This window comes from Balaenoptera borealis (genome assembly GCF_965194805.1).
Source record: "Balaenoptera borealis genome assembly, chromosome: 14".
Taxonomy (NCBI): Eukaryota; Metazoa; Chordata; class Mammalia; order Artiodactyla; family Balaenopteridae; genus Balaenoptera; species Balaenoptera borealis.
The window spans coordinates 10,916,930-10,989,018 of NC_138875.1; the positions used below are offsets into that span (position 1 = coordinate 10,916,930).

General features: G+C 34.7%; 1 long non-coding RNA gene across 1 annotated transcript; it reads left to right on the forward strand.

Annotated features, from left to right (window-relative positions):
* Nucleotides 1–15,221: 15,221 nt before the first annotated feature.
* LOC309610654 lies at nt 15,222–32,206 on the forward strand. The gene is made up of 2 exons (XR_014234117.1): nt 15,222–18,966; nt 22,460–32,206. It is a non-coding gene; the product is annotated as an uncharacterized lncRNA (long non-coding RNA).
* Nucleotides 32,207–72,089: the final 39,883 nt, after the last annotated feature.

Consider the following 72,089-nt stretch of genomic DNA (forward strand, 5'->3'; position numbering starts at 1 on the left):
CCAGGGCTGAGATGAGAGAAATGTGATAAAATGGAGCTTGAAACCTTCAATAATTAAGTCAATTGTAAACATGACTCTCCCTCTAGACTTTCACTTATAAGAATCAATATTACACTTCCTTCTGTTTTAAAAGCAATTTGAGTTGGATTTTTCATTTTACTACAGCCAAAAGCAACCTAATGTCTCCATGGTGTGAGGGAACTGTTAGAGTATGCTGACATGCAGACTGACCTATGTAGCTGACCTTAAATATCAAGTAATTTCTTTTATTGCCAGAAGCTACATAGGTAGCCATATTGCCTGGTCAAGCACAAATACCATATAAGGAGTTCAGGGTCACTATCACTCATCCCAACAAGTAGAAAGACAATGAGAATAAGACATGATACTGTGTTTGCATTGATCATGGTCTTTTTATTGCTGTAGATAGAGTCATGCTACCAGAGTCTCCTTTTATTGAGAGAAGAAAGGTAATGTTGTTTTAGTAAATGAGACACAGCTATGCTTGAGTCCATTATTCTGTCCCCTGGGGCCCAAGAAGCTACTCAAGCTCTACATTTTTGGTCTATCCCACCATTTGCTATTCAAATGTTTCCTATAAACTGTGACCACCAGTAGTTTAACCTTTCGGTATCTTTCAAATGTTTCTTTGACAGTAAAAAAACAACAAAAACAAAAACAAAAAACCTGTAACTAGGATGGATGCACAATATCCATTTTGAGGCTTGTATTGTGCAGCTAATAGATCTGTCATCAATTAAATGAGGGTATATGTTAGGTGAGTTGCATGTCCAGATATATTTCTCTGTTCTGAATCCATCTATTTACATTGCTGAATGGCCATGAAATAGCTTCCTTGATATTTTATTACCATTGAGCTGTAAAATTTAACAGCAAAGCCAACATTGTCTGAAATCTACCTCTTAGGGAAGAAAGGGACCATGTGGAAGATTTAAAGCTTAACCAACAAGATACCCAGAAGTAGAAAATGAACGCTTGGAGTGAGCTTTTGTTAGTTAGAACTAATATCACAGCTGAACGGAATGACTTTCCTTTCACAACAATAGTGTTCAACATATTTCAAATCCAAATGCTTATTTCTTCCTTCATAAGAGCACACATTTAATGTAAATGTGTTCCATGCTCTCTACTTCAGCTGAGGAAAAGCAGCTATTGTGTTACAAATCAAATCCCTTCACACAATATCTTCCTTTCATGCACTTGTAGAAAATGCAAAGGATATCAGGGCTGTCAGAATAAAAGATTCTTTTCCTTTGACAACAGTACTCAAGAGCAGGCTTTAGGGCTATACAAGGAACTTCAGAGACTGAGAGAGGAAGCCCTAAATTGTTTATCATTACTATGTTGGAAAGATAAGGCAAGTCAAGTCTGAACCAGGATTACATTATTTATGTAGTACATTATACTTGTAAAGCAATGGTAACAATTACATATATTTAAAACTCAATGCAATTCTCTGGTCCTGTTTGACATTCATTCTGCAGAAAATAGCATATTTTAAAGAATAATCTACTAGAGAGCATGACTTTTGATTCCCCACCAATAGTTTTATCCAGGCTTAATTCTATCGAAGTTGGGCATTTAGGGAGAAGCACAGATAACCAACACTTTGTATGCTGTGTTACTGTGGTTACCAAGTCCTCTGAGATAAAAGCTTAATTGAACAAATTTGGACCCAATGGCTAAGGATTTGGGGGAATAAGTATGACTCTCTGAGGGACAGGCTACAAGGATGGACATGTCTGGTTTCAACTGAGGGAAGAAACACGTAACTGAAATTGTGAGAATTAACTTGCTCATCTCCTGCTTTACTTGGGATCCTTCTCTTGTCCATTCTCCATTCAGAAGCCAGAATGTTTCTGTATAAATGGAGGTCACAACATATCATTTCCCCAACTTAAAATCATTCAAAAATTTATCACTATATTTAACAATCTAAATTCCTTATGTTTGCGTACAAGTACTGTTATGATATGACTCTTACTCACCCTCAGAATCAGCTCCAGCAATTCATTCTTACTTCCCTCCCTCTTTTCTTCCCTCCCGCCCTGGAATCCCGAACTTTTAAAAACTTCTTTATAAAATGCTGAGCCACACATGGTTTTCAAAGCTTTGGTTCCCATTAACCCTCTCTCCAGTACTCATTCATTGATCCTTCTCTGCATGGTTGAATTTTTATTACAAATTACCCCTTGTTGAAGTGACAGCTCTGTAGGCCTTCTCTGCCTCTTCTGCATAAAATACCCCATCTTGTGTTGTTCTGCCTCCTTGTGCCTTTTGTAGCAGTTATTAAAATTTGTAATTGTTTCATTTTTGTGTTTATGATCAGTTTTTATCATCATATCTGACAACTGCAAGCAAATATTTTTGAAAGCATAAGAACTTACATAATGATCGGTTTTCCAACTTAGAATGCAAGGGTTATTACTTTTGATTTGCTTTCATCAACTACAAAGTCATTGTTTTGTAAATTTAATTATCATTTGTTGAACATTAAAGGGTGTAAGCTATTGAGTTGGCATTTCATAGCTTACATGCTTTGTAACTATTCTTAAATTTAAAAAACCTAAAAAATCTGATGAAAATGAATTATTGTGTTAGATATGTTGATGGAATTTTTAAACCAGAGATTAGGGTCATTGGATATAAAAGAGTTTTCCGGGCTGGAAGATCAACATAGATACTTGGCTACACTGGATTTTTAATTAGTTTTGAAAATTTAGAAGAATATTAAATAAAAGTTTCACCAAAACTCTTTTCTGGAATAAAATATGTGCATGGGGGTGGGTGGAAAATTGAGAAGGTACTGGATAAAGTTAGTTAGTTAATTAAATTATAAATGGAGAGGATATTTTGATCTTATAAATAACTAGAACAATGATAGACCAAAGGCCATGTAATTGCAAGGAAAGCTGTTGGAAAGGAGATTTATTACTGATATAACTCCTTATAAGAGTTATTAGAGACAGAAAAAATATGTAATTTTAAGCCCGTGGTGATGGAGGACTTCTGGAAAGAGCTAAATCACCTGAATGAGTAAACATGCAACTGATGAGGAACATAAACAGTAAGTTATTAGGAGTTAAATTAATTGGATAGAAGGAAAGCAGGGAATGGCTAAAACTTATTAGAAAGTTTTAAAAACATCTGCCCTGTGGAGTTAACAAAGCTTTAGTAGTATCAAATCCAAGTCAGCTAGTAGAAAAAGATTTCATTATGGGCTAAAAATACCAAAACAGAATTGGTATTCAACTTCCAGTAAAAGAGGGATAGTTCTTACCAACCCAATCCTCCCAAAGATTACAATTGTAACTCTGGAAAAATGTTTAAAAATCAACTACATAAAGTCATAAGACAGTGAGAAAAAAAACAAGTAGAAATGAGTAGAGTTGATACAAAAATGAACAAGGAAGGAGGTCATTTTCCAATTTTTATGGCTTCCTGTCTGCGGGAAGACCCAAATCTTAATATTTCGGTCTTAACAAATCAGAATGAAGATTTTAGGGTGAATTCAGTAGCTGGTATGTGACACTAAAAATCGGGCAAAGGAGAAAGATAGAGAGAGATGTCCTCAAATTCTGAAAATAAACTATCCAAATCTTGGAATGACTCCAAAATGTTTCATGCATGGAGCAGAGTCCAAAACAAAACAAAGCAAAACAAAAAAACAAAACAAAAACCCAACTAAGGCTAAAAGAAGAGAACAGCAATTTTAGCTGCTTCACCACAGAAGAGAAAGAGCTTGAAGTTTTTCAGCCAGGGTAATAGCCTTCTGGACTTTTTTTTTTTTTCCCCTAGAGGTGATTGGAAAACATACCCTGAAGTATGTTCCTCTTTGTGTGTATCTTAAAGGGAGAGGTTGGGTTTATCAAAGATAGATTTGGAATGTTAGAAAGACTGTCATTCAAGACACTGAAAAATAACAGGAAGAAGAAAACAGCTAAAAGCAAAGTCTATGAAGACTTTGATAAATAGCTCCCTGCTGTCACGTGCTTTAGATTTGCTTTACAGCAATGTGTACTTGATTCTTTCATTTGAATCGATCTATGTTTTCGATTATGGATAGCATTATGCACCCAACAGTAAAGGAAATTAAGATAAGTGATTATTCTTTTGGAAACTGACAGTATTTGTATATTTTGTATTTATTTGTCCTTCTATAAAAATAGGATATCTACATTTAAAATAGATTTAAGAGAATGGACGAAACTCTTCTGAAAAAGAAAAATGTAGATTCTTGTTCCATCACTAATTAGTATTTGCCTTTGAGTACCCTGTAAATTTCAATTTTCCGGTTTTTAGTTTCTTCACATAAAAAATAAATTGTATTTAATAATTGCTGATGTGTTTCCAGCTATAGAGTCCTCTGGCATTTCTATAAAACTGCGACAAAGGAACATCCCTAGATTCCACTTAAAGTAATATTTGCATAAGGTAATGCATATATATATATAAATGAGATTTTATATGCACTGGGAAACCAAATATTTGTGTGACTCTATTGTGATATTCATTTTATTGTGGTTGTCTGGAATTAAACCCACAATATCTCTGAGGTATACCTATACTTTAAAAATAATATATATCATGTCAAATACCATAGAAAAAGATTTCAGTAACCTCACAAAATAAGAAGTGTATCATATGCCATTTTTTCTAGGAACACTGATACTCTACTTAGAGGCATAAATGGTTTCATAATTGTAATTTTATATTTAGTCAGTTGTAAAAAGAGTTTAAAATTTTCTCATGTTTTAGATTCCTTTCCCAATTAAATGTTTTAAGTACAAAAATTCATCCCTCTAAAACAAAGCTAATCTGGAGGAATTTGAAGACTAACAGAAGTGGTGAATTGAAATGGCATATGTTATAATATGTTTTCTTTGAGGATAATTATAGGACATATGGAGAAAGATACTCCTTTATTTAAAGTTAAATTTTTAACAAATGGACATTGTCAAATGTATTCCTTTCTCAGATGAGTATCCATTATGTAATAAGTCACAGGAGGTCTGCTCTGAAATACCTTACTAGGAAGCTTTCACTGAAAAAAGTAGAACATTATGCCCCTATGCAGATACAGTAAATCAAAATCAGGTTGAGCCTTTTTAATATTATGAAATGACTATCGTGAGAATGGCAATACATTTCACAGACTAAAAGAGACAGAAGCAACCTTAGAGACCATTTAATCCAGTTATTTTCACCAGCTTGTACCTTTTTAAATCTCAGAAACCTTTGGGCAAACTCCAATATAAAAATCAGATCAAAACACAGTCTGTCCTCCCCACGTGGGGGTCCTCAGATTGCTACTCTGAATCCATTAAAACTCTGCAGAGCGCAGATTGAAAACCACTGATCTGATTTTGCTATCATTTTCCAGATGGCAAAAGCGAGTATCATGAGGATTAACGTGTGTGCCAAAGCTGGTGGCTTGATGTATTGGGAAGCCTGGCCTAGAAGCTGGGTCTGGTGCAGCCAGCTCTTGCCTGCACTGAACAACTCTTGCCTCCTTCCAGAAGTGGGCCTCTTTGCTGCAGGCTGTGGGTAAATACAATCCATGTCAAGTAGATGTGAAAGTACTATGCAAACAAATTCAAGCTGTCCTTTAATCTACTTTCCTTTATTAAAATGGGGTCCTCTTGCAGAATGCTGTCTGCATGGTACCGGACGTCTCAGAGTGATAGGCCATGCATATGCCATAGAAATCAAAGAGATCCACGCTATTTTAACAAGGCAAATAGGCTTCCCAAGTGCTTTCAAATGATATTCACATTGTGTAAAATTTTTCTAGAAAGTTCTAGAAATGCTTTCCACAAAACCTAATCTTTTTTTTTTTTTTTTTTTGCTTTTTTCCTCAAACCTTACAAACCCAGAGTGAAATGACTGGCCTATAATAGCATAACCATCATTTAGAAGATTATTCTTAAATGTTACAATTATTAGATGACAAAATAAAAGTCACATTAAAAGCAAAAGATTTCAACACTTTTAAAATCCTGTGGCATCCTTTAAGAGAGAAGGCACATATTAGTGCTTTCATCACTATTATTTTGTTAGTAATATTTTAAGTGTTATAAAACATGAAAGGCCGTATGGACTTTCCTCTTGGAAAACAGTCTCAAATGTGTACAAAATGATTATAAGATGTTCATGTCAAAGAACTGACTAAATCCAACAGACTGAATACTCAGTGTTATACAATGTATTTACTTAAATGTTAGTCATGCAATTTTGCTCTTAATTCTTAAAAAAAAATTGTAGGACAGCTTTATTAAAAAGAACTTAGTTCAGAATTTAGCTTCTAAAACCAAAAAGTTCTATTTTTTCAAAACAGCTGTAATTTGACTAGAAATCTTATTCTCTCTGCACCATCATTAACATCACCAGTGAAAATCTGTTTATTAGATATCATCATCAATGTTGTAAGGTTATTTCATCCCATGTCAAAACAGTTTATATGATACAATCTTTCATAAGGTAAAATAAAAACTAAAACAAAAGCAAAAGACATGAAATACTGGCTGTTTGGGAATTCCCTTTTGGTCCAGTGGTTAGGATTCTGCCCTTTCACTGCCAGGGCCCTGGGTTCGATCCCTGGTTGGGGAACTAAGATCCCGCAAGCCACACAGCATGGCCCAAAACACTGGCTCTTCATATACTGATATTATAAACATGTTCCTAGGGTTGCTAAGTTATAGTAAAATTATACATTATTAAGCAGATTGTTTAATCCAAGGCACTTTTTGTGCAATTAATTCATGTTACAGAACTGTTAAACAGTATTCCTCTAAAAATTTAAATACAAGTAACAAGTAATAAAACAAAAAGAGAAAAAAATTATAGTTAACATTTAAATCTCCCGGATGTGTAAATATTGGTTAAATTGTAATCAATTTTTCTTAATTTTAATTTAAATAATTTAATTAATTGTTAAACCTTTAACTTTACTAAAATTATAAATTTACCATATTTAGATGCACTTAAAAGTAGTCTAGCTTTGCGAAATTTTTAAATGATTACAAGGCAAAGACGAACTGGTTACAAAAGTATTAATATCACAAGTTTAATATTTACTTTTCTATACCCGCATTTTTCCAAATCACTACTATAATTATCAATATGTAATCCATTTATTATTATTACTGTTATTATTTTATAGCTTCCTAGATTTAACTTTCCATTTATTTTTGATACTTTCCTATGGCTAGGGACATATTTATTCAGGAATCTTTATGAGTTACAATCTTATTGCAGAATCAAAAAGAAAAACAGGAATACAGTCTCATTCCCAGTTGGCCAACATAACCTGTACTATCTCTCATCTGTGTGTTTTGCTCTCATCTGTGTTTATCTCCTGACAGATGAGGAGTAAGATCTATGTAGTTTTATTTGTGAATTCCCACATGAGCTAATCAATTATTGGAAAACTTTCTACGTGGTTATTGTTTGGGGCTCCTGGTACAGGTCTGTCCTCTTTTCTATCTTCTATTTTAGGACAATTTGATTTAATCAGAGTTTTTGCTCTCCTCTCTTTTCCATTTTCTAAGACAGAGAATAAACAATAGTAAAAACAATCACATCTGCTTACAGGTAACCTTTTTCATTTTGTTATGAAATTATGGTTTCAAAAATCAGCTTATTTCTCTTTACCGCAATTATTTTTATGATTCTGATTTCTTTTTAATTTGGCCAGTGGAAATCCTGGCTCCTTCATTTTTTTAGGGTCGTTCCTGAAACTGCTAAAAGTATTCACTTTATCAAAATTTTCCAAACCAATGATGATTTTATTTTTTGTTCTAAGACATGAAACAGGCTGCTACATAAATATCCCTTTCTTCTTGTCATATCAGGGAACCATACCTGCATACTAAAGATTCAGGGTGGAAAATGTGTAACAAATGTTACTTTGCCACATTTACTGAAGGAGTGGTAAAAATGTTAATTTTAAAGTCAAATATTATTTTAATAATTGATTCTTAATTTAATCATACAATGCCCAAATATTATTAACATAGAAATATTTCTAGCTTATTTTCTTTATGACTTACATAGGTATAATTTTGCACTCACCTAAATTTTAAGTGTACTACTTTTTCTTATAATCTTTATATGCCTCATAATCCACAGATATATAGTCAATTTATTGACGGACATCTATTTCATCTTTGTCCTAATGCTACAATAGACAATAAAATCAGAGACTTATATAGTGTAAATATATAGGAGTCACTGTTCTAAACACTTTCTTACCTTTATTAACTGACCTAACAAATGTATGTCCACAGTTTGCGTTTTGGGAAACTAAGACACCAAGAGATTTATTAATACATTACCGAAAATCACACATATTAGGAATACTGGTTAGAACCAGAATTTGGATTCAGGGACCATGCCCTTAACTACTATCCTCCAGTAATTTCAGCTACTGAACTTAAAGCTTAATTAAACATCTGCTAAAAGTCTTATAATGTTTAAGCCTCTGTCAATTTATTTGGTTACATAATATCAAATTGATGGGCAAAAAACCTAAGATAAAATCATTAATCGTAGTTTTGTTATTTTTTTGTCCTTTAATGATTTTTACATTTTGTTTGCATCTCAGATTGATCAAGTTTTCTAACATATACAAATATAACATGAGGTAGACAAAACACCTCAAACATATGACAATCCTCATGAATTTATATATTTTGTAATTTAAAAAGTTTTCCCATATTTTTTCTCATATTTGATATTCTTCTTAACCATATTTTAAAATGATGATGAGTGTAACTCTGAACTCTTTTTATATTTATATATTGAATTTCTTTTGCACACATATTTCTGTTTAATTTCTGCTTCAAAAATATAGCCTATTTTTAACTGTTGTTGTCGATATTCAATATATTATAAAATAAATCAAGGGCAAAGTGTAAATCTGATGCGAACTTGGGTCGAGAAAGGCCTTATCTTTTCTAAATATTAGTAGATAATTTGGCTATTAGTAAAACTGTCACCTCTGCTTCTAGAGCATTATATTTTTTTCTATTGATTTTTAATAAACTGCACATCTCTTTGAGGGGTTTACATTTTTCAGCAATTCTTCTTATGGTAATAGTTACATTGTATTATAAAATATTATTTTACTCATTTCAAAATATCCAAAGTAAATATACCCACAGAAGCATAACATGCCATGATGAGGTATATTGAAACTATTATACATTTTCAGTTTTGACTTTGGAATATGCTCTTGCATTCTAGATCTGCATTGAAAATACAGGTAGCATCTCAAGAATTGGGTATTTCAAATTAGACTGCAGGGCATGTGTCTGAATGTAATGTCCAAAACTTCACCTGCTGTCACTTCAGTAATTATATGTATTCATATTTCACTGGCCATGTTATGTTTATTTCTGTGAACTCCTCAACATTTATTTAAATCTTCAGAAAAGAAATCTATAAACTTCCAAGCGTCTTGACTTCTTTCAAGTTGCTTCGGTTTTTATCGTAGAAAACGCAAATTTAATTTAAGCCAAAGATGAAAAATCTCGTGTTAAATTTAAAAATTCTCTAAAGAATTTCCATTTTTTCTTATATCAATAGTGTTGTTGGAAAAAAACTGAAATGTCCAACCTAGTGCTTTCAGCTCAAAATTCTGTTATTCTATAAATGCAAAGGATCTTCCTTTGTAATATCAAATCACTTTTGTGAAATCTAGTAAGGTGGAATTTAATCACAATAAATAGGTTAGGTTTAAAAAGGATCCTTTTGATAACAAAAGTTGTTTAATTTTTATAAACCAGGCATTAATCAGATATATCTTCTTTGCCCTCTAAAATATTTTGGACTCATTCAAGACATAGTGACTCAAAGTCATTTACCTAAATTAATGACCCAAAACATAACTGATTAAAGGAGTCAAGAAGTCCCTTTATATGAATGATGTGGTTTTGCTAGAGGAAGAGTTTTCATGGAAGTCTGGACCCTGTACATTTAATGACCTTGGGCTCATCATTTCCCCGCTGTAGCTATTGCTTCACCACCGATAGCTGATGGAGAACACTGCAGGGTTAACCGTGCCTGCAAATGTTTGTTTATAAATGCTCTGCACACCATGCTGCCTTGAATAGGTGCCTCCAGAACTCTCCTCACCTACTACTGTATTTTCAAATTACAGGTCACAACCTTCTAGTGACTTGTGAAATCAATTTACAAGATGGACATAGGATAGAAAATAAAGGTGAAATCTTAGAATTCATCACATAAAGTAAGAATAGGTATCCTTTATGTATGTTTTTTCCATTTTGTGTATATGTGTGTGTCTCTGTGTATATCTGAATACTGAGTTTTCACACATAATATATTTCTTAATATAAGTTCTGGAAACGTGCTTGAAATACACCACTCTGAATGAAAATATATCTGATGAACTTATTTTCTTAAGTGTTTTACTAAGGTAAAAAAATAATAAATGGAAGTTAGCGGAACAATTAATGTGACTTTTTAAACTCTGCATTATTCTCCCTATTGCTTTTCTCTTTTGGTAGTATTCTGTATTACTTCCTATGTCCTTCCTTCAGAGTAGCATTCTATTTTCACTTCCTAAGTTTTATCAGGACACCACATTCCCTTTTTATTGGTTAGGGAGGCAAATGTCAGTTCTCTACAGTGTGTCAGGGACCGTGTTAAGCACTGGAGATACAAGAATATGTATAAAACAATATTCAAGCTTAAGAACCTGACAAATTTGTTGAAGAAAACAGAAAAGTGAATAGAAAATTATTTCTCAACTAGACATATTATTAGAACTCATGGAAGCTGAGGACAGGTGAAAAAGTATTGTCCAAAGCCCACTTTTTAAAGGAATTTAGGAGTAAAGAAATTTTATAAAGCAATGAGAAAAATGATTCCCTGACAGAAAGAGATAAAAACATTACGAGGTTACTTTAAATTGGATAAATAGGAAAAGGTGAAATAACAGCACTGGCCCATCAGTGTTTAAAGTTTAAATGGCATCTGAATGGCCTGTCTCCTTCTGTGTTACCTGTCTCAGAGGAACTTCTTTCAGCTATATTGATGATACAGAAAACAGAAAATCTTATTCATTCTTGCTACATGATTTACACTGTGTAAGAAACAGTCTTTTGTGCTATTTTGCTATGTCTCTCTGTTGGTGACTAAACTATAAAGTCTCCTGACTACTTCTGTGCTGTGAATTCAGAGAAGTGCTAAATGCAGTGCTTCCTCTGGGAAAAAGCCTGTACACTTCCTCAAGACTCTTAAAGTGAGCCCCCAAATCTACAAGATGTATTTCTTTGTACAAATATATACTTTTTGCTTTTAACAATCCCTACCGCACTGATTCATCTCTATAAATGTTCAAACTTAAGAAAATATATTCTTACATGTTGCTTGCCATATGCACTTCAGAATTCCATTTGGTTTTATAAATTTGTCAAAAATGTTTCCAAAATAAAGCCAAAATCAGGGGCAATTTTTTCATTCAGCAAAACATATGCCAGGCACAGGGGATGCAACAAAAAAATGGCATAATCAGGGTTTACATTGGAGGAGACAAATAAATATAGTATGGAGATTGAGGGAGACAGGATTGTCAGAGTCCTAATTTTGGCTTGTGCAATTCCATGGGAACTACAATAAAGAGCGTTGGAGAGAGAACAGGTTTGGGGGCAAGCAACATGAATTTGGAAATATTGAACTTGAGGTGTTTTTAATGCAATTGGCTATATTGTCTGCAGCTAAGATGGGGTGTCGGAGCTGGGGATACAATTTGTCATTTTTTTTTTTTACCTTTTTAAAAATAATTAATTATTTATTTTTGGCTGTGTTGGGTCTTCGTTGCTGAGCGCAGGCTTTCTCTAGTTGCAGCGAGCAGGGGCAACTCTTCCTTGCGCTGCGCAGGCTTCTCATTGCGTTGGCTTCTCTTGTTGTGGAGCACAGGCTCTAGGCACGTGGGCTTCAGTAGTTGTGGCTCGCAGGCTCTAGAGTACAGGCTCAGTAGTTGTGGCGCACGGGCTTAGTTGCTCCACAGCATGTGGGATCTTCCGGGACCAGGGCTCGAACCTGTGTCTCCTGCATTGGCAGGCGGATTCTTAACCACTGTGCCACCAGAGAAGCCCTGTCATTGGTTTCTGAAGTGGCATCATGAATGAGATTTTCAAATTTAAAAAAAAAAGTGAGAAGAGAAAAGGTCTTCAATGTGTGTTCTGAGGAGCTCCAACGTGCCAACAAAAACTATAAAAATATTTATAGCATATGTTCCATTTGAAAATACAAATATATAACACCCCTGAGCACGTAACGCAACTGAATTTAGTGCTTTTTCCCCCTAGGCTTGTATTATGGCTATTTTCATGTGTCATTCCCTGTATTGTCAGCTCCTTGAGGTCAGCTGTCTTTTTGACTATGTGTCTCATAAAACCTATGGCAGGGTTTCAATGTATATTTTAAACTGAATTGAGCAAATGTATTTTTAATTTATTTCTGAAATATTCTAGAACACAATTTAATATGTTAATTGTTTTTGAACCATGGATTCATTGGGAGAACTAGGTAAAGGAAATTAATCATTTATGGTCCAGTTTCTACCATTTATAAAGAAAATGTAAACAAAACACTAAATTTATTATTGATCAATTTATATCACAAGAATACCATAATTAATAATGGATAATATTGTCAGGTAGCTGATAAAGAATACTTCTTTTATCCCCTGAGTTGAGAACTGTGGTATATTAAAGAGGGCGGCAAATGTTGTGCCTTCTTATAGAGAGTGGTGGGGTCTGTGTCCCCTCTCGGGGTTATCTGGATGGCTTCTGGAACTACTTGACCAACAGAATGTGGTGGAAGTTATACTTTGCCATTTTCTGGGTCCAGGCCTTAAGAAACAGGTAGCTTCCTGTGATGGTTAATTTCATGTGTCAACTTGACTGGATCACAGGATGCCCAGATACTTGGTTAAACATTATTTCTACTTTTTAATGATTTTGTTTAATCAAAAATCACAAACATGTTAAGCCAATGGAGGTTGGGAATAAAGAATCAGTGTAGAAGAAAAAAATATGTGTGTGTGTTTCATATATATGTGGTAAAATATTTGAAGATGAATTCTTTAAGAAGAGCATACATTTGAAATTAAACTTTTTTAGTTAATGGTTTGTGTTGAGGTTTCTTCACTGGGTGTTTTTCATACTTCTTTAAGGACCTAAACTAAAATTTATCTCTACATAATGCTTCTGCAGTTAGGTATATCTTCTAACATGTATAAATAAGTATGCATATATATTTTTTCACTTGTCTTCTATTTCCAGTGAGACTAATCTGTAGCCATGCCTAATCCCTTTGCTTGCATATAAGGCAAGGTAGAAAATTATTTTGCATATTTTATTATTTGCATATTATTATGTAACAATAAGCACTTCAGATATGTTTTACCTCCAAAAAGAGATTTATAAAAAATATGGTTTCTTTCACCACAATTACAGTAAGAAATATTTTTCGAGGCACATTAAAGTAGTAATATTTTAACTGAGGCTGACACATCCTTCATAATTACCTTTGTTCTATTACAGCACCTTACAAATTGAATTAATTCACACTATTATAAAACCAAAATATAGGATATAAAATCACTGAGCACCAAAGAATTTAAGCTGATGTCAGTTCTGTTACCCAAATAAATCACACTTTTCTTTTTTTTTAATTGAAGTACACTCCTTTTTTCAAACACATAAACATTATCACCTGTATAAAACATAAATTAAAATAGAATAAGAGAAGACATTAGCTCACCCCAATGGCCTCTCTTGAGCCATTCACCTCTTTGAAACATAAATATGACTTAGTAAATCATACCTGTCAAGAGAAACAATTCATCCTTCATTAGAATTTGAATGATTTAAAATGAAAGAAGTGAATTAAGGCCAGTGATCGGCAGTACTACATTTTTAGTGAAAGGCTACCACTTTTTCTTTCATCACAGAATTTGAGAGGCGAATGCATTGAATGTATTCTTTCTGGTATCTTTCATAGAAATAATCTATGTCCAACTATTTAAACCTTGTATACCATCCCAGCTATGAAAAAAATGTAAATACTGGACTATTTTGTTTAATTTCTTTTCTAACTTAAAATTAACATTTCATTAGCATATAAGCTAATATCAGAATATATCTGCATCACAAATTTAACAGGCCCCAAACAAATCATTGATTTCCCTCCCCGTATCCACTCAGTTGTTTAGCCTGGAAACATGAGTCATCCTAACTTCTTTTTCTCAGAAACATCTCAAACTAATACATTAAGTCAATTTTTACCAGCCATACCTTCTAAATATATATGTGGAATGCAACCACTTCTTACTACCACAAACCACAATTATGTTCACACCACCATGCTTTCTTTCACAGAAGTCAGCATGACACACGTAAAAGGGAAATCATGTGTGGCCACTTTCCTCTTTAAAAGATGCAATTCAGGGCTTCCCTGGTGGCGCAGTGGTTGAGAGTCTGCCTGCCGATGCAGGGGACACGGGTTCGAGCCCTGGTCTGGGAAGATCCCACGTGCCGCGGAGCAACTAAGCCCGTGAGCCACAGTTACTGAGCCTGCGCGTCTGGAGCCTGTGCTCCACAGCAGGAGAGGCCGCGATAGTGAGAGGCCCGCGCACCGCGATGAAGAGTGGCCCCCGCTCGCCGCGATTAGAGAAAGCTCTTGCACAGAGATGAGGACCCAACACAGCCATAAATAGATAAATAAATAAATAAAATAAACCCAAAGTTTAAAAAAAAAAAAAGATGCAATTCACATTCATAAAATCCAAAATCTTCTAATGGACAACAAGAACGTACACAATCAGGTCCATTCCTATTTCAGACCTTGTATCGTGTCATTCTCCATTCACTTGTTTCTCCTCTGGGCTACTGGCTGTTATCCATGACAAGCATCCTCTTATCTCAAGGCATGTAGAGTTACTGTTCCCTCAGCCTTAAATATTCTTCTCACCTCTCTTTGTGGATTTCTCCAACACTGCATTCAAGTATTGCCTTTTTAGATAGCACTTCCCTGACAATCCTGGTTAAAATGGTATCTCTCAGCCTGAAATATATGTATTTTTACTGTAACCCCAACCAAAAAATAAGCTCTAAGAGAACAGGACCTTTGTTTTATTAACTGCTAAATTATCATTGTTGGAACACAGTCGGTGCTTAAAAATATTAACTAAATAGATCTAATGCCAATTTGGCAGGATTCTATTACCTTTGCTCGACCTAACCACCATATTCCTTTTTCCTGCCATGAAAATACATTTTGATACATTAGTTACTTCTCTTATTTGCCCTAAAGAGGTGATCTATACAACTGACAGAGAGGTAACTGGAATGGAGACTCAACCAACTTTAGCAAGGTAAGGATTGTGCAAGAGATCCCTCTATAACCTCTGTCAAATGCATAGTTCTGGACACAAAGTAGACAGTAAGTGAACATGTGTTAAATGATTGATAATCATATTCCATTTATATCATTTTACTTTATTTTGCCACTAATACCACTACTAACAATAATTATTATTGACATTTCCTGACAATCTACTATGACAGAATTCACTAAATTTCCCTCAATATTCATTTTATTCTTTATTTTAGTTATAAAACCCCCAAGTTTTAGCTGTACATATGACCACTCAGCTTGAATTTATATTTCTTAGTCTTTCTTGTTGATATTGTGGACATGTGCCTGAATTTTGACCAAAGAGATGCAAGAGGAATCTAAGTGCTCACATTCTGGGCCATTTTTTAAAAGCCATTGCTTCTCTTCTGGTACTCCTTCTCCTCTTCTCATGGACTGGATCCTGGAATTAATTGTAGGGCTGGATATTTTCTGTTTGCCCCTCTAAAGCCACCACTCATTTTTTCTGTGCCCTGGGAAATTGGTTCTTATGGATTCCCAGGTGCTCTGATTCCCAATTGGGTTTGGTCAACGGAAGACTGGTTGGTGGAAGGAGAAATTTATTCTTTCATCTCTCTCTGTCCAGATGTTGTGTTCTTTTCCTCAAGACCACCTTCACCTGTGGTTATCCTTTCTGCGTTTTAGAAGTAGTTCTCTCATTTCCTCTTCAGGTCTAGGCAGGATGATAGCTACTTTATCTTTGAGTTCATTTAAACCTACCTATACCTTTGTAACTAGCTCCTTTATTAAACTCTTCTCATTTTTAGCTTGAGTGTAATGTCTCCCCCGCCCCCACCTGCAACATTACTTTCTGAGACCTGGATTGATATAGTAAACAGTGCAAAGAGTTGTATCAGGAAACAGACCCTTAAGTAAGTATGTTTATGGGAAAGGTTTGCTCACATATATGGCATCTTCCTTGCTGGGAAAAAGAGGATACAGATAAAAGCATCTATGGATAAGGTAGCTATGGTACTTCGGTCGCTCAGGAGATCACAGTAAATGTAAGAATTGTGGGGTAAGCTGGTTCCTTCTGTTGTCCCTAAAAATGATACGTAGGAAAAAAACACCAAAATGATGACCTTGGATGTTTAACTCATACTATGGATGCAAAGTTAGCAAATCTTTGTGGGGAAGATAAGACTGAGGGTCAGACCCAGAGGCTGATTTCATAGGCTGCAGAACTGTAGCACCAATTAAATGTTCATTCCCACCAGGTAAGGTGATGCTAAGGTAAGGGGAGTGATGGGGAAAGACTGAAACCCTGATATTGGGTATTTGATACTTGAAGCTAAGAAACTGAACTCTCAATTATTTAGAATCTCCTTTTCTGTTGGAAGTAGTCTCCCCTTTGTCTGAGGGAACTAGATTTTTCCTACCTGAAAAATATTTAAATTACTGTATATTGGGCAGTTGCCTTCTAAGAGGATTCTCTCCAGCACCCACCTGATAACTCCTCATTTTCCTCCAAGCTCATAATAAGTTATTTTCTAGCCTATTGCCAATATAAAAGCATAAGACTTGGCAGAAAATAGCCTATATACTGGAAAAGTTACATGACATTGTCAAAGCTGATCAACAAGAACCTGACAATCATAATGAAATTGTGTTCTGAAGGTGTTAGAAAAGGCATACAAAATATATAAGACCTATCAACCTGAATTTATTGACACGGGCACACTTACTCAGTGTTCTGGATTTAAGATGTTGGCTTGAGCCCTGGGGAGTGGCACTTATATTCTGTGAGGGGGTTAACTGCTTCACCTAAAGTCAATGAGGATGAAATACCAGCCCTGTTCTGACATATTCTAGAAGAAGGAGTACACGGGCTCAAGCATGAGAATACTGAAGTGGATCTATTATGTATAAGCTCTTAAGTTAGTCTTAAGCCATATCCACTGGAATGGTTTAATCCAGGAGGGCATTCTCTTTGTCACAGCAGTAAAATATGCCTTAGTGACAGAGGCACCAGTATCTTTGAGAGATTTAGGGTAGCTCTTCTCTCTAGGCTAGAAATGAAAAAGAGAAATACCACAACTAATTTAGGTTCTTGATCCAAATGAGAAGAATGAGATCATAGTAGGTAGAGGTCATTTTACGTCACTTAAAATCAGAGACAAGCTGGTCACAGGTATAGAATGGTAGCAATTAGTAACAGGGGTGGCATAGAATTCAGTGTGTTGATTGACTGGGTCTTTTTAATAGCTAATCCATCCCAAATTTCCTAGGAATGAAATTGATAAGCAAATCTATAAAGGCAAGACCAATGGATACTGAAGGAATAAAGCTTTGTGTTATTCAGTCCTATAAAGAATCCAGTCCAGCCAAGGTATTGCCAGAAGGCAACCGGAAGGTGGAAAGAGGAGAGGGGCCAGTAGCAGTTACGACTTATATTAGTTCATTGTTCATGTTCCCTTCTTTTTCTCATATGACAAGTGCAGATAGTAACTGAAGTTAGTTGTCAGATCAGAGTGTGATTGAATGGACATCGCTCTGTGCTTATACAATAGCTGATGGGACTTAGTATGTTGTCTGTTTGGGGAACATATATTTTTTCTTCAGGATAAATGACGAAAAATGGTTTCTGATGGAAAAAAGTCATGAACCGTGCATGTTATTTTTTTCTTCTTGCCCCTTTGTTACACTGTGTGCTCTGGGAGCCTGATGTTATGAACAGCATCCACAGGCTCACTTGTCCTCAGGATCAGGGTTTGGAATGTGTCTTCCAGGGCTGATCAGAGGGTAAGAAGAGAACAAGGTCAGGTATTTATTCCCCTGCTTCTGCCCATTCCAGGACTGCTGTAGTTGCTGCTACATTCCACTGAAAATCACAGGTCTTGTTGGATGGCTCTCTCCCACAGATTCTGGTAATTTCTCCCTCTTCTTGTCCCTTCAAGCAAGATGCCAGAGGCTGTGCTGTGGTCTCCTTTTACCTGTTACACCAAACCTTTTTGGTTCCTCTCCCCCTGTCCTGCTGCTGTAAATTGTCCCTTTATTACGCTCACTTCAAATAGGCCAATGGACTGTGTCATGTGTTTCTTGCTGGGACTCTGGTTGACATACTGTGAGTCAGCTTTGAACATTCAGTCAACACAACAACTAAGGGCAGCAAAGCAGCAAGATCAAAGGAAGCTGGGTCTGTCCTTGAATTTCCTGCTGAGCTGAGCTGCCTACTCTCCCCGGGCCCCTGCTCTCCAGACTGTCATAAAATAGAAATATGTTGTCATCTGTTTGAAGCACTGCATTTTTTATATCTTTGTCATGACGGCGTAGCCTGTGCTTTAATTAATAGACCTACTGCATGCCCAGCACTGAACCAAGGGATTAACACAGAATTGCTCATGTAATTTTTCTAAAACTCCTAGGAGGTTACCATTATTAATCACATTTTATAAAGGAGAAAATTGAGCTTCACAAGCACTGAGTAATTTGTCCAAGTTCACAGAGCTAAGGGACAGATTTGGGAATTGACCTGAAATCTATCTTATTCCAAATGTGTAGTCTTCCTACTGTAGTTCACCATCTCCTTAAATAGGTTTGCTTTGCCCCTTCCAGGTTCCAGGCCCTGTAGCTTCTTTAGAACTTACCTAATCTACACTGTTCTCTCATCTTCCCCCAATCTGGGGAATGCTGTGCTCAGACAGAACGTTCTGCAAGCATAGGATCTAAGAAATAATCATTAAGCCTGCCCCCAACCCCACAATTAATCTATCAATGTTTTGTGTAATACTGATCAAAAATAGAAAGGATATTTGAGGTCCTCATGAAATGTACTTCCTCCTCTATAAAGCAGAGTCAATAGTGATAACACAAGCTGCAACTAGATAAAGACACTTATCAAGGATCCACATCTTTTACCTGAACAAATGTGGAAGAAAAAAAAAAAAATGAGATTCTGTTAACTTTAACAAAGGCTTTTAAGCTGCCACAAAGACCCTAATCCTTGAAATGTTTGACAGGAAAAAGATGGATGCTGGCAAAATTATTTGCTTTACATTACAAGGGCAACATTATCACACGCTTTTCAATAAGTACAGGCTCAGGTCACTGAAAAGTCTCATAAACGTAAAATTATAAAGCTTCAATTCAACTTTTCATGTTCTCTTTCCTCTTATTCTCTGTCCTCTTCTTTTCCATATCCTGTTATCAAGTGTATTTCAAAAATATCTCCAAATACTGCACATGGTCCTGGAACCATTGAGAATATTGATATAGTGACACCTTTAGGATTTGTGGAGCTGTCATGTCAAATCTGGTGAGCAGAGATGCAAGCATGAATGCAGTTATACTTTTTAGCAATTATATAAAAATGGTTAAGCTAGAATTAGAAATAATTAACCAGGTTCTACCCTTATGCTTTCTATGACATCACACTGGAAGTTTCTGAGAGATGTTTGAAGACAGGAATGTGGCTTATAGAATAGAAGGCTCAGGGGTTTCAAAAATCGGGGAACTACCAGGAGACCATAGATCTGTTGAATATAAGACATTATTCTTATACCTCAATTTATACTTTATTTATTGAAATAATACATTTTAGTAACTCCACCTGTCTGTAGACTACATTATGAGAATGGGCACTGGATGTTATTAGAAAGGCTAGATTCTGACCCCAGCTCTATCGCAAATGGACTTTGTGACCTCTATTGATATCATTCTTCATAGCCAAAAAGGGAAATAGTTCTTGTTCAAAAATCACTGCAACAGACTATTCTGCATATTGACAAGTGATTTGTAAGGGAAAGGTTGAAGGAAAATGCATAAACTTCAAGTGTATGCTAAATTTTCTTTTCAATTTGTGTTTAGTTTCCTTGTGATTTAGTTTTTGGGATTTGGAAGTATCTTTGATTTTCTTTGATTGGGATTTATTTTCAGCTTTGTGGAGGTATGATTGACACATAAAAATTGTATGTATTTAGGTTGTGTGACATGATTGTTTAAGGTATACAATGTGATGATTTAACATACATATACATTGTGAAATTGCTCACCACAATCAAGTCCATTAACACATTCATCACCTCACACAGTTACCATTTGTGTGTGTGTGTGAGATAAGAACCAATTTTAAAGTATCAAAACTGCTACCTCTCTTCACTGTCAGTTTTCCTCCTGTTCCCTTCCTCAGGTGGCAAGAATTGTGTGGGACAGTGGAGTTTATATGACTCTAAGTTTTCCATTAAACAGTTAGTGATTTTCTTTTACCACAATTTAGGAAGCAAGATGATTCTCCTTTTGGATTTTCTGCTTTTCAGGAAGTTTCCTTCTTCCCTCAGGGCTTACAGAGCCATCTTTTAAACTTCAGAAGTCTTAACTTCAGTGCAAAGATTAAAAAGAAGGATGGAATGTCAGAGCTTCTCAAAATAAACAACATTCTTCCAACTGTGAAGGCTGTCTTAATCCAAGATAAAACAGCCATAGATGGAATAAATAGCTTTACATTTATTAAAACTGTAGAAACATATTGGTTATAAACTACAGCCTATAATGTAGCCCCTTTTAAGGTAAAACTACATACTTAGATAGTCTTTATTTAGTATTTCACCAGCATTGTATTATGTATTCAAAGGCTATACTCAGAGGGATGCTTGTTATTCCCATTTTAAAATAAATCTGAAATTTCTTCAGCATTTTCATCATATATGTTCTTATCCCTAAAATGAATACCTCAAAAAAGATCAAACAGAAGCAGTGAAGGACCACTGATAGTCTTGAATTAATTCTCTTACGAGGGAAATAAAAAGATACTATTTTAGTTTCCCAAGATATTGGATATTTCTTTTTTGTTTAAAATTACGTATCTGTTAGACTTGGTGTTACCCCTGAAGTAATTCCAAGTAATGACTTTTCTGTTGCTTTTGTTTTTGAGATAACCTGTATTTGAAGGGCTCTGTTGCCAGGCGGACCCCTTCCAGGGCCTGAGAATGAGCTCTTGTTAACACTCCCTCTGGGGGAATTAGGAGAACATCGAGGGGGTCTTCCATCCCAGCCTTTGCCAAAAGGACATTGAAGCGGCATTTATCAGGGTCTCTGAGCTTATATTTTCTCCTTTTCTTGGGGTCTTGGTAGAGGGCCATGAAGGCTTGAACACAGGGAATCTCATCTTCCTTGCCCTCATGTTTACAATATAAACCAAGCTGCAAAATGGTGCTAAGTCCTAATGACCCCGAGGGGGCCCATTTTTCCCCATCCCCCAAGGGGTACATAGGCCAGTCCTGAGTGCAATATCTGATAAGTTCTTTCCCTTTCAATCTGTCCAGCTGGCACCCCTTCCAGTGAATCAAAAGACAAGCCAGTGGGGTGTCCAAAGGGAAACTAGGCTTGTTTCCCATTGGAACCGGCGGCATAGTCTGTGTCCTATTATCAGGGGACCAGTGCCGGGGTGGATGCTCCTATTTGTGACTCTGGAGAGGCTGTAAGCTCTCTGCCGGTCCCAGGGTGCCTGATTGTATATGCGCAGTATATAGAAAATGCTCAGTATAAGCACAATCAGAGGGGCCGCAGGGCTGGTTCCAACAGGTGAGTTCACTCCTAGACAGACGTCTACGGTTTTAATTTTCACCCAAGACCAGGTCCAACTGTATCGAACCCCGTCAACCACTTCCACCCGGACGCACTGGGTCAAATGGACAACTCAATGACCGAATGTACAGAAACAGGGAGCTTGACTGAGGTTTTCTGTCGCCGGATTATGCCCCCAGGAACAGAATGCACAATTAACGGGGAGGAAAGATTTCAGTCTCTCACGAAACCTCCTACGAAGACTCAGAACTTCAGATCCAAGTACTGACAGGCAGAGTAAATGGAAAACTCTCGGGTTTTCAAAGATTTCAAAGGGAGAAAAGGGGGCCAGGTTGAAAGAAGAGGGGAAGGAGAAGGGACAAAAGGGGTGGCCTTAGAGGCAGCTCCCGCCCCCTGCAGACACTCAGGCGTTACAGGACTCTTCTCTAGGGTCACTGGGAGGGAGGATGGAACTCGGTCCCCACAGAAATCAGCTCCAGTTCTCCGCCAACGGGAGGTGATGAGGCGCCAGGCCCCAGATAACTGAGGCCCTTCAACCAGACTCCTGTGTCTGGGAACAGGATGGAAGCGAGGAGGGTAGGAAAGAGGCTGGGGGTGAAGAGAGGAAAGGGAGAAGGAGGGGACAAGAGGTCAGCAAAGTCTCTTGTTCCTTACCCGGTCAGGGCGCTACGGTCACTTGTTCGTGTCAGGAGGAGACCGGGGACAAAAGGGTCCCGGGAGCGGCCGCTGGGGCTGGTCCGCCGGCAGGTGACCTGGTCCCTGAGCACCCAGAGGTGGGGATGTCAGTCGTGGAGTAGGGGTCCTCCCTGGGGTGCCAAAGATGTTGGGGGAGAACCCCTTCCAGAGCCCGAGAGTAGGCTCATGTCCTAAAAGGGAAAATGAACTGTCCGAGCAGACGTACGTGCCGACAGAGCAGAAGACGTGATTGCAAGCGGCACCGGCGCTGAGAGCAGCCGCGTAATGGACCCCGGGAAAGACGCTCTGCCTCGTGGCTCAGTCTCAGGGGCTACGGACGGGGGTTCGTTTCCGGGCTGTCTCCGGCCAGTCATCTTCCTCGCGCCACTTTTCGTTCCACTCAGGGCCCTTCCGGGTGGCGTGCGCATCTCTCAGCCAAGATGGATTCCGCAGCAAGGGTTTCTGGGAGGTTGTCTGGCCTCTCCTCCCTCTTTCCGGCCCCTCCCGAATTTGCGATCGGTTTTGTGGCGGCTTGTTTGTTCCGTGTTCCTTATCGGGAGCTCCTGGTGTGAGACAACTTAGGTAAGTGGGAATTTTCATGCCTGTCCAGGACGCGCTGTTTCTGTCAATGGTCCCCTAACAGCGCTGACCTGAGAATCAAGAGACTAGTTATTGGTCTTTTACAAACTGTTATGAGTATTCATAGTGCCTCCAAAAAATAAGCAAGTAACTTTTTTTTTTTTTTTGATTTCTCCACCACAGGTAATATCATAAATGAAATGAAAATATAATTCTAACAGCAGGTATGGTTAAGAAACCCATGGCAGATCATCTCAAAATAGAAATACAAAGTTAAATTGTTTTAGTGTTTCATCTAAATGAAGGACATTTTCAGAATTAATAAATTTTTGTTTTAAAATGTGAAAGGTTTTTACCCGTTTCGACTGAACAAAGACATGAACAAATCATCCAACATTATATCCATAAGTTATATATTTGAATATTAATACACTTCTAATACAGTCATTATAAATTTTCTTGGCATTCTAGCATCAATCACGAGATATACCTTAAAATAAATGCAGTTTAATAATTTTTGCCAAGCTTGTTGAGAACGTGTAGATGTTGTATTAATTATCTATTAATAACTAGATGAAATTCATGGCTTAAACAACAGTATTTATTCCCTCGTAATTTCTGTGGGTCAGGAATTTGTGCTTAACTGGGTGCTCTGGGTCTCTTTCGTGACTGCAGTCAAAATGTTGGCTCGTGTTGTAGGCAAGTCAAGTCTTGACTAGGGAAGGACCTGCGTCCAAGCTCACTCAGGTAGACAGGATTCTGTTCCTTGTGTGCTGGTGAGCTCAGGTCTTCAGTTCCTTGCTGGCTGTGGGCTGGAGTCCCTCCTCAATTCATTGCCACATGGGCCTCTCCACAGGGGCAGCTCACAACATGACAGCTGGCTTCATCAAATTAGGCAAACAAGAAGCACCAGAGAGCGTTTGCAAGTGAGATGGAAGTCCCAATCATCTATTGTTACCTAATCTCAGAAGTGGCATCCCATCACTTTTGCCATATTCTGTTTGTTAGAAACAGGTCACTAGGTCCAGCTCACATTCAAGAGGAGGAGGTTACACAAAGATGTGAGTACCAGGCAGAGAATTCAGTAGCTGCTGATGACACAGAAGTTATGACGCTTGAGCAGGTTTTTCACGGGTTGTAAATTTAAAATCACAACACACTTTGGGTCTACATTATACCAATCTTTTTGACAGAAATAAAAATTAGTTAAATAATTGAGATGTTGCCAAATTAGCTGAACCATAACCTGGTGAAAACTTCTAACAAATTGACTATTTCTCCTTTTACTATGGGATAGTTGGTAATTAACTTCAAACATAGTGATGGGTGAACAGTAAGGTAGGGCAGGATTACTGAATTCCTGTCTGAAATAAAAGCTATACGATTGCAAGTGCCTCAGGTTGGAGGCACCTGATTGAGGAAGACATTCACGCAGCCAATGCCTATATTCTGTTTTTTAAATTTTAATTAATTAATTCATTTATTTATTTATTTTTGGCTGCGTTGGGTTTTCATTGCTGTGCGCGGGCTTTCTCTAGTTGCAGCGAGCGGGGGCTACTCTTTTTTGCAGTGCGCGGACTTCTCATTGCAGTGGCTTTTCTTGTTGCGGAGCACGGGCGCTAGGCACACAGACTTCAGTAGTTGTGGCACGGGCTCAGTAGTTGTGGCTCGCAGGCTCTAGAATGCAGGCTCAGTAGTTGTGGTGCATGGGCTTAGTTGCTCCGCGCGTGTGGGACCTTCCTGGACCAGGGCTCGAACGCATGTCCCCTGCATTGGCAGACAGATTCTTAACCACTGCGCCACCAGGGAAGTCCCCCATATTCTTTGATAATACTCACTTGATATATCTGGGATGAGTCTTTTTATTTGTTCCTAGGTTATATATTGAGAGGATAATTTTCTTATTTGCCTCCTTTATGTAAATGTATAAGGAATTGAACTTGTCATTCAACTCCTAGGTAGGAATCGTTGCTGTAATAAATTTGAAGTGATCATTCAACTAAGATTTATTGCTTCCTTTATAATTGTTATGTATCACACGAGATGTTAAATTTTACATACTCTATGTTAACATCATACAATATCATATATCATTATATATATAATGACCTATGCATTTGTAGTCCATTGTCATCAATAATATTTTTGTGGTAATTCATTCATTTTTGGCCTATAAGTGGGATAATTAACATATTAAATAGTAAATCCCTTTATTTACCAATCTTGATCTTATTTCTTTTGCTACTAGTTTCCTTTAAATGAATTCCAAATCGATTTTACCTAAATTTGCTCAATGATTTATGTGTTGATGCTAAGTAAGTTTACTTTTTTTCCTACTCTGAATTATTTAATTAGCTAAGAAATTAATTATGGAGAAGTCAGTGAGGCTAACATTAAACATTAACATTAAACATTAGTAACATTTAGGGTTACTGACTATCAAAGGAAAAGTTAGCTGGTGAACGATGATTTAAATTGCTTGCTTACGCAGCGCTCGTACACTTCCTGTTGGAATAACAGGTGATGTTAGAAGACTGCACAAAAACTCTAATGTATGACATGGTGACTTTAGTTAATAATACTGTATTGCATTCTTGCAGTTTGCTAAGAGAATAGATCTTGTGTTCTCACCACCCGCCGCATGTACACACACAAAGGTAACTATGTGAGGTGATGAATGTGTAAATCAGCTTGATTGTGGCAAGCATTTCTCAGTATATACGTATATAAAATCAAACTGTATACCTTAAATATATACATTTTTTTGTCAATTATACCTTAATAAACCTGGTGGAAGAAAAAACTCAGACTCTCAAGAAAGTACCTACATACTTATGAATCAGTAATGTTTTTATTATATTATTAATTTATTTTGCTAACATTGTCCTGAAAAATAAAAGGAACCATATTTGTTTCTTATTTCCCATTTTTTTAGACCTTACACTTACTTAAAATGACATGATTTTTAACAAATTCTGTAATAACATTATAAATTAATTAAACAATTTTGGTCAAATAAAAAATAAAATCAGTATATTGCCATGATAGAAATGATTTCAGTAGAATAATCATTTCTCACTGGAAAAATTTCCCCAACCCTGACACATTTCTCAAGGCTTCTTAGGTTCTGATTTTGTACTTAATGTTCTAGTACTGTCACTTTTTTGTCTGTACATATGTAAGGTGGAAAATTACAGCCTTGGTTTTCAATACGCCAGGTATATTGCACTTGTAGTCAAGTGTATTAAGTTCCCACTGAGAGAAGAACACTATTTTAGGTAGTCAGTCTTCTTATTCATAAAGTTAGAGAAAAAATTTTTTCTAAGAAGCTCATGTAGATCTTAAAAATAGAAATAAAATTTTATATATATATATATATATTCAGATCTGAAAATATTACTTCCATTTTATAAAAAAGTCTGTAATTCTGAGGTTGAATGACTGTATAATTAACAAAAAATTAAGGTACTAACTTTAACTATATATATATGTAAAATGTTTGTTTAAATGTGCTTAAGTTACAAAAACATGAGAACTTTGAGCAATGATGCAATAGCTTACTGTAAGATTTATATTTAACAATCTATAAAAGTGAATTGAGAGTGAAGTTTGAATAAACTTTTGGTAATGTCGACAGAGAAATGTTCACAGACTCCTTTGCAGATAATAATTATTAAAAATGGCTAAATATTGTTTAACGCATCAAAAAGCAGAAATAAGAAAGTAGAAAGTTTGTTTAAGAAAAAAAAAACCCTGCAGTTGGAAGGGACAAGAATCTAGATTTGAAATTTTCTGACCTAAGTGTGCTATTTACCACCGACGGCTTTAGAGGCCGTTAGCCTTGTCGTTTAATTTGAAAAAAAAGAAAAACAAAAAACTGAGCTCAAGGCTGGTAGATCAGCTGAAAATAGAGAGGGATTTTTTCTTTTCCTGGTAGCCGGAGGACTACAGAAGTAAGACTCAGAGTATAAATATGAAATTCTGCCCATATCATTGGCTGAAGCTAAACTATGTATGTGCAGGAAAAATGATAGGGAGTCTGGTGAAGTAGACAGAAACTGGAATATAATCTATTATTGAAAAATAGAGCTGCACCCGGCAAGATTTGTAAATTTTCTGCTTAATAGAGTGTAGCTTAGCAGAGAGTTAAAGTCTTATATGCTTGAATTGTCAGAGGATATAGTGCAAGGCCAGCAAAGCAGCTGGAAATTAATTGGACATTCCTAGAAGGAAAAAAACAAAGAGAGAGCAGTCTCACATGTCTGAATATAATCTCTGCTCCAATCCTTGGCTGACCACCAAACTAAACAAGGCCCAGGCTAAAAATACAATAGCAGGAAGACATTAGAAGAAAGAGGAGGTATTAGATACTGAATCCCACTGGAGAGACAGAGGTTTTAGATAACATCTAGGTGAGTTAACTGCTACTAGAATAAGAAAGCATCAATGAATAAAACAAGAATAATGTAGAATAATACAAGAAATTTACAGTCACAACAAATTATTGTCAACAATGTCCAATGTTCTTCCAAGAATTCCTAGACATGCAAATAAAGAGGAACATGTAGAACCAGTTTCGGGTTGGTTAGACAAGCTGCTTGATTTACAAGGCTACCGTTACATGCTTTTATATTCCCTATGTACTGAAACTGGAACGGTGGGTCCAGAACTAGGTCTTGGGTGAGGTTAACATAACATTTATGAATGTAAAAAACAAAAAATAATTTTGACAGATGATGCCCCAGCGGAAGCTGCTCAAGGGGATACTCTTATTCTAGTCAGGCAAATCAGACTTGAGGGTTGTATTAAGAAGGAAGAAAAATAGGGAAGAAATTGGAATTGAGATTATACTCTAAGCAAAGTTAAAAGCTTTAATTTATCTTTGGGATGAAAATGGGGAGTGGTGATAGCAATGGTAAATAATATTAGAGAATTTTATATAAATAGCATTTTTATGGTGCATATGATAATATTTTAGAAAACTTTGGATGATCAGTATGGTTTGGAAGACAAGAGATATTTAACTTTGGCTATATTACAAGTGTTCTTTCTGTAAAATAATGAGATGTATAAAATGTCACTACGTTTTTCCTTGGAGCATGGACAGTAGGTAGGCCTTAGACACAAACTGCTTACTCTTCAGTGCTTTGATTAAAGAAAATTATAACTGGATGTCCTCACTGCCAAACATTTCTGCCTGAGACCAGGATGAAGAACGATGGGGTCAGGTCAGTTGTCCCTCAGAAGCAGTTATCAGATCTTGCCAATGGAGCTCTTTGGCTGCCCCTCCCAAAACTGCAGGATCTCAGATGCACAAACAATCAAAACAACAGAAAAAACCTCACCCACAGGGAAATTAGAAATCAGTGCAGGCAATTAGTTCTTGATTTTATCCTGTGGAAAACTTCTTTTACCATGGAGAAAACACCTGGACACAGTTCAGCACTGATGTGCTTGCCACTCTTAGCCATTCTGTCTAGTAGTTGGGGTAAACTTCCATGGCCATTTAACTTTGGTTAACCTGTGTGTCCTGCTTTGTCCAATGGGATGTGAGTGATGGTGAAGTATATATACGTCTTAGCAGAAGCTTGATATTTTCCCAAGGTTTAGAAGCTCTGTGAGTCTTGTTTCCTCCTCCTTCTAATCCCTATCTCAGCTTTTTTTCTACCATGAGAATGACCACAGCTGCCCACAGCCCCATATAAAGGGAGCAAGACTTAAATGTTTGTTGAGGCAAGCCTTAAGATTTGAGGACTGTTTGTTGCCGCCGTAAAGGTTCAGGACAGCATGGTTTTTGCTGGATCTCCTTCACATTGTGTCATATTTTCATTTCACTGTTCTTGCAAAGTTTGATTATTTGGATCTTGAGAAAGAGAAAAGAAAGCATGGAAAAATATTGAAAACATACTCCAAGTTCTAAGGAAAATAAGGAGAAATAGACTTGGAAGCATTAAATCACTCACAGCAAAATTGTATTTGGGTAGAAATTGGCAGACATCTTTGCACTTACTCTGCTACATCAGGTAAGCTCACATGTAAGGCAACCTGCTTTCTCTGTCCCTCTGATCCTCCCTGACCAGCACAGGTCCCAAATTAGTCCATCCCTGGTATCAATCAAAACTCCCACAAAGGGCTCCTGTCCTGCAGATTTGTTCCTAGGATCGCTCTCTTTTTTTGTCTCAGTCTCTCTGTCTCCATCTCTCTTTCTCTTTCTATCTCTCTCTTCCCCTCCTTCCAACATTAAGACTTCAGAAAGTCCTCTTGCTGGTGTGTCCTTCTCACTCCCTTAGCATATGTCTGAGTGACTCACAAAAGTGTGAATTAGCTGTGATCACGGGCTCAAGTGCAGTGTGTTTTGACACTATTCTTTCAAAGCGGAGGGAACAGCAGCCGGTCTGACATAACAGGATGCTAGACTTCTTTTCCTCTCCTTCCCTTCCCGTCCTCCACCAGAACCCGTTCCTATATCGTGGGCCAAGGTATCATAGAGACCACCAGGAACATATGAGTGAAACAAACGGTTACCGCAATGGGAAGCCTGCGCACCACAGCGAAGAGCAGCCCCCGCTCACCGCAACTAGAGAAAGCTCGTGCACAGCAACGAAGACCCAATGCAGCCAAAAATAAAGTAGATAAATTTATATATATATAAAAAGAAACCAGTGTCTTCTATTCTGAATGTGTTTGTGAGTGTGTGTATGTGTCTTTGGGTGTGTGTGTGTCTGTACAGGAGGTACTAATGTGGTTATGGCACTAGAATCAAACAGCCTGAATTCAGTTCTGGGCTCCATGATTCCCACCTGTTGGAGTGAGCATGTGTTATCCAATGTCCCTCTTTCATTCTCCTCATCTGAAAAAACTGAAAAGAGTAATGTTATATAGACTGTTCAGATTTTTGCTGATTAAATAAGTATCAATTCATGGAAAGCAGTTAAACAGAAACAAGTACAACATAAACATTATATAGGTAGTATTATTTTAATAACTATGTTGAGAACTTTTCCTGTCTCTTGGAAAAGTTATCTGGGGTCATAGAATCACCATGCAGCTGGTACCAGCACAGTTAATACAGTCACATAATAGAGCCACCACTTATCAATATTTTGGGAGGACACAAAGTCACCCATAGAAAGCCATGGAATGGGTACCATACTGTATTGCAGGGAAACATTGATCAGGTTGTTTAGGCTACATCTTGTCTAGCCAAAAATTATAGTCATAGCATCCCCTTCAATTCAATTTACCAAGACAAAAATCTACCTGGAGTATTCAGTCAGTATTCTACTCAGTGTAAAGAAGATACATTTGGCTAGAGTATCCTCTGTTTGCAAAATATTTCTCAGGAACCTGCAGGAGTTGACCCTGATTCAAGACTTCAAGGTCATAGCTATGTCATCATTAAAGACACAAGAAACAGTTATGAATCTTCCTGTCTACATTATCATCCAGCCCACATTCTGTATGGGTCTTATTAAAGACTTTGTCAAGTGCATTACTGATTTGGAAATATATCATTCTAAATGCTAATGTGGGTGCAGTAAGAAAGACATTTTCATATATTACTGGTGTAAGTGAATATGGCTACAAACTTTGGAAAGTAATTTGGCAACAAGAATCAAGGGTCTTAAATTATTCAGACTGCATAAATTCCATTTCTATAAATATATTCTAAGGAAATAACTGGAGCAATTAACAACTATGTTAATAACAATATTATTTACAAAAGCAAAAACTGAGGAAAATTCAATGGTCAATAGTAGGAGCTTGCGTGAATATGTTATGGTGTAATCATAGATAAAATATTTGCAGAAATAACTCTAATAAAATAATGACATGGGAAATGCGTACAAAATAACGGTGCTTGAAAGAAACAGTCACAACCAGACAAGTATAAGGAGTCATTTTATATTTAAAATTATATATATGTAGTTCACATGATACATTCATTATCCAATACATAGAGAGGAAAAAATCTTGGGAAGGTATATAACAGTATATTAAAAGTGGTTATGTCCGAGTTTCTGAATTCTGAGTTATTTTCTTTTTTATATTTCTTTTCATTTTCCAAATTTTGGGGCATAGAGTTCATTTCTTTTCAGAAAAATGCAAGATTTTGGAACTTTGCTGAAGTTTAAATATAAAAACTACTATAGTCAGTTGGACTGTCTGTTTACCAATAATATTATAGCTTGAAATGAGGTTAATCTTCAATAACTCATTCTAATTAAATTCCTTTTGATTCTTAGTAACCCTTTCATCTATCTCTCAGTGCTTAACAACAATTCACTTGAAATAGATTACCCATTATTTTACATTAAGCTCATTGGTCTATGATTTGCAACATCCCTCCCCAATAAAAACATATTTTCATGTCTTCTAACACCTTAATTTTCTCTTAAACAAGATCACTTCCTTTTTTTAACATATCTCTTTTCTATTTTCTATAAATTATTGTTAGAAGCGCTATTACTATCTAAATAAATATCATGTGAAAGATTCCAAAATTAGAATATATATTTGCCTATTTTGCATTTTATTAGAGTTTCTCAAGGTTTCTGCATCAATCATTTGTTCTTATTCAAAATATAGTCCATCTGATATAATAAGACTAAAGAAGTCAGGCCACAAAGCATCCCAAGTAAAAACATATAATATTATTGGATGCTGCTAGGGTTCTCATCACCACCACCACCACCGCCAGAGTAAATTGGTCAAATCTGAGCAAATTGGTCATAGATAGATATAGATATAGATATATGGGTATAGGTGGATAGATATAGACATAAATATAGCTATAGATACCTATAGATATAGATGCTCTAGTACATAGTACAAACAGCTGATGAAGAAAGTCAGGTGATGCTTAAGCACAGGCATTACTATAGGTTACTGACATGTATTAGTTTGTCCAGAACATCCCCACTTCTTTTCAGGAAAATTCCCATCCCCTCTTCTATTTGAAATTGCAAAATCCATCCTCAGAGTTACCATGGGAATCTCAACAATATAGGGGCACTCAAGCTTTTGGACATAGTTGTCAAGGTTTTGAACATAGTTCAGGAGTGGGAAATTGACACAGGCTAACCCAATAACTGTCCTTCTCTGGGAAGGGCTAAGAAACAGGCTGAAAATACCATTCCAGCAAAGTTCTCTGAAGACATGTATTAAAGGAGCTGTTTATGATGGCCATTTTTCTTCTTTCTGTGAACTTCAGACCACAGCAAGCAATAAAAGTTTTTAAAAAGTGTGAAATAAACAATAAAATATATAAATAATAAAGATAGATAAAGAATAGTATGGAGAGACAAAAAACCAGAAGAAAACAAAACAAAACAAAACGAAAAACTCTTAACAGAGTTTTGTTTCTAATTTCTGATCCCAGTGGAATTTCTGTCCATATCATCTGTGAGATATACCAACACACTTATAAAAACTCATGGTTAATTGACTCTTTTATTTTACTTAATTCAACTTGGTTTTGGTTTCTATCACCTAAAGTCTGCACTTAACGATCAGTTCTGAAAATTAGTAATACTGCAGCTGATTATAGAATACATTTTCTTTGAATAAAATTCTCCGTGTCATTTCATAGAAGCTTAAGAAATGCCTCCACTTTTCATTAGTTCAAGTTTTAAATGTTAAATTTAGTTTAAAGAAAAAATATGTTAATATACAAACAAGACATAACATTTGTGTGATACATACTTGCCAATTTATCATGAGTAAAGCAGTGTTCACAACAACATTCTATATAACATCAAAAACTGGAAACAATCCAAATATCTATAAATAGCAAAGGCAGTATTACATGGACACAATGGAATATTATATAGCAATCCATACACAACCACAGCTATACACAACAATATGGGTGTATCTTTGCAAAATAAAATTAATTCAAAGAGTCTGAAAAGATTATATAGGACATGATGCACTTTTGAAAATTTTAAGAACAACTAAAACATAAACTTACATTTTAGTAATAAATATGATAAAATGAAGCCCTATAAAGTAGTGGGATAAAGGATAATCATGAGATCTAGAAGAATGCTTAACTCTGGTTTAGGAAGGCAGAGTAGAAGGCATTTCTACTTTTGCTTGTCTATCTAGTTCCATTATTCATGACTGTGTGTCTGAAAAGGGTTTTTCAGTTTAGATGACCATAAAAGCCAACATTTTATTTAGCATAGATTGGATGATATTGAACATGAACTGTGAATTGGTAATTTATGCACCAAAGACATGCTTGAGAATTACAAGCAAGGTGACCTGATGGTATTTCTGAATAATTGGCTCTCTCACTTCCTAGGAAATTTCACCTTTATTAGCTCAGTGTGACACTTTCCACGTTATAACTCATCTAAAAGGGTCCACCAAAAGTTTGCTAGTAGTTTGTCTCACATATTCTAAAAAAATCATGTGTTATTAAAGAAAAAAAAAAGAAATGTATTTTTCATATATTCAAATTCTATTAACATAGGAATGATCCTGACTAAACTACTTTCCTTTTGATTGTGATTATGACTATAAATAATATAATTTTATTCCACCCTTGGATTGGCTTTCTAGGTAGAAACTAAGGTTCTCTTTTATACCACCACCAATTACCCCACACTGACAGTAAAACTTGATTAGAATGGCTGTGCGTTACCGGGATGGATTCTGTTTCATGAGTGCTTTAAAAACAGGAAAATGTCGCATCTGACAAGTACAATTAAGCTCAGATCTGTTATGTAACACATTTTTGTATTTTAGGAGCTTTCTAGTTCCCTTTTAGCCCAGTAACTATATATTATCTTCATTGTCAGTCTTTTTGTGCAAATTAAAAATACTAACAATTTGAACATGACATTCATCTTGACAGCTGTATGTGGTTCAATTTCCCTTTTCAAGTCATCAGTGATAATGCCATTAATTGCAAACAGAGCCGAAATGAATATTCTCTAACTGCTTCCATACACAGATATTTTTGCAGGAGAAAACAACTAATGAAATTATGAGAATTTCATCCATTAGGACATTTAGACTGAAAATGCTAGTAACTCTTAAAAGAACTTCTGACATAAGTTTATGGTTGCATATTGTTAATCCAAAATATTGAACTCAAATACTGCAATTACTTAGAAAATGCCAAGGCTTAACCCTCTGAAATGAATCAATAAAAATGTGCCTTGGGTAGCATCAGAAGCAGTTTTCTGTCATCTCTTCACTGAAAAGGAGCGTTCTTTGGACAAGGAACTTGCAAGCACTTAGAATTGTGTGTACACAATAAACTTATCTGGGTATATTTTTAAAGAAGCACTAAGTGGTAACATTTCCTCTACTACTTCAGTTCTAGACGAAACCATTTCTATAATATCAATTTCTCTGGGCTACCTTGAGAATCCATTAAAATCCTTCTTTATTTCCCTCTCTCTGCTTTCATACCTTATCAATCATCAGTCCTTTGATCCTACCCTCAGAATTTCACTCACGTGATTAGCGATTTATTTTGCATTTTTGTAAAAATATTAATAGGAGGCCTCAGACACCTGGGTTCCCCAGGTGTATCTCATGCCCAAACTCCCCTGGCAACCCCATAGAACTCCAGAGAACCTACAAGATCAGGCATCCTCTGGGAATAGAGTCAAGGCAGCAGCGCCTGGGTCTTAATTCTGCCATTTTCTGAGTAGTACCTGATGCTCCGTGCATCTCAGCCCATCCTTGCCCTGTCCCTCTATCAGGACCTGCACTTTACTACCTCACATACCCAGAGCCACCTAGTACACCCTGTGGGCTCCAGCTGCACCCTGTTTGCAATAATAAATGAATAAATAAATAAATAATGATAAACTTTTATTCATCTTATGCCAACATGATTGAGTCTGTTTCCTAACTGGTTTCTGTGCTCCTAGATCTCCCCTCTGATTCATGGAATATATATTTACTAGACAAATCTTTTAAAATTACTCTTTTTACTATGTCATCCATCAATGAAATTGTTTAGTAACCTCTAAACCTTTATAATGGTGCCCAAACTCCTCAACCTACCATTCAGGCTTCTTGATAGCTATCCAGAAAGCACTACACAGCCATATTCCCAATAATTGTTCTTCGAGGAGATGTCTCCTCCCTGTTAATTATCATTGTCTTTGTTTATCCAACCATTCCCCCGTGCCTTTGAATCATCTCTCTTTTGTAAACATTATCTAAATATTATCATTCCTTTCCTTTTTGCATTTACTTAAATATTTTCATTCCTTAAAATCAAACTGAAATCTCATACTTTCTACAGAGAATGACTAGATAATACTGTTCCAAAATGATCTCTCCTCACATGAACTCATGAAAATCTTAGCACCTCAGCTACCCACGTGTACCCTATCATAAACAAACTTTGATTTTAGTTGTTTAAACATTTACCTCAACACTTTTATTAGCCTGGAAATACTTGGAGAGACGAGGCTGAAATAATTTTCAATTCTTTATAATATTTTGCTTCCCTAATAAATATTAAAAGTAATAGTCTCTACTGGTATCAAGACAGTCTTCTAGGTGTTGCATTTACAATGAAGAACAAACTGATTGGCTTCTTATCTCATTGAGCTTCTAGCAATATCTTGTTATATTAGGTATTTTTTAGCCTATGAAAGATTTATTTGATTCTTACATGAATCTCAGGTTCTCTAAGTTCAAGGGCAGTGCTCAGACTTTAATTATTTTATAATAATAGTCCAGTTGAGAATATCACATTCTGGTCCAATAACCTCAAATTCAAAAAAAAAAAATAATAATAAAGAAATACATGTGTAAAATAATGGATATTTTTTACACATATTTCCTTTCATGTAGGAAATGTTTTCATTTGACACAAACTATGTACCTTTAAGGTATAAGCAAGCTAGATTCTAGCTTGAGTTTTTCATTACTTTAATTTTTAAATATTGATAGAACAGTAAAGCAATAAAAGCTGTCAGATTTATGACAAGTTTCAGCTACTCATTGGTCACACAAAGCTATTCTGCTTTTCATATAATCAGAATTATGTGGGGGAGGGAATTTTTTTTTTTTAAATCAGTCATCAATTTTATACACATCACTTTATACATGTCAATCCCAATCGCCCAATTCAGCACACACCATCCGCACCCCACCGCAGTTTAGGAGGGAATTTTTTGAAAGGTAAATTAAAGCTAGTTATTGGCTATAGGTAGGCTTTCTTAAAAATAATAACTACAAGCAATACTTGAGAGTAGCTAGGGACACATAAAACTCTTATCAAAGTCAGGAATCAGTTGTTACTTTTCCAATGGAAATGAACTCAGTAATCTGGAAGGTTTCTTCCTTCTTTGATTTCAATGATTGTGCTGCTAAGTCCCCAAAGCAACAATTTTAAAAACAACATTTGAAAAGCTTTTCTGACCCGAATGTCAGAAACTGGTCAAGCAAATAAATGTAACAAAAGGAAGCTAAGGGAAGAAAAAGAATGAGGGGTAGAAATGATTCTTAAATGATATGAATGCAAGGGAGAACATTTGAAGTATGTGTATATTCTGTCACATGCTTCTTAACAATGGAATATAGTTTGAGATTCATAGCTTTTGCATTATGTAGTTTCTTTTTGAGATTACCAATATCAGTTAGATAGAAATTTATAAATGATTCAAATAAACATAATTTTAATTTTCAAGAACTGAAGGGGATTTTTGTAATTAGGAAGCAGCACAGGATGAGATCAGGATGGTGCTTAACTTGAAGCACAGTTTCAACTTTTGACTGACACTTGATTACCAACTGACGGAGAGATTTGTCCTCTCTGGTTTCAAAAATCGAGTCGTCTTTTGTCCTTTTAAAAATTCTCCATTTTTAAAAATTATCGTAGTCTCAAAAGTCATGTAAAGTTTGTATTGTGTGAAGTATATGCATAATCCAATAGTACTCAATGTAAAATTTCGGATAGAAGTACTGCCAATAAAATGATGGGTTGACAGCTATCACTGATATGACATGCTGCTGGATGAATATACATAACGTGTATGAATAAACATACATATGTAAAAGAGAATGTATATAGGTAAATGTGAAGTATGTGAATGTAATCTATAGCTTAGAAAATAAATACCATTTGAAGGATTGTCAGATTTTAGATATCAAAGGCTTATATTCACTTAGATTGTCTAAAACAAAACAGAAGCATTACATCAATCATGTGAAACTTTATTCCTTAACTAGAGAAATAAAGATTTTTACTCTACAAAAAGTTTTTATTAAATCATTGCTTGCAAATATTTTTGCTATTATTTTCTTGTCTAAAGCCTCATATATGGCCATCTGCTGCATCTCCAACCAGACTTTATTTTTAAGATTCCCCATATATCTTAATAGATAAAACCTTCACGTCTGTCAGAATACAAATTCCTACCTATACTTATTGTTAAGACATAGTCTTTAATATTATACGTATTATAGTATATCATTACTTTCTACTCTAAGTAATGAACCAGAGCAAGCATCAGAAAAACCCTCCTCTTGTGGCCCCAAAAAGTGGCCAGAAAAATTTTCCTTTCTGTATTTATAAATGACTGTTTGACAACTACAAGAATAGTTACAACACATTATGTGCAAGATCACCTTCTGCCACTAATTGTGGATGTTTCCACAAATTTCTATATAGAAAATCCCAAATATAAATCTCCAGTCACTAGGACTTCACCCAAGCATCTGGAAGCACAATTGTTGATATCCATTAAACACAGTACAAACAAATAGTTCCTGATGCTTCTCTAAGTACTTAAAATATGCAGGTAGGTCCTCAGTAATGGTTTATTGATTGGATGCACTAATAATGAACAAGGGAATAAATGAATATTCTAGAACTAGTTGGCAAGTTAGATACAAATAATTTGATAAAACTACATGGTAAATAACATTAAAGCAATTTAAGATAGCTTTAGAGCTTCCCAATAAGAAGCAGAAAATTAGCCATTCAAAGAAGTTTTGAGTACTATGTCTGATGGCACCGAGGATCAATGTAGGAGTCCTGACTGATGAAAATCAGTGTGCTGGCAGTAAAGGAGACTTTGTGAGAACGCCTGCAAGGGCCGGGGTAGGAAGGGCCATGAGCACTCAGCAAACTTTCACTTGTGCAGATGAGCTGTGGCACTCCAGAGGATCAGAGGCCATACAATGACTAAAGGTAGTAAAAATACAGATGACACACAGTGGTTTAAAAAAAGGAAAGAAGAAGAGCATGGCCGTAAAGAGTAGCTTTCACAGAGGCCAGATGTAAAAGACTCAGAAAAAAAGGAGAGCACAGTGAAGCTTCAACTAACCCCGGAGGACTGTGGCACCAAGCTGCCTGGCAGAAATGTCAGTAGCTATGGACGTAGATTATTGACAGTAAGATCACTGAGCAGTTTAAGGTCAGAGAGGAGGATTCACACAGCAAACTTATGAACAAGAAGGAAAACCAAAGTGAGGATATACAACCTGAATGTAGCCAACATCTTTGTCTGAATGTGAGTAAGGAAAAAAAAAGTGTAACGAGAACAGAGAACAGTACTGCAGATGCAGAAGAAAAACACACTTTTGAGAAAAATATGTTGAGGGAAATAGAAGGAAAATATGGAAAAAGTCTGGTTTTTTATTTCAATAAAATTTCAAAATTATGTTAGAAAATAAGAGATACGAGATATGATAAGGTGATAGATTCAGATCAAAAGGAAACTAAAAACGATGCAAACAAATATGAATAATTTAAAAACATCTGTATGAAGGAGGAAACGTATAGGAAAATAATGTAACTGATAGATGAAATTTTCATTAGAAGAAACAAAGAGCAGAATCAGGTTTACAGAACATGCAATCAATATATAGGACAAAATGCTTGAACAGGAAGGAAAGAACGTTATGAAAAGGTTGAACAAAAGGTCATTAATTTAGAGCCGATTTTTAGATAAAGAATCCTGCTATAAGTAGCTGAACAAATGTAACAAAATATATAATTGAACACAACTTTAACTAGAGAAAGACCAGGAGTCTTGAAATCAAAATGGCTAATTGGATGTTAATAATATTTAATGAAAAGATGCCAATCCCTGGACATATCCTGTGATAATTTTTTTAATTTCAGTAATAAAGGAGAGGAATTAGTTTCAGTCTTTTTCTTGGGAATTAAGATTATCTACGGGGAAACATTGATAAGGAAACCTTTTTCTTAATTCTTTTTTCTATTCAATAAAATTAATCACTTGCTTTGGCTGTTACCAGTTCAGTTTCTAGTTTATTCTTTACATTTGGAATTCAGGTTTTGATGTTCAACTTAAACTCACTATTTGATTTAAAACATTTTAATTATAGGTTTCTAGTTTCTAAATACATTAATAGTCACTTCTTTAGCTTAGTTTAATTTCTTTTGCTATGTGTGAATATTATTTTTAGGAGGGCTGCCCGTTTACCGGAAACTTTATGCCACTGTGTAAATTTTTCTACGATTCCATTGTATTGCTATAGTCCTACAATTGGAATTGTATATTATCAAAACACACTGAAAAGTTATGTACAAAACAGAGAAACAATACATATTTCTTTCATTCACAAAGAGAAAAATTATACTAACTTTATAGAAAAAAGAGCTTGTTTTAGATTTTATTAACACTTTTCTCACTTTCTTGATAAAAGTTAATAATTTTATGTGATGGAATTAGTCTGCTCATAGGTTTTGGTACAACTTTTTTCTCTATTTAGGCAACGATGGGCATATTTACTATATGACATAAAATACATTTACAATTTGTATGAACTTATACCTTAATGTAAACAGATTTTATAAAATATAAAGAGGTATTATTTTTATTATCTTTTAGATAAGATGCTATATTTCTTTATCTCTCTTAGTCCGTAAATAATCGTGCTCTTTTGAGATGATTTTCAATTTCTCTTTAATCAAATCTCTTTACCTTCACTTTAGCAAATGATTTTTTTTTTTTTTTTAGGTAATTATTTCTAGGGTTTACTCTCAATCTCAATTTTAGCTGAATGTGAGACAAACTTTTTTTTTTTTTTATAAATTTATTTTATTTTATTTATTTATTTTTGGCTGCGTTGGGTCTTCATTGCTGCGTGCGTACTTTCTCTAGTTGCGGTGAGCAGGGGCTACTATTCGTTGCGGTGCATGGGCTTCTCATTGTGGTGGCTTCTCTTGTTGTGGAGCATGGGCTTTAGGCGCGTGGGCTTCAGTAGTTGTGGCACGTGGGCTCAGTAGTTGTGGCTCGTGGGCTCCAGAGTGCAGGCTCAGTAGTTGTTGCGCATGGGCTTAGTTGCTCCGCGACATGTGGGATCTTCCCGGACCAGGGCTCGAACCCGTGTCCCCTGCATTGGCAGGTGGATTCTTAACCTCTGCACCACCAGGGAAGTCCCTGAGACAAAGTTTAACTTTTCCGAAGTGTCACTTCAGTCAGATAACTGTGCTGCTAATCATTCTATACTCCAACTCCAATTTCATAGTTTAGTTGAGTATTATGTGCCAAAGCTTCAAAACACTCTTCCCAACTATGCCTGTGTGAAGAGAGCAAATCTAAACTACCTGAGCCCTGCGGAGGCAGTCCTGTCGGCTCCTCTCCCTGACTATATGTTTGCAACTCTACATAGAGGTGTGCTTCACTGAGTCCAAGCAGTGTGGGACACGGCGGGTAGCAACAGTATCTTCACGCCACATCCGATCTGCAAGGACTATTAAGCCTGGCTGTTTATTGTTTCCTTATTTTTGGTGGAGTGAAGGCTCAGATGAATGTGTACAGAGGCATCTGGGGCAATGGTGCAGACTGGGAATGGGATGATGGTAAGGAGGCTGAGAGGTCATGCTCTCACTTCTACAGAAAGAGTGAAAGGGGTGGGGATCGTCTTTTGAGAAGCTGGTGACATACCAAGCAGGAGCTATGGTTCCTAGGGGCCAACCTGACAAAGGGTGGCAAACATCAAAGACAGATTCTACAACCAAACATCAAAGAGAGGCTGCCTGAGTGCCTGTGCGTGGCAGGCGGTCTGGTGGCCCCTTCCAACGTCTTGTTCATAGATTCCTAAGAAAAGGCTGGAGCTGATTTCATGTCCTGTCTCGTTCCCAAGCACGTGCAGACAGTTTCTGTATAATTTTGAAATGAGTCTGAAAGACATTGAGTCTATGACTAAGGGGATTATAGTTAGAAGCTCCACAACTACAGTGGAGGAAGACTCCAGCCCTTACAATATATGCATTTTAAATCTAACAACCAAATGGAATTTGGATATTAATGTTATTATAGACATGGAAGGACAACAAACCCAGAGAATGATGAGGACTGTGAAAGTCTAGTTTTACATTCCTAAAAATAAAAAACAACGAGCAGTTTCTAGAGCTACTGATTGTTGTTATCTTGAGTATTAAATGCATTTTCAGAAGGAAAGAAACAATTGTATGAATTGAATGGTATTCCCTTACAGTTTGGAAGGAGTTGGCTAAGTATTCACCCTCTTGAGTCTAACAAACATTTGGAGGAAACAATATTTAGCACCCTTGAGAATCTCCATTCCAGGCTTGCTCACATACTCACTCAATGCTTTAGTTGACAGGTAATCTAACTCCCAACAGTTATAACTTGTGACATTTATATTCTTCCTAGTTATTAAAGGTTTCCTTCATTTTATTTATTTATTTTTTTCCCTTCTGGCTTTTCTAAGTAGAAGAATGGAAAGCGCACATGGCAGCCAAAAATCTATGGGAATATTCAAAGTGCTTGAATAACATACAGTGTCTTTGGACATACAAAATAAATCTTAATGTTTGAAAGGAGAATTGTGCTTTCAAAATTTCGAATAATACCACAGTTAATTCAAATTCTTCTCACATATATTATCACAGATAAGATATTACATAGTTCAAAAGTTTGCAGAATATGCCTTACAAAAAAAATTAGGAAAGGTGTTCCAGTTTTAGAGGAGAACTGCAAGCGGATAACAAATCAACCATAAAATACCAAGTTCTCCAGCCAGGTAGGAAAATTTCCAGTGTTGCAATGCATCCTGCAAGGCATGATGACATTTGTGACTTTCTTTGTAATAGAGAAGAATTTTTCTGTTCAGACAAATGCTAAAAGTTCTATTTAGGGACTTCCCTGGTGGTCTAGTGGTTAATACTCCGCGCTTCCACTGCAAGGGGCACGGGTTCGATCCCTGGTCAGGGAAGTTCCACATGCCACACGATGAGGCCAAAAGGAAAAAAAAAGAAAGTTCTATTTTGTACCAGAATTTCCTGAACTCACTGCAGTATGGCAGAGACTCACCAACGTACAATGAAGTGCACCCACAGAGAAACAATGCAGAGTGGTAGCACTATGGGAAGATATGCCCATGCTGGGGGGTAACTGGGCAGACAGTGTGCAGAATTCAGTGGATGAGACAAATCTCAGTCTGTCTCTAAGGGACTTGTTAATCTTATTAAGTCTTCCTAAAAGACTAAAATTCTCTTTAATTTTTATCAAAAGGCACAAGATACAAAAGAGTATTCTGAAGAAGACAATGAAGTAAGTCATGGAGGAAGGTAACTATTCAAGATCTTACCTTATTTCAGTCCTTAGTAAGGGGTCCATGAATTCTCAAGTGCACATGGATTAGATTAAAAGATTCTTTCATATATATACACTCATTATATATAATTATTTAATTATCTCAATTATATATATTTAATTATTGATGATATAGATATAGATTCAGATATAATTATTCAATGTAAGCTCCATGAGGTTTTAGCCATTTTCAATGGATCTTTTTGTTGCTATTGTGGTCTAGATACAAATCATGTCAAGGTAATTTTGAATGAGATACTTGGACCAGAACCAGGAGGTGGTGGTTGTATGTAAAGTGTACCAATAACAATTGCAGTCATAATGGCTTTGGGGCCAAGAGTGGGAATTCCTGACAAGTGTGGTCCTTCAAATGATACCATTTATTACAACTAAACAGATAGCGAGTGCTTTTAGCTTTATGCTGTGTTATTCTGTGAGATCAAAACAATCTCTCCATCTCCTTGGAAAGATATTTTGTACTGGTAATAATTTTAAGTTATTGTAAACCAAGAGTAAATTCATCATTTGGAAATGTTTCACGTGTGTATAAAGTATATTTCCCATTTTCTAAAACCTGCCTATCTCCTTTTAGCCATGTTATGATAGGTAATTATTCTTCCTCTTTTCTTTACCCTTTAAACATTATTACACTGTTGGCTACTGCTGGTTCATCTTTGCTTACTGTTTTAAGCATGTTTATTTCTATAATATTTTTTCATAAATCAGTATCTCCTGCTATTAATTGTTTCTGAACAATTTCCTATATTTTATTTACGTTACTCTTATAACAAGAGTTCTCACTCTTCAATTGCATCCCTTGATTGTTGCCCAAAAGAGGCATCACATTCTCTGACCTTCATCAGATTAATTTGGTAGTAGTTTTCTTAGTTCCCACATCCTAAACAAACTCTGTGATATGCCCACATAGTTTGAATTTTCAAAAAATAATGGAAGGGAACACATTGTTTTTAAATATAATTTTACTTCTAGGTTATGAGGATAATTTCACCTTGTTCTCTGTAATTATGTAAACAATTATAATTGTATCTTCTATAAGCTCAATTGACATATATTTTACTAGTTTTGTTTTATTTTTTGAAAACCTTAAACAGATTTTTATTTTACCAAAATATTCACCAATTACTAATTTAATTGACCAAACTAAAAAAAGTTTGACCAAACTAAAAATATTTTAATAACTATCAAAGTAATATCTTTTTTCTTGTCACTAAAAATCTCTCATGTCCTTTTTCCTGGTCCACAATTTAGTACTATGTTGTATTTCAACATGTTTTTTCTTAATGTGTTAACATGTATATCATACTACACTGACAGTTTCAAAATATTCTAAGTGATTTCATCACAATAAAATTATTGTTACAAAACTTATTTATTTTATTTTGACACAATTTTTTAAATCAACCAACAGCACTAGAATGAAACTTGTTTTTCTGTTTTAAGGTATTATGTTAATTAGCAAAATATATTACCAGTTTATTGGATATGGTGTCTTAATTTATATTTCTCATATTTTGATTTACTTTAAACTGATTTATATTAAACCATTTTAACTGTTTTTCTTTTATGTATTATATATGTTTGATAATGTCTATAACAACTTAAATGCTATTAACTAAAATGTTCATTTTATATTTCATTTTCATTATATCAAAGTCATTTTGGATTTAACTTTTGTTTAAATGGTTAAATTTCCAAGGTGTGAGCATTCTGGGGTTCACTTTTTCATTGTACTGTCCCAAAGAAGCCATGCATTACCAAATCCCAGTATCATTTAATACAATACTTTTTTTCTCTTATTTGCATGTCCATGATATGCTAAAGTTAAAAAGCTATAGGAAATGGAAAAATATTACTTCCAATTATTGTTAAGTTTAATTAATTATGTATAAGTGGACTTATTTTCCATGTTGTACTAACATGAGTCTCTTTCATATAAAATAATAATTCCTGAGAAATCACTGTTGGTTAAAAAACTATATCATCTTCCTATTTCTGGTTGATATAATGATAAAACAAAGCTGAATTCCAAGTATGAAAAGTACAGATTCATACAGATTTGTTTTAGTTTTTGATTGTTTTTAAATAAGAAGAGCTGTTTTATGAAACATTTAAACTCTGTATTTTTCCATTATCATCCAGCTTCATCTGCATATGTTTCCCAGTTTGTCCCTTATGTTTGTAAATGTTCCTCTTGTAGATTGCCAGAGTTTGGCTATATATAATACCTATTTTTTATTTATGTGTAAATGACATGCAACTGTGAATTATAAGACTGCAGGAATGGAATAATAATGAACTCATTTACAGTGAAGTGGACTCATTATCTTACCAGCTGCTGCTATTTTCCCACCCAGTACTCTTCCTGGCAAACAAGGTCCCAGGGGAAAAGTCTTCTGGCTGGCTAAAGAAAATCATCCTTTGCTTTAAAAGTCTTTTCAAAATCTGGTATTCATTGCTTTAATAATAGTAATAATAATAATAATTTTAAAAAATCCCATACTCATTTTTCCAGCTGGTTCTCTAACGGATTCTATAATATTCTATAATATGTACATACATCCCTCAATATACTTATTATAACATTGCTTAATTTTAGGTTAAGTATTGCATATGAATTACATGTGAAACACAAATTCCCAAGAGATGCACATAAGTTTGTACATATACAATATAAACTATAAATTTAACTTCAGAATCTAATAAATGGTATATTGTATAATTTAGATCTTATATGGATATATTGTATACATACATATGGATGCATACACCTTCTTGGATATATGCTGACACTGCAAAAATCATTGCAACCTATATTGAGTATAGCAAGGAAATGGCAATCTATTTTATTCTTTTTGCAGAATTCTGATTCTGTAAGTGTTAGAGAATACTGATTTTAAAACCTCTAAATAAGAAATACTTGCTAAAGACTGATACAAATATGCTAATAACACCATGTAAATGACTCAACTTTTTTTCTTTTATGTTTAATTTCAATATGTATGTTCTTGAACATACTTGACATTAAATTAAGTAAGTTCTGCCTTCAATTTTCAACAGCCTAGAGGAAAAATAAATTGGGGGGCTTTCAAATGTCTTTATTCTCTGTATAACCCAGTTATTATCACCAACACAAGCTGCTATTATGTGGCATGTTAAACTCTTTTATTCCTCAAAATTCTTTCCCAAATAAATGTGCCACCTACACTATAAAATATTTTTGAATACATTAAAAAGAGTGTTTATAGCAAAGCATCTCAGCTCTTCTATTTTGTATCAGCCTTACATAATGTCATTCTGGTTCTTTCTAGTCCTTTTTCTCACTTGGCACAGTGCTCCGTAATATCTAAGGAAATAAGGTCCTTTTTAAAATAAAAATAAGAGTTTCAAAAGTTTTTCTATCTTTAGATAAACATAAAAGCCAATATTTTGAAAGATTGCTGACATGTTGAGAAAAATAATAGTGTAGTCGCTGTAGAGAATGGAAAATTGTTTAAATTTGCCCCAATACACTAAGAAGTTTTTTCTTAAATTCACTGGTTCTCATGGGAAGTACTGTCATGCATTTAACACACCTCAAAATACTATTTGGAGAAAGGCAAAGAATATTAGAAAGAGTGTCAACAATTTTAATTGTTATTAATACATCATAGCATGGTCAATTACGTACAATTCAATTAAATACTCACTTCTTCATGTTACAAGTATTTATCTCAGGATATGTACATAAAATACTTAGATTACAAATCAAAAGCAGGTGCATTTGTTTCTTTGTTGGCTGCACAATACATAGCATATTGATATTTTAAACACCTGATGATTACATTTTAATGTCACCCGCTTCATGGGAGTCCTATAAGCCAATTTTCAAAAAAGGGGCTGAGTGAAGGAAAAATATAACCAGTGGTAGAAAGGGCTGGTAACAATGAATGACATGTCACTTTTATGTAACAATCTATTTAGGTTAAGCAAGTCTATTTCATACATATTATATGCTGTCTCATGTCTTACCAAAAAAAAAAACCCTCAAAAAACAAAAAAGGACTGATTCCCTAGGAGAATAAAATAAATGTATACAGAGCATACAATTTTCTCCATAAGAAGCAAACTATTTTTATTTTTATTTATTTATTTTTAATTTTTTTAACATCTTTATTGGAGTATAATTGCTTTACAATGTTGTGTTAGTTTCTGCTGTATAACAAAGTGAATCAGCTATGTGTATACATATATCCCCATATCCCCTCCCTCTTGCATCTCCCTCCCACCCCTCTAGGTGGTCACAAAGCACTGAGCTGATCTCCCTGTGTTATGCGGCTGCTTCCCACTAGCTATCTATTTTACATTTGGTAGTGTATATATGTCAGTGCTACTCTCTCACTTCGTCCCAGCTTACCCTTCCCCCTCCCTGTGTCCTCAAGTCCATTCTCTACGTCTGCGTCTTTATTCCTGTCCTCAAACCTTAAGGCGGTGTGGTATGAGCAATACCTTTGGGCGTGCCAGTTGTAAGAGACCCATGACAATCTGCAGCGATAATTTAGCAGTAGGAGCATCTGACTCCTTGGCAAGGTCTTTAGGCATTTTTTCTGGCACCAGTTGGTTACCTCTAGGTTGATCATTTGATGATACATTTTAAAAGGTCTATGGATTATTCAGCTGACATTTAACCTGTGCTGATCTGTTTTTTCCTTTTTAATCAATACTGCCTTTATTAGATCAAATGCAGTGTGTGTGTGTGTGTGTGTGTGTGTGTGTGTGTGTGTAAGTGAATTAAAACCTTATTAATAATCTGACTTGTGAAAAATATTTGAGATCATATTACTATAGAAAACTCTTCCCCAGTTCTGTAACTCTGAAACACCATTCCAGGTAATGATATAACAGATACCTTAAAAAAGGTTTGATTAAATAATATTATGCTGAACATATGTTAAGTAACAAATACAATGTTGAAGTCTCTCACTACCAAATGTAAACAGGAAAAAGCTAAACAAAATAGAAGACCACGATCTGGATTCCTGAATGAAATATGGTTTCTATCTATTATAATTGATTGAACAGAGCCAGGTTAAACTAGGTTAGTTGTGAGGCTGTCCAAATGGAGTAAAGTAACTTTTGGAACAGATGAATTTTTTCAGTTACACAGGCATGGTTAATTTTCTTGCAAAGCTTTTCCAAAGATCCATGCTTTACACAAGATATGAAATTCTACATTTTTGCACGGAAGTGCTAATTTCAGTCTTTGCAGAAAGAGTTTGCTGTTTGGAGATTATCTTTAAAAATTATGATTAAGCATTTGGCACTAACAAACTCTGCCACAGTTTATATTCATATGTACTTATGCTCATAAATATATGTATATGTGAATGTGTGTGTATTTAACTATGTGTATATGAATTAGATTAAATTTTAGGCCTTTGTTTACTCCTCCCTGTCCCCATGCACATTGCCTTGAAGTCTCCCCACTAAAGGTGAAACTTCCTTCTTCAAACTTTAACGTGGTTATCAGCCCCTGACTTGCTTTGGCCAAAGGGATGTTTGCAAGCCTAATGCAAATAGGGATTTGAAATACACTTGTGCAGTGAAATCTCCCTCTTGCTCTGTGATCATTGCCATACAAAGAGCTTCTCCCCGACCACAAGTGAAATGTACTGAGTCAGTCCATAACCACACAGCCAACAGAGCATAGACTCCCCAGCCAACACAAACATCCATGAGAAGAAAATGCTTCTTGTTGTATGACACTGAAAGCCTTTGTTTGCAACTGCCGACCCATGCAATGAACTTTACATTTTCAACACATTTTCTAAATGCTTAGAAGCATTGTTGAATACTCTTAAGCTTAACCAATATAGTTAATACCCCCTGATAGACTTTATTCATAGAATTTACATGTAACAACTTTATATAATATTTGTGTACACTTGGGGGTGGGAAGACCTTCTTTAACAGGAAAGGGAAAATGTAAGCCATACAGGGAAAGATAAACATTAAGCAATAAGAGAAAAAAAAATGAGTAAATGTCTTCATAAATTTTTCTTATAAGGATCACAGAAAAACAAGTGGATTAAGATAAGTGTAATATATATAAAAAGCACACATAAAGAGAAAATAATATGTGTGAAATGGTAAAACAATATTCCATTAACTTTTTCAAATAATTAAGAACAAATCAATGAAAATTAGGAAAGACTCTGAAAAAGCAATTTATGAAAAAGACAATACAAATGGTCAAAAAAGAGTGAAATTACAATTGGACTTCACTAAAAGAGATATATGGCTTGTTTCACCTTAAAAAGCAAATATCTTTGATAACATTTTTGATGGCAAACACATGGGGGAGTGGGCTGGTCACAGTATGAAAAGTTGCAAACTTTCTGAAATGGTATGACATGATTAAATAAAGAAAAAAACAACAGACACAACTTTCCTTCATAATACCATTCTATCTTGCTGAAATTTTATACATGTATATATAGAAAGAGAAAAGATGAAATATAGAATAAATTTCTACTTCATGTAAAGTGAATGGTCTCAAGAATTATTGCACCAGTATCAATTATTCTTGCCCTTGTGAATTTCATTACTCAAATCCCATTCATTTTGCAAATCCTAGTGTCAGTGGAGGTGCTTCAGTCCCATTTCCATCTTCCATTCTTCGTTTACTTCAGCCTCTTCTCTGTTTTTCAAAATTTTTTGCTCATATTGTCAGAAACACCGAGTTCAACACTGAATAGTTCTCTCATCAATAGTATCACCATCTCAATTTTAAGTGGCTAAAATCTTGAGGGTTGTGGTTGACTTTTACATCATTTCCCTGATCAATCACAGAACAAAGAATATTGACAGGAATAGAAAAGACACTTGGAAATATTTTCTGATGATTATGTGATTTACTTGTATTGTTACTCAAATTATTCAAGAACTCTTTAAAAAACTGCTATTAATGAATTTCTCAATTTTTCCTTCAACGTCATGTTAAACATTCTTGAAACATTATTAGAACTAATAATAAAATAAGAATATAAAATTTAAAAATCTAGCTGTCTCCAATGGATTATCAAGTTAAGTTCTAGGACTACAGACAAGAAATATATAAACTCTAAGACAATGTCATTTTTTTTTTTTTTAAATGTGACGTATATATATATTTTTTTAATTAATTTATTTATGGCTGTGTTGGGTCTTCGTTTCTGTTCGAGGGCTTTTCTCTCTAGTTGCAGCAAGTGGGGGCCACTCTTCATCGCGGTGCGCGGGCCTCTCACTATCGCGGCCTCTCTTGTTGCAGAGCACAGGCTCCAGACACGCAGGCTCAGTAGTTGTGGCTCATGGGCCTAGTTGCTCCGCGGCATGTGGGATCTTCCCAGACCAGGGTTCGAACCCGTGTCCCCTGCATTAGCAGGCAGATTCTCAACCACTGCGCTACCAGGGAAGCCCGACAATGTCATTTTTATTACGGTAATTTTTATTTTTTTTCCCTTTTTCCACGTCAAAGGAGCCACTTTGACCGTCAATTCTTTAGCATTTAAAAATACTACATGAAAATTTCCTCTGAGCTCTATTTATCCCAACAATGATGAGACTTTAAAAGAGATCCTGAAGAAGGAAATAAGACCGTCCTCCTTACACTAGAAAAGAGTGTCGTATTATCTGCATTAATAGTAGACAATAACAACCCATATTACAACTATAAACACCTGCTTCTTAATATCTTGTTATGCAGCTTGTATGTTTTTATCAATTCCTCTTCTACTGAATTAGAAAGGAATGAATCAAGGTGCACATTCTGTACTGCCCTTCCCACGTTGCTCAAGAAATTCTCCCACATTTCCCATCTCACTCTCCCTTGCCTAATAACGGCAAAAAATCCTAATAATTAATACTGAACATTTATAGAATACATTCTTTGAGTCCAAAAGAGAAAACACATACATTAATTCACTTAATTATCATAACAAACTTATGAGGTTGGTTCTTTTTATTATACTGTTCTACAGGTGAAAAGGTTGGGATATGATGAGGTTAAATGTGTATTTAACTTTCATTTCTTCTTGTAGACCAGATAGACCTTCCTCGTCTAAACTCACTCTGCATTTGTACCTACCGCCTTCCAGATACTATTGCATTCAGCCAGGCATTGTTGTTGAATCTGTTTCAAATATTCCCTCTTAAACCATGAGCACTTTGAGACCAGGAATGAAGTCATTACCCATTTGTGAAAGGCAACAGTGCATAGCCTAATGCCAGGTTCAGAGGTACTTAATAAATAATTAATGAATAGAGCTTCAACAATATCACTTGGCTACTGTCAAGAGCCAATCTTTTTTTTTATTTGCTTGTTTCATAAAAAATACCTAAAATGTTTGAACTATTGGATTGTAGCTCAGGCCATTGCATACTTAATTGCTCTGTTTTCTACAAGTGGCCTTGCATAGAATTATATTAAACACCGACTGTGAAAGATAGTGAGAGATTAATAATAAACCAAAGGGGCAATTGGACAAACAAAATTAAGGCAGTATTAAGGCATTCGGTTAAGTAAGTTGTAAGATATTAGTCTATTTATTCATTCCACTTGTGAACTCATTATATTAAACTTTAAGAAGAATATTGGCTTACTTTGCAATGTAAAATGAAATATTTCACAGTTTTAATTATACATCACCAGCTTCAGGGTTCTTTAGGTCCTTTATCAGAGAGATAATACACTTATGAGAAATGAATTACTTTGGTCAAATTTTCATGAAGTTACTTGAGGTCTCCCTCCCCTCAAATCTAATTCTTATAGTGAGTAATCTATATATTTTATGCTGTCCTGAACACTGGGAGTGCATTTTATGCAAAATAGAACAGAGAGGTGAAAGATAGGAAAATAAGGATTTGTTATCAAAATATTGACCTTATATTGAAATATATCAGTGACTTAAGTATGAATATTGATCTAGGCATGGGAAATCTTGGGTATTATAGTATTCCATCACTGCAGTGTTCCCTGAGGACCATAACTGTTTTCACAAAGGAAATGACATATTAGTTGGGACTTCTTGTTTTAATTCTTATTTTTATTCAACTCTGAACTTCCTTTCCAAGTTAGTCATGTTTTCTTCCTTGCTTTCACAACCAGTAGTCAGTCTCTCTCTCTTTCTCCTCTCTATATATTTTTTTCTCCTCTATATTAATGTATTATATATGGAATTAGATATATAATATATAATGTATGTGGAATCATATATGAAATCAACAAATACATATACTGGATATATTTATATAAATATGGAATAAATGTTGATTGAATGTCTTCAGTTAATATCCTATACCTTTGAAGAAACTCTGTTATAAGTTGCCCAAGGATTTATCAACTGATTTTTGTCGATTATATTGTATAAAAAGATTTTTGTGTATATACATATATGTATACACTTATACATACACACGTATACCTATACATACACTGACATAAATGTATATGTAAATACCTATATATTCAAATGTTATATTTTAATATGTACTTAACTAAAAATTTGATCTCTGTGTCTGTTTTCTTCTCAATTTACTTGTACTTACTATCCAAGATAAAAGGAGCCATTTGTCTATAATTAAGCAATGGGTCAATGGGTCTTTATTTAACAAAGAGCTGTTAAACACCATGCCTTTTGGGTTGAAAATGTTTACAGTAAGCAGCCCTTCTGTTCAAGATATAAGAAGAGGATTTTAACTGACAACTGAGTGAGCACTAAGGAAAGCAAGAAATATCTACAAACCAACTATTATTAATATCTCCATATCTAGAAACAATTCCTGAAGAACAAAAATAAATAAATAAACATCTTGACATGAACCCATGAAAAATTCTGAAAGAAACAAAACAAATACAGAGAGAGATGGTGATTATGATAGTAGTACACAAACAAAGTAACTGTTAGAAAACATCTGTTTTGCATTCAATTAAAATTGTTGAAATGTGTTCTAGGAAACAAAAGATGAAAATGAGAGGATTAATGTTTATTTTGTACTCTGTATTTAAATATGATAAAATTGCAAGGAAAATAAAGATATAAATGTAGAATTAAAATCTGTGTTTGAAGCAGTAAAATGTAACATTGATACCAAAGAGAAAATTAAATTAGTGATGTGAAGAACAAACTTGAGAAAGCTCTTTCCAGAATTCATTTTGCCAAAAATTGAAAGGAATGGTGGAAAAAATAGAGAGAGATATGCATATTAATGAGGAGACAACATCAGGGTAATAATTATATTCATGAAGATAAGTCTAGAAAAAGAAATAAAAATAGAAATTTTGGCAATAAGAAACAAAACTTTTTTTGGAAAATGGAAAAGAAAAAAGTAATATAAATTTCTCCATTTTTTGATGCTTACATTTTTGATGTTATTGAAAAATAGGTTTGAATACATTTTTAAAAACCACTGAATTAGAAGTAAAAATAATATATATGTCAGTTCCTTTTAGAAAAAAATAAATAAAATATAGTTCTTATAAAGATAGGAGTAGTATAGGAAACAAAGTAGAAGTACAAGTCAGAGGCCATTAAAAGATTTATTAAAAAATTATGTGTGTATCTGAGTTTGGTGTGTGTGTGTGTGTGTGTGTGTGCACATGTGTATTTAATAAAAGAAAAAATATCTTTATGGCCAAGAAAAGGGGCAAAATCTATGAGACAGAATTGGTTCCAACTCCATAGATATACCAGTAGGCAAGATGCTCAGGCTATGATATGTTTTATTTCATCCATTCATTCAATAAATATTTATAAAATGTCTAATATTTCCCTGGTGCTTTGCTCTGGTACTAAACGTAAGAAGATGAAATGCACAGATCATGACCCTAAAACACTACCAATCTAATGTGAAAGCTAAGTGAATAAATTAATAATTCTCACATGGAATGACCATTGCTATGAAGAGCTTTTAAAGAGCTGGAAGACAAAGGAAATGTATCTCATTCATACCAAAGCAGACTGAGGATGCAAATAGTCCAGGTGTTCCTTTAGAAGAGACAAGATTACTACTTTGGGGCTACCTTTATTTCTGTAAAGGCACAGTTTTCTGAATCTAATATCTGATGTCTCTAAATAATTATAATATTAAATTATAAAAACTAAAATTAAAAAATAAATTATAATTTGCTGAGAAAAAGACTGAAAACTTAGCAAAGGATAAATCTGGTAGAATTCTACTATATATTACTTATGCATAGTCATAGAATTACTGAAACAAATGGAATTCAGTTCTGGAAAATATACTCCCATTGCTATTGTTTTTATAACTTATGTTGGAAGGATGTAGAGTTTGTGGTTAACATATGGAGAAAAAGCAAATGAAATTCTTTATAGGAAATTTCACTAATTTCTGCCTTCTTCAAGTGGTGGGTTCACAGACCATGAGATAATTCGAAAGGCAACAAAGAAATGTCTTTGATGTAATATGATTATTTTAAAATAATAATAGCATTTAACCAACTTTGAAGTTAGAGGGAACAGCCCACAAAAGACCAACTTCACTTTTGACAATTGCTACTTCAGAAGGTTCCCCAAACCACTCTCAGGTTTGATAATTCCCTAGAAGGGCTCATAGATGTCACTGAAAGTGGTTTTGCTCATGGTTGTGGTTTATTACAGGGAAAAAAAAAATGGTAAAGATTAAAATAAGCCCAGGGGAGAGACATACAGGGCAAAGCCCAGGAGGGTACCAACCACAGAGCTTCCAGCCAGCCATCCCTGTGTGACAATATGCACAGAGTATTGTCAACCAGAGAAGCTCATTTAAGCCCTGTAGTCCAGAGTATTTACGGTGCTCCATCACTTAGGCATGAGTGGTTGCCCACATGCCTCCTGTCATCTCCAGCCCTGCTAGATTTCCACTTACACTGTGTGGCTCAAAGCCCCAGTCTACATCCCATTGGTGGTATGGCTTCAGCCTTCTCTCTAGAGCACACTGTTACTGGCTTGCCTAAGGCACCCAGGCAAACAAAGACCCTCCAGTCAGGCAAGGCATTCCAAGGGTTTCGGGATTACCTCTCAGAAGCCAAGGGCAAAGGCCAGACCCCTTTTGTTCAAGGTTAAATTCTTGACTACATAGTGTCTACTTTCATTTAAGTTATCAAAATAAACTTTATGTGTAAAATTGACATTAGGAATCTTGCTGTCCATATGTAACTTCTAGAGATCAGATTTTAAATGATTCTCACAGTTTGTTTTACATTCAGAAGATTCTTAGCAGAGATTAAATCATCATTACCAGCACATGACACAGAAACTATCTTTGAAATAGGACTTTAAACTCCAATTATCATAGAAATTAAAGTATATTAACATTGGAAATAAACACCAGTTTCAAGTAATTATTCCATAGCTAAGGCTCAATGCATATTAAACCAATCCCTTTTTGAAAATTCTGGAGTTGAAAATGTCCTCAAAACATTCTTTTAAAGATGCTCTAAAATTAAAATAGCCAGCCTTAAAAAAAATCAGTTTTTAAAAATAGTTCTCCTCCTGGGACCTGATAAGCCAAGTTTTTTTTCTTTTTTAGTTTTTTCTTTTCCTCAGAGGGAAAGGACATTTTATGACTAAGTTGTAAACCATTAACAGTATAGCATTATAATTGAAAGGCTGACATAGTCCCAACTATAATGGGGAAATCTGCATCCCTTTATCTCTCAGCTGCTACAGAGAGATATAATCAAGTACTAAAGACATTATCTGATCCTTTGGCAGGTGAGGAGGGGCAGTAATCTTGTTCAAATCCGTACAATTTGATTCTCTCAGAGATACCTCTAGCTATACATAAACATTCTGTGCATCCACATATGAATATTCTATCCACTTAAAAGAAAATAGAAATCCCCCATTCTTTCTTCAGACTTCAAAATTGGCCACAGAGATAACTCAAATGTGCTTCCCCCTCATATATTCAGAAATAACCAACTCAGTCTTTGAAAAGAACTGTGAATACCAAGATAAAAAACAAGCAACCAAACATTACAGAACAATCCCAACGCTTCTGTTTCAAACGGTACTCACACTGTATACCATACTCCCACTAGATACAGGGGGCATTTTATTTATACTCATCCTACATACAGGTGGCATTTTATTTCCATCTCATTTTTATTTCTTCCAACTTGCATTTTATTATTTCTATTCCCTCTATTCCCTCTTTGGGAATTTCTATTCCCAATGTAGTTGTTACTACATTGTAAGTTCTTTTGAGGTTAGAGGTCATGAATTAAACATCCCATGCATTTTCCACAGGGGAGAATAGGTCTTTATAAGCTTCCTTAAATAATGTTGCTAAAATATTATTATTCATTTAACCTACCTACAATATGGCTATTAAGCAGTATTTTCTTCCTCAGTGAAACGCTTGGTGAAGTTTGACACCCTGTTCTGGTTGTGTAACCAGGGATACCATTCCTTGTTGTATCTTAGACTCTGACGCCTTTTCTGATCATCAACTCAATGCCTAATGAGATTAGCAGAAAATATTCATATATTATGCTGCTTCTGCAAGAATTGCCTTTTAAGAGAGTAACTCTCAAAAGAGCAGAAAGTGTAATGCGGACGAAATTATTTTAAAAACGCTGTCCTCTATTCTACAGAGAAAATAAATTTCAAAAATGTGACTTCCCCAACATCTGTTCCATAACCAGCTAAGGCCGGCCAGCTTGCTGATGAAGCCTCGAGCTGCCAAAAGTGCCCTATGTGTGGGAGGAATGGCGGGCTTCCAAACAGGAGTGGATCAAAAAGGAGGGCAGAGGACAGCAGGGTGAGGAAAGGGTGCCAAGCTCTCTCAGGAATCGCTTGCACATGTACATTTGCTTTGTAACGGCAGGATGGTTTATTCCATTTCAGAGGGTGAATTAAAACTCAAGAGACGGTGAGAGATGATACTTCATCTCAATGGAAAATAAAATGAGGTACAGATGGTGAGGATCTGCTTGTCTTCTATTACCTGGAGTTATAAAGGTGGTAGTTTGTCACTGAATCACCCTACTTGGCTGAATTCATACAAATCACTGTGGGCGATTTTAGTGTTTTGGGTAATTACTCTTCTCATCCTCTAATCTCTCAAATGATTTCCAGAGTAAAAAATACCATTCTTATAGCCAGAAAATAGAATTGTGCTGACTCAGGTTTAGGAGATAAAAGCAAAATGGAAACTATTCATTCAACATAACATTCAAGATCTAAAAAAATATAGTCTAGAAAGGGAAAAAAAACTCCACACTTTTATTGAATCTAGAAAAGTTCAGTAAATGTTTTCATTACACAAATAGGTAATTAGTAGTGCACTACATGGTGAGGACTGAAGAATAAAAACAGTTGTGTTAAGTGTGACATAACACATTTGCCTGCAGAAGAATCACTGTGGAAGGCTGGAATATTTTATTTTCTATGACTTTACTCTTATTTCATTTATCCTTAAATATGAAATAAAATATTTAATTATGAAATAATTCAAATACACAGAACAAGACAACAAATAATATCAGACAGACATATAATCACTATTTATAAAATGTTAATAATTGCCATAATGGGTTTATGCGTGTGCTGTGTGTATACATTTATATATATAAAATTGTTGTGTATAGGTCCTATTAATATGTTGCTATATCCATTAAATATAAATATGTTGTTGGTATTTTTTACATAAAATATATTGCAGTATATCATAAAACAATATTTTTACTTACAGTTAACTTGTCCATCTTTTGCCCATTGATTTTCATTGCCATCTTCATCATACTCCAAGTGCCAATATACATATGGGTCTTTTTCTTTCATCTTTATAAATTTTCTTCTATCTGCCTCTCTATCCTTAGGCCATTACCACACTGAATTACTGGCTTTATAATAAACTTTATTATCTAACATGGCAAGTTTTGGCATTTATTTTTCTTAATGAAAATTATTTCATCTTGAGCCAGTTCATCTTCTATATGAACATTTGGATCAGCTGGCCTGATTGCATTGTAATTGATATCAAAATGGTAAGATATCAAAAATGAAAAGATATCAAAAATGATATCTTTGTGACGGAGGTTTATGAATATTTTTATTTTTATTTAGATCTTCTTTATGGGCTTTAATAAAATATGATACTTTTTTACAAAATTTGAGTAATTTTGTAAAATTTATCCTAAAAGACTTTAGCTTTGTTGCTATTAAAATTAGTTTTTTTAAAAAATAATCTTTTATAATTTTTTTACTGGTTTATATCCAACAAGCTTGCTGATCACTTTTTATAGTTTTTAGGATTTCTCTGATGCTGTACACTGCAAAGGATCACATCATCAAAGTTATATGACAATTTTGTTTCCTTTATTACATTTTATATCATTTTCATATTTTTTTCAGCTGAATTGGATTTCCAGTATAATGCAGAAAGGTAGCAATGATAGTAGACACTGACTTTGAACGGAAGAAATATTTTATGATTTCAATATGTTCTAATATGCACACTGTAAGATTTTGCTAAGTTTTATCTGGCAAAACTTTGAATGGATCAGGTTTCATGTATATTTCTTTTCCTTTTGATCCTTGTAGTTTGGGAGTCATACATTCTGTTTACCACTAGGTCTTTAACAATCAATCTTGACCTAATAAGGTGTAATGTTTTCAAGAGCTCAAAGTTTCCCTTTATTCAGTGCTTTAAATCTGATCTCTGAGCATTTCAGCTCTGCTTTTATAACTACCCAAATTACCATTATTTTTATATTGACTTTGGTGGTTATTATTTATTTAAATTTGTTTGCTCAGTATCATGCTCTTATCTTTTTTGAGACTTTGGTTTCCTTCTTACTTAACTATACATTTCTTATAATGCATTAGAATTCGTAAATGGGTGATGCCAATGTTTTGTTTTAATTAAAATGTTATCTCTACGTTTAATTAAAATGTAATCCACCTCTCTTCTTGAATACTGGTTTACTTGAGTATAGAAATATAATAAGTGTTTTATTTTATTCATTATAATTTGAAACACTAGAATTTCAGTTTGGTCACGTTTCAAACATGCTTTCTTTATTTTTCATGGTATTAAGTTATACATTTTGATTTTTATTACCTTTTGTATTACTTTCATCATTTTATGCATACTGATTTTATACTTACCAGATTGGTAATTAGCCCAGATCTTTCCATACTAATTACAGTGATTCTACCTCTTGATGACTTGTTTTCTCATGTGGCTTTTAAATTTTAAAATTTCACTTATTTTTAACAAAGATTATTATCCTCGGGGTCTTATATAAGTTATGAGTCTGCCTCTGCAGCATGGCTTCATTCTGCTTCTCCCAGAGCCCTATGGATTCCATGGACACAGATATAGTTACTGTGTTATTTTCTTAGCTTGAAATGTCTTTATCAAGTGAGCAGAGTAGGTTGCAACCTCACAATCACAGATAGCACAGGGTTGAGATATCTATTTTTTTACAAAAAAAAAATTTATATTTTTATTTATAATCTTTTTTAGAAGAAAAGCTTTTTTTGCAATTTCCTTGGGCAAAGGTTGCGGGTTGGAATAGATAGTTTGCTGACCCCAGTTTTTTATTGCTATTTGTAATAGAAAATTCTGACGCTATGATTCATGTGCCTTCTTGACAATAGCTCTATGTTCCCATCTCTAACAACAACTAACTATTGAAATTGATGGACATCTTCCTGACTAACATAAACCCTACATTGAAAAAGTCACTATAAAAGAAAATCCAAAGACTCTTCTTTGGTTTTTATATTTTATATTTTGATCTTACTAAGATTTATGTGATGATGTAGTTGGGAAAATTGTGGGAATAAATGACTAGGTGAGAAAATAGAAACAGGAACGTTTAATATAAATAATAAGAGTTTTAAAATGAATTTAAAAAATAGTGAAAGAAAATGTTCTTTCTTTCTGAAGCTTAAGATATCAGACTTACCTGCTATAAAAATGTCCTAAATGGAGCTGGATATTAGGAATATAATTAAGAAACTAACATTTGGGAAGATAGTTTATATGAATATGTATACTTGAATATTCCTTGAATATTATTAAAAATCTATGCTAATAATTTTAAAGAAGAAATAAAATAAATGTCTTCAAATCTGGATTAATCAACTAAAGCCTTCCCAGCCACATCTGATATACTTTTAGCTCTATAGGGTTTCATTTCCCAGAACCTTGTGACTACAGACATGTGCTATAAATGGATGAGTATACAATATTATTTAATATATGTCTGGTAAAATCGGATATATTAATGCTAAAGCTTACAAAATGCATTAAACCGTGGGGTAAAATGTGAATGTGCTCTTATAAGGGAGATTATATAATGTTCTTTCAGAAGACTTAATATAAATTGGGCCCAGAAATAGAAAGCGGCAATCGTATACCCTCTTTTCCCTACCCCTTTAACTACATAAATTACTGATGACAAAGTGCTGACACCTGCAATTGAATACAACTGTGCCAAGGACAGCAGTTTTCCCTCTCTAGCAACTTCATCTTCTTCCTCTTCTCCTTCTTCTGCTTCTTCTTCTTCTTTTAATTATTGTATATTTTCAGATGTATCCAATCACAAAAGTTATACTTCTGAAGGATAATTATTTTGGGTATTTTTTGTTATTTAATATTTTTACTGAAGTATAGTTGATTTACAATATTGTATTAGTTTCAGATGTACAGCATAGTGATTCAGTATTTTTACAGATTATACTCCATTAAAAGTTATTACAAGATAATGGCTATAATTCCTTGTGCTGTACAATATATCCTCGTTGCTTATCAATTTTATATATAGTAGTTTGTATTTCTTAATCCCATACTCCTAATCTGCCCCTCCTCCATTTTCTCTCCCTTTGGTAACCATTAGTTTGTTTTCTGTATTTTGTTAAGTCTGTTTATATTTTGCATATACATTCACTTGTATTATTTTTTAGACTCCACATATAAGTGATATCACAGTGTTTGTCTCTCTGTCTGACATTTCACTAAGCATAATATTTTCTAGGCCCATCCATATTGCTGCAAATGGCAGAATTTCATTCTTTGTTATAGCTGAGTAATATTCCAGTGTATATATATATACTACATCTTCTTTATCCATTGTCTGTTGATGAGCACTTGGCCATATCTTGGCTATTTGAAAATAGTGCTGCTGTGAACATTAGGGTGCATTTTTTTGCATTAGTGTTCTTGGCTTTTCTGGATATATACCCAGGAGTGGAATTACTAGATCATATGGTAGTTTTATTTTTATGGTTTTTTTTAGGAACCTCTGTATTGTTTTGCATAGTGGCTGCACAAATTTACATTCTCACTAACAGTGTACAGGGTTCCCTTTTCTCCACATCCTCTCCAATATTTGTTATTTTAGACTTTTTGATGGTAACCATTCTGACTGGTGTGAGGTGATATCTCATTGTTGTTTTGATTTGCATTTCTCTAATAATTAGTGATGTTGAGCACCTTTTCATGTGACTGTTAGCAATCTGTAGGTTTTCTTTGGAAAAATGTCTATTTAGGTCTTCTGCCCATTTTTTGATTGGGTTGTGTATTTTTTGATATTGAATTGTATGAGTTGTTTGTATATTTTGGATAGTAACCCCTTGTTGCATTATCATTTGCAAATATTTTCTCTTATTTGTTATGTTGTCTTTTTGTTTTGTCAGTGGTTTCCTTTCCTGCACAAAAACTTTTAAGTTTATTAGGCCCAATTTTTAAATGTTTGCTTTTATTTCTTTTGCCTTAGGAGACAGATCCAAAAAAAATATTGCTATGATTTATGTCAAAGAGTGTTCTCTTCTAAGAGTTCTATGGTCTTACATTTAGGTCTTTAATCCATTTTGAGTTTACTTTTGTATATGGTGTGAGGAAATGTTCTAATCTCATTGTGTTACATGTAGCTGTCCAGATTTTCCAGCACCACTTTTTGAAGAGACTTCTCCATTGTATTGTATATTCTTGCGTCCTTTGTTGTAGATTAATTGACCATAGGTGTGTGAGCTTATTTCTGGACTCTATATTCTGTTCCACTGATCTATGTGTCTGTTTTTGTGCCAGTACCATGCTGTTTTGGTTACTATAGCTTTGTAATAGAGTTTGAAATTGAGGAGTGTGATGCCTCCAGCTCAGTGTGGACCAAGTCTCACAGTAAGGTAGTCACAGAAACCCAATAGCCGCCACAGCAGACCTCTCTCTGCCCTGACTCTGGGGCTAGTCAGCATGCACGCTCTCCTCACGAGAAGAATCCAGGCTTCCCCAGCCTTTCTATTTGTCTCAGCTGTACTCCAACCAGTCAAGGGGGCTTGTCTCCTCCTTAGAACCTATGTCTCTGAATTCATCCTACATCCACATATCCTAAGGGACAATTTAAAATAATGATACTAGACATCAAAAATAATGATCATTGGTGGTGCAGAAATTTGGCAATTGTAGAAGAATCCAAACTCTCAAATGCTAAATGACTTAGGAAACAAAAAGTTTTTCTAAAGTTCAGCATAGAATGCATGAAAACGTGATTTTCTTAGAAAAAGCATGGTAGTTTCCTATTAGAGTGACTTACTATGACATTGTGAAATGTCCTAATGTGTCTGAATTTGCATATGCAGTGGTTCTACTCTACCAGCATGTCCCATTTTATTGCACTTTCCCATGCAGAGGGAAAATCCTGAATTCTCATTTACTTGAGGCTAAAAATTAATGATTTTGGTTCAGTTGCAAAGTAGGCTAGTGAGGTCAGGAATTGAAATCTTTATTTAAGATACTGATTTTTTTCCCCCTCCAAGTTTCAAAAAGCAATAAAGTGCCTTTATCATTTCCCTCTGTAGGTTAACAATGACAATTCAATAGCAATAAAGACACTACAGAGCTACATTGCAAAGCTGGGCCTCTCCTAAAATTTCTCTCCTAACTTTATTCATCACCAACAAACCTTTCCTTTTGCTTCCTTTTCGTTGTTTCCTAACTAAAGTAAGTGCTTGAAGTGCCTTACTTTCTCCCTAGAACTGTGATATATTCAGTAATTTCTGTAACTGTTGTAAATGATGAAGGAAAAACATTGGTGGGATATTTGAAATGTAAATTATAAATATGTAGTCCTTACAGAAACACAATACCAAACAAATGCATGAATGATGAAAGCAAAGCATACAGTGACTTTTATAATATGAATTTTGCTACATTATAAGCTGAAAAAATGTATTTTATTTCTCAAAGTATTTTTATATGTCTGCTAAGAATACTGTTATGAATGTGTCTATGGCCTTGAAGGTTATAAAGGTCGTTGTGTGAAGTCTGTCAAGGTGACAGTGTCTAATTCCACATTCTGAATATAGAAGGCTCTAAATGAGAAAGTTCTTTGCAGGATAAGGACCTCCAAATCTTTAAATCTTGTCCCGCTACCTTGAGGCTGCTCTTAACCTGAAGGAGATATAAAAAGAATCCATACTATTAAAAAATCTCACTCTAGTACTAGTTTGAGCCTTCACTCTGGTCCTTAGTCAATCTATCTAGATGCTCTTGATGGGATTATTTTTAAGTTACCTGGAGCCTTTTCACTTAGACTTGAGGAAAACCTCTGCTGCCTACTTAAGGCTCCTTCACAATGTCCACTCTGGTTTCAACTTTTGACCTTCAAAGAGTTAATCTTTTAAATGATAATTCCAAATAGGAGAAGGTACAAAATAATTATTTGAATGTAAAAGCTTTTAACGTCTGCGTCTTCTACCAAAACCAAAGAACACACTAGCTCCTTGGCAGAAGTTTCTAGTCAATAATCAATATTGAGACTGCAAAGAACAAAGAGTTTTTTCTGTGGAGTGTCAGGAATTGCAATTCAGGAAATACAAATTCTGGTAAAACCAAAAGTGTTCTAAGGAAGAGAAAGAGTCGGGGACTTATAAAAAACTACCGGCTGTTAAAGTTGTCTGGCAGGAATTATGATTGACTCTGATACAGGAAAGGAAATATTTTGCCTTAAAGGAAAGGCTGTCATGAGTGATTTTAGGGTAAGTGTCCCATAAATATCTTGAATTTCTGGAACATTGGGAATATGTTCTGGACGTCTGCATTGGGACAATCAGCTGTCGAAGTTCACATTCCATCCAGGCTGAGCCATGCATAAGTCACACATCCGTGATGGCCTCCTGGCTTCATTTTAGAGAGGTCTCTTAGCCAAAGTGACTCCATTTTGATTTTCCTTTTACATCCTTAGCAGTACCTTGTAAGAGCCCTTTAAGTTGGAAGTTGAGGAACTTAATAGGTGGCAAGGGGAAGGGCCATGCTTCCTCTGATGTTAGAGACTGTGGTCAATAGTCAGCAAAGCCTGGACATGTCCTTGATGTTAGTATACAGCCTTATAAGGACTGACTGCCTGCAGCATACTAAAATACAAGTATCAATAATACTTGAAAATAATCGCTAATAAAACATTAATAAATTTTAAATTTTGCATTATAAACCTTTACTTCCCAGATTACAGAGTCCAATAATCACACTCTGGAGAGAAGCAAATTTTCTTTAACTTAATGTAAGTTTTAGAATTTAAAAGCAGATTTTGTCAAAAGTTTGATTTATGGATCCTGTTTGAAAAGGCTGAAGATATAAAAAGTATCTTCTTTTGAATGTAAAGTTTATAGGAAATGACTATGTGTCAATCATTTTCCTAAATATTTGCTAGAAATATTTGCCAATGTAATACATGAGGATATCTTATAAGAAAAATATTGAGTGTTTTGTGTTTCAGGAAGCCTAAAGTAGCAGTAGATTAATTAATATTAAGGATGAGAAAAACTGTTCAGAATCTAGACTTATTATAATATGCAAAGTGGTAAACCTTTTTCTGTTTGTTTTACTATCTTCTTGCACATGAATAAAAGTATATTGATTAAACTTTGTCATCAGCCCTACAGTGTTTTGCTCTGCCTTTCATTTCCCAAATTAATTTATTTTTCCTGTAGCCCCATTTCATCTTCATCATTACAGATTTATTTTTGCATAACTGTTAGTTTGATCCATCCTCCAACATTTCTTTGACATTTTGTACAATATCAGAATTTTTGCCCATGGCTCAGCTCAAACCTTATGTAAATATTTCTAAGTACATAAACCCTCAGAAACATATAACACTTAGAATTTTATCATATAATTATTATGACACATAATAATTAAATTCAAATCGTTATGTTTAACATTACACATTTTAGAAATTCTAAGCTTACATTCAGAAAGTCTGTGAAAACAAAGCCCAGAATAGCCTGTGTTGGCATTTATCACCATCGATTTTTAAATTAGCAGGTGTCATTTTGACTTGAGTTTTGAATACTGAATACTTGAATGTTCCTTGACTGAAATCACATGAAAATCTGGTTTGATACTCTAGAAATACAGCTCTGTATTAAGTGTGTGTGTGTGCCAGAAAGAGGGACAGAGGCAGAAAGAGAGAGAGAAAGACTGACTTTCATATTCACCTCTCCAAGGCAAGAATTCTACCCGGATTTCTTTACTGCGTGGAAGGGAGAGTGGATATCCTGAGGACGAGCTCACCCGAAAGAGAGTGGTCAGAAGGACTGAGCTACACACTCAGATGTGCTTTTTATTCCTGTCTCACTGACCACATTATTACTCCTCCCTCACGGGGACTAGACAAGGGCCTTAGAGACCAACTTCCCAAGTATTCAAAAGTTCTTACTCTAGGAATAAAAACAGGAAGGCAAGAAGAAGGCAAAAGTAGTTCCTCCTACTCTGGGTATATGCTGTTGATATAGCTTCTATAAACTTTATTATAATACCTGAGCCTGATTTATAACCAAACCTCTGTGCTTCTCAGGCTGCTATAACTGTCTTACTAGCCACATCCAGGGGCTGTTATAAGACTCAAATGCACAGTTTAAGATTTGTCTTCCCCAGAGCAAACAGCATAATGATGCTACGTAAACTACATATATTGGAATCTATAATCCCTCAGATACATCTTCTTTTCACCTTAAACACAGAGTATGTTGACTTTAAAGATAAGAAAAAGAAATATCCTATAAAGTCATTCATCTTCTTTCCCCCTTGATTCTGAGATTTCTGTTAAGAGATGCAGAGATTTCCAGATGATAGAAATCAGTGTATATGATGTGTTCAACTTCAGAGTTACATTTCAGTTTTCATGATGAAACCTTATAGATGGAAAATGGTTACATAAAAATCATATGGAAAATGTTTTCAGTGAAAGGAGACAAAATAGTGGAAAGTAAAATTCATCATAATCAAAAACTTTTATCTGCAGTCAGCCAACATCAATAGGTAGGATAGAACTGAAGATTATATTTGATTATATTTTTTCACACACGGAGCCAGTTAATATGTACAAAAGTTGTTCTTCATTTTATACAAGTGTTTTCTTTGTCACTTCTCTTCCTCCTTGTCCTTGATTCATTTCAGTAATGTTCATTATGAGGAAAGGAAATTAAAAGACTTATGCTATTGCAAAGGTTTGACATAAATTATATTTTTGAAAAAATGCCATGTTTTATTCATTAATACAAGCATTAACATGACAAACTTGGAAGTCTCCTCACTAGAATTTTTGAACTTAAAAGCTTGTAAAGAATAACCACATTGGTATTTATTCAAACATTTGTATATAATTACTAGATTTCCTAATTGAGTGTCTAGCTTTTTTAAATAACTGAAAATAATTCAGATGCATAAGGTTAAAGTGGAAACTTTTTTAAAAAAGAGATTGAGAAAGATTTACAAATAATGTTTACTTACTGGTTGATTATTAGGAAGGGGATTGTATGATTTCTGACCATAATTTATGTGATGAAAATACAGGATCAAAATTCACTTAACTAGAAACTTTGTAGATGATTAAGAGAACATTACAATTAAGCTAGATACGAAAATATCATATTCTTTTGTGTGATATTTTTCCTTGGCAAGACCCATGACACAGTCAACTCATTTCAATATTGGCGAGTAAGTTTCAGCAAGTTTGATAATAAGAAACTTAGGTTTCATCAAGGGCAAGAATTCCCCCTTCAAGCTAGGAAAACTGAAGTTTATCTTAAGCCTGAAAGAGTACAAATATCTTTAAGGTGATGGCTAAGAAGGATCCTTCAGAATAGATTGTTATACTTAAACTAAGCAGACTTCTTAATTATAGGTAAAGCATGTAACTTCCTGTGTTGCCAGCAGAAATCTCCGTTTTCTATCCTGAGACTCTCTTGGTGAATTATTCAGTTGTTAATTACAAGTACATTGATGCAACGGAACTCGTGTGTGGAGGGAGAGTTTTAGGAACCATAATCCGTTTGTAAGTGAGGCTTGAGGTTCTTTTCACATGGCAATTTACACAATAGTGGGAAAGATGGCAATTTTCCTTGTTAAGCAGTGTGTATAGAGAGGTGTTGATGGAGATTTTTAAGGGAATTGAGCGATTCCAACCAGCTTCTTGTTGCTGAGCTCTTAGTCGAGCTCAGTAGACTGTGGAAGTTCTATTAGAATAGGTAGCTTCCCTGACCCTTCCTGTCTCCTCTTTACCTAACCCCTGCTATCTCTCTCTCGCCTCTAAATCTTACACACACACACACACACACACACACACACACACACACACACACAACTCTCTCTTTTGCAGAGCTTTCTGCTCTTCTTTTCTGAGGTCAAAAGGCTATCATTCTCTCTCTCTGAACCAAATTGTCTATGTGAAGAGTGTGCAATTTTTATACTAGCTGCATTTCAAGGATGTGTGAAATCTTCCACATAGTCTGGCCCAAGATCAGCAAGGCTACTTTGTTGTCGGCTTGTTCACAATGATTGATCTTAAGGAGAATTTTCTTCTATCAGCCAGAGAGGAGGATCATTTGGCTGATTTATTATTATGGCTCATCACCTTGAAAGTTTCCTTAAAAGACCTTTCTGTGTGACATGTAACCTCCAACAGTGAATGTATTTTACATGACATCTGCAGTTTGATACATAGCTGGAATATAAACTGTTTTAAGATTTTAGTTAATGTTCTACATTGCACAAGTTGCTGTTTTAGCATTTATTGCTGGTCATATTTTTCTGTCTTCAGTTGCTTTGGGCCTAGCTAGGTGATGTGGCATGATCAGCTTACTTTTCTAACACAATTCAGATGAAATTTGTTGCACATTGTTTAATTTAAGGTCTTTCACATGGATAGAATGTATCTAAAATTATGTAGAAAATATGCAACTCTACAGAACTCAGACAAATTGAGTAGATGACCTGATCTTAAGAATAAATATTTCATCTCCCTCATAGACCAGCCATTATAACAATTCTCTTCAGGGCATTATATCAATTAAAATGCCTTAATATTTTTTATATTCTGTTATATAGTTTCATGTAAAGGGATGGTTGATAATACATTTATATTAATCTGTTTTCACTTATTACTCTCAAAATACAGAAATTATTTTAAAATAGTAAGATCTTATAAAAATTGTTACCAAAAGGCTGGTACATAAAAAATTTAACATAGATAATTAGAGCTTTTCAGCAGAAAGAAATTTTAGGAGGCTAACCTTCCTGTCACATGGATGGAGAAACTGAAGACCTAAATAAGTTCACACAGTGAGATATAGGACCACAGGTGCAATGCCTATCTCTCACTTATAATGTTTAAATAATTTAATAAATTATACTATGAATAATATATATGCAGGTATAATATACACATATACATAAATATGTATATTATTCATAGTATACGATATATATTGTATATAATATACTTAATGTATTTTGGTATATATAAAATAAAATGTATATAGTAGATAATTTAATGTAATACATGTGTATATATATATATAACTGTAGGAACACTATTCACATTTCATGTATTGTTCTCATTTAATATATTTACATTGTACTAATATGCTATACAAAATGAATGTGTTTGGAAAGGGAACCCAAGTCCAGTGGATAAGCACTATGTGAATATGAATACCTATTAGAAAAAGCTTACCTCACTCTTTATTGTTTATTTCTAGTAAACATGTAACTCTTTCCTAAATTGCTCAGACCATTTGTTAATGATTAATTAACAAAATAAGTGATACATTACAGGAAGGCAGGCATTAACTAATAGTTCGAGCTCTTCAAATTTTAATTATGTATTTTAAGTCATTTAAATCTAATTCTGGTATTCTACTGTACTTTAGTTGCAAAGTCAGTCTCAATTTCATTTCTAGCTGTGTTTGCTCCGGTAAAAATGTTTCAGGAATTAGACTGTATCTATATTGAATATTAGTTGTTTACACTTAATTTTAAAAAATTGATCTGAAATACCAGTGTGGCTCAAAACGCAGTTCAATTAAAGTCAGTGCAAAAAAAAAAAGATACACTTTTGACCACTGATGGTCCACTTTTTTCAAAAATGAAAGAAGAGAAAATTCAGTCACTCTTCCAAAAATCAAGAAAACGCTGTACTTGTTATCCACATTTTCAAGATCATTCTATTATCTTATTATTTTTTGTCAGTTCTTAGACACCCAGAATATGTAGTCCATAAAAGGCCTTTGTGGAAAGTTAAACCAAATCCATTTGGATTTGAAAGAACAAACCCATATCATTAAAAGGGAGAATTTGATAACATGGAGAGACATTCAAGAAGAAGGGTCAGGATACTTTGGTGCTACTCCTGACTTTGAAACTACAGAAATTTAATTAGCTGCCTTCACACATATTTTTCTTATGTTAGACTTCCATGAAAAAATGAATTAATCATATATACAATGGAATATTACTCAGTCATAAAAAGGAATGAAATTGGGTCATTTGTAGAGACATGGATGGACCTAGAGACTGTCATACAGAGTGAAGTGAGTCAGAAAGAGAAAAACAAGTATCATATATTAATGCATATATGTGGAATCTAGAAAAATGGTACAGATGAATTGGTTTGCAAGGCAGAAATAGAGACACAGATGTAGAGAACAAATGTATGGACACCAAGGGGGGAAGGGGGGGGTGGTGGTGGGATGAATTGGGAGATTGGGATTGACATGTATACACTAATATGTATAAAATAGATAACTAATAAGAACCTGCTATATAAAAATAATAAATAAAATAAAATTCAAAAAATGAGTTGATCAAACAGAACTAAGATTTATTCTATATTTCTTTTTTCATGAGATTTTAAAGCATAGTCTCAAAACCATAAAAATATTGGAAATAAGAAAATGTTTCACAACTAGGAGCTTTATTGTATATTCTTGCACAATAAGTATTTCATGAAATTTTATTAGACTACAGTCCCTCTATTCTTTGGAAATTGTAGTTAAAACCAAGTTCAACATCATTTTAAAAATACACCAGATTTCTGCATTTGACAATGTACAATCATAAATTCCAGCATTTATTGAAAAATCACTATACATTTCCAAAACCAAGAAATTGTGTTCTATGAACATGAAAAAAAATTATCAGTAAATAGAGATAGAAGCTGAAAAAGACAGAAAGATGTAGTTGAGAGACAGGGATATTTAAGCACCTATTACAAATATGCTCAATTTTCTCAACATGTCAAAAAAATGAACATAATCAGAAAAAGGTGAAATGAAGTTGGCAAAGATTTCTCAATAGAAAAAAAAAGAAAAAGTAGGTAAATTGGACTTCATCACATTTCAAAATGCCCTTCTCTGAAAAACAATGTTAACAAAATGGTATTTATATTATTTAATTAGTTTCAATTTAAAAATACTGTAGAGTATGTTAATAATTGACATTTTTTAAATTTATTTTTTCTATAACAAATTTTTGCTAATATACATATATATTTTGATCTTCATAAAACTCAGGAACAGTTTACTTAGTATGAGCTTAATATTTTGCTTCTATATAACATCTTCTCTGTGTATTTTCATCTGTGAGTAGTGAGCAGAGTTGATACATTTTGGTCCACAAGGCAAGTTTGCTCTTATCTATACCATTGTGTGAACCAGAAGTTCTTCAGTGTAAGATCTTATACCCTGAAAAATAGAGTACGTGAAGAATTTTAATATCCAAAATGATGGCTTCGAAATTGTACCTTGTTTTTGCCCTGCCTACAAAACTTAATTTGGAAGAGTTTCCCCCCAAAGTAATGCATCACACTACAAATTCACTTTTATTCCTTGCTTAATATTGTTTCAGAAACTTTCATCTGCCAAAAGATGAAAGGTGAAGATGCAGTGATCATCTGGCATCAGCATTTTTGGCTGATTGTAAAATGCATGGTCATGAAGTGGAGAAACACATGTTCAAAGTTCTATTTGGTTCAGGTAGTGTTATTATGAATGTCTGGTAAAAGTGGGGCAGGAAATTTGAAAGTATAGAGTACATTTGACCTAATTTCAGACGTACTGTTCTTGGATTTTGAGCAACCAATTTAGGTAATCTCTGATTTGTTTAATTCCTCCCTGATTCTAATGGTAGGAAAATTCTAAGTCTTAGTCTCTGATACTCCTTCTTGAGTTTATCTCTTATTGTATGTTGTCAATGGGAAGTGTGTGAAAAAAAGCTGAAAAGATCTTTGGATGGATTTGCTGGCCAGACGTCATTTTATGCTAGATATTGCATCACTTTTTACTGTTAAAAGCAAGACATTTATTTAAAATATTTGTGCATCTTTGAGTTTAGTATATCATTATCAGTGATAAATCTGTATTCTTTCAAGCTATTCTTGAAGTCAAACTTTTCTCTATTTAAAATGCATCATATACTATTCTGGTCCATGACTTTTCAACTTTTATTTTATTTTATTTATTTATGACTTTTCAACTTTCTGATGCAATTGTAGAAGGAATCCTCATGTGGAAAAGAATCACTATATGGTTTAATAATATTAAAATTACATTATGAAAAGTTTCATACATATGTATTTTTTCTATTAAATTAAATGGGCTTGCAATGGCTAAAACATTCTGAATATATTACTTTATTTATTTGTTTATTTATTATTTATTTATTTATTTATTTATTAAAAAAAATTTTTTTTGGCTGTGTTGGGTCTTCGTTTCTGTGCAAGGGCTTTCTCTAGCTGTGGCAAGCGGGGACCACTCTTCATCGCGGTGTGCAGGCCTCTCACTATCGCGGCCTTTCTTGTTGCGGAGCACAGGCTCCAGACGCGCAGGCTCAGTAGTTGTGGCTCACGGGCTTAGTTGCTCCGCGGCATGTGGGATCTTCCCAGACCAGGGCTCGAACCTGTGTCCCCTGCATTAGCAGGCAGATTCTCAACCACTG